We start from the raw sequence: 55,485 nt of genomic DNA, 5'->3' as shown, positions 1-55,485 counted from the left end.
GCTATAAATCACACTCTTCTTGGGTTCCATTAATTTGTGGGAGTGGCTCACAGAACTCAGAAAAACAGTTTACTTACTAAACTACTGGTTTATTACAAAAACATGTAACTCAGGAACAGCAGATGCAAGAGATGCAGAGGGCAAGGTGTGTGGGGCACGGTGCTGAACTTGCACACTGTTCCAGGAGCACCATCCTCCCAACACCTTGGCATGTTCAGTAACTTGGAAGCTGTCCAGATCTCGTAGTTCATGGACTTTTATGTAGGCTTCATTATGTTGACATGATTGACTAAATCAATGGCCACAGATTTAACCTCCAGCTCCTCTCCCCTGTCCTCTCTTCTCTTCTCTTGGAGATAGCAGATGTATGGAGGCTGAAAGTTCCAATATAAAGCTCTCAGTTGGTTCCCCTGGCAACCTGCTCCCAGCCTTAGGGAGTTTCCAAAAGCCATCTTATTAACATAACCTTAGGAATGGTTAAAAGATGCTAACAAAAGACACCCTTTTCACCTTTATGGCTCTGGAGCTATTTCATGAACTGGAAACAAAACTGCATACTCTAATAAAAGATTTCCCTGTAGCTCTTATATAGAAAATTACACGGGTTTTAGGAGCTGTGTGCCAGGAATAAGGACAAAGACCAAATACATATTTCTTATTATAAATCATAATATCACACTGACAAACAGTATTTTCTCTATTGTGTCTCAGTCAACTAACTGGGATGCTATCCTCTTAAACTCAGGCAGACTTACAGCTCTTGACCGTCTTTGCAGGCACTTAGAAAGAAATTTTAATACATGGGTTGAAGAAAAAGTATTTATTTGACACCTTTACAAAAATATTTAGGCACATAATTTTCATATTTATGTCACCTGATTTACATATCTCAATCCTCAGTACCTTTTAAAAACACTAAAATGGTCATTTGGTAAATAGAATCTATATTGAAAAAATACTGTGACAGGCCAACATTTGTAGACAAAAATCAGTTGATTATCACCATGAGAAAGAAATGCTTATGAACAAAATAATCTCTAAAAACATCTTTGTGAGACAAAAAAAATCTAACCAGTAGATTTCTTTTTAAAAAGTATTTTCAAAAAAGGAAGCTTAAAAAAAACCCATCATAGAATATCTCCTCATACCATGATGAAGTGGCATCCTAACAGTAAGAACTAGAAGGTAGGCTTAGAAAACAGCGATGGTGCCAGAGGTTCACAGATACCAACAACTAATAAAAGCCTGGACGCAGAGGCAGCATGAAGCCAATGCATTTAATTCAGAGATGAGAAGAAATAAGTCCAACCTACACAATTCGTTAAGGTAACGAACTGGGGCAGTTTTAACACAACCACCACTCTGAAGTGTAATTATTTTTCTCTGAGATAGATACTAAATTTTTTTTTTAATTTACCAAAATATGAGAGTCATTTCTCTTTTCTTTTTTAAAGAATAGAATCTTTTGTAAAGGTAGAATCACCTGCATCATGCAATAGCCCAACTATACCCACTATATATTTTAAAAAGTTGACGTGAGCAGAAACTCTTCTTTAACCATTCTAGAAGCAATCAAATTATAGGGTCACATTCAAAAAGAAATACATTGCCCAGGCCTCTAGCATTTAAGGAGCACAAATTAAGACTCTTAATCTTTGCCTACAGTCTAACCCTGAAATCATGACAGTAACAACATTTGCTGAGTGCCTGATATGCACGAGGCATTGTGCTGAGGAGTTTGCATCCCTTATCTTATTTATTTTGAAGATTATTATTTTTCCCTCAGGGAGAGAAAAATCACTTACAGCCTTGTTCATAGGGAGGAACCAGTAGTACACAGTTATGTGGAAGCAAGAATACACGCAGCAGGGAGCAGAGCGATGCGGGTAGTCACAGAATTCGAATGGCCTGGCTCTCACCTCAGAGCTGGAGGACTACTATAAGTCCTCTTAGATTAAAGAAGTGCTTCAGTCAACTCCATGGGTGGGAGTTGACTCATCACCAGTGCTGACAACTATGCAGACAGCTTCTACTCATAAATCGCTGACTCCTTTCATCTGCTTCTTTCTCTCAATCAGGGTCTGGCTAAAGAATTATTCATTCCTTGAGAATGAGAACCATGTCCTCTTCACCTGAACTGCCGCAGAGCTTCGCATAATGCCTGGCATAAGATAGTCAATCTCTGCTCACTGAAAGATGCCATAAAAACCAAAACAAAGGGAGGCCTGCCCCAAATCCTGGGTACTACTCCAAAGTAGTCAAAAGTGAAACTCAACTCTCCTCTCCATGAAGATCCTATATCAGCACTATTGCTGTGAACTTTTCATGCATGGCTGATACAATAAGAACTACAAACAACAAATGCAAAACATACTTCTCTTTCTTAACCTACATGCAAGCTGGATCCTACAAATGACTGACTCCTACAGTCAACATTCACATAAAGGAATTAAAAATCACCTGACATGCTGGCAACGTGTAGCCTGACCAATCAGGTTATTCAAATCAATCTGGCACTGCCTTAAAAATAGACTGGTCAAAGAGGGCATCACTGTCATTAACTCAAAAAAAGGAGCCACTAGTCACAAATGTGTTTTCAAGTTCCTCACCACAGCTCATCTGTCTCAAAAGCCAAATTCAGGATTTAATTATATACTGCCTCTTTTTCTCCCAGGAAGTAGTTTAGTTAACAGATCTAAGAACGTTTGCCTTGTAAGATGCTGGAATACCAGGTACATCTCTTCATGTGCCATAACCAAGCCTGCACATAACTGAAAAGAAACTACAAAAATGGTGGGTCAGTCTATTCAATCTCCAACTTCCCCAGGCTTCTTGCTCTTAAGATGATGGTGGCAGGTGAAGGGGAATCCAACAATCAACATGAACAGGGCAGAAAGCCTGAAGCCACTCTACTGCTTCTAATCAGTCAGAAAGCTCAGGATAGGCCACGGGCCCTAAGGTCATGTGCATCTAGTGAAGTTGTAACTAAGCATGATTTTCTCAAATAAGACCTGGAGAAATGACACTTCTTCAAGGAAACTGACTCTCCAAGAGGCAGTTCAACACTTCGTGAGGCAGGGGGACGGGGTGGGGGGTCTTGTGTGCACCTCTAAATGCACACAAACTATTTCTAATGTCAAAGTTCCCTCCTCCCAGTAGCTCAAAGAAGAAGGAACAGAACTACCAAAATTAGCTCCAAAAATGCCTTTCCTTTGTCCCCGGGCAAAAGTGGGCAGGGGCAGCAAAATTCATAGGCAGAAGTGCGTGTCATCCATGGCCAGCCTGGAGTGAGACAGAAGCTCACGCACACAGAGTGCCCATCACTCCCTGATGCACAAAGCCTACTCCTTGCTGACTCTAAATCCCCTCACTCACTCACCTCCTCAAAAAAAAGAGCTCAGGCGAGCTCAGCTGACACCCGACTTCCTCACTTCCTCAGAGGAGAAGCGGGGGTTACCAATGGCAGCACAGTTCAGTGGAAAAAAACAGGAATTCTGACTTATTAGCAAGTCATCTTTCTCCGAGTCTTGCTTTCTTATCGATAAAACAGGGATATGATGACATCTTGCACAAGATAATATCCTATTCTCCCACTTAAATTTTCTCAGCTCACATAATATTAGGGAACAGTGAGTCTCAGGGCCCCTACACGGAGCTACTACGAGAGCTGGCTACGAGGCTAATTCTAGGGGCCCAGCACCACTGGCTAGGCTTTGACAAACCAAAAATAAGAGAAAAATATGAATATGAAAAGGACCTCAATATAACTCTTTTTCAAAAATAGGAAGAAATCAAAACCTTCCAGGTTCCCTGTTGAGACACCAGAATACTAGCCGTTTGGGTCAACGAAGGCCAGTAGATTGCAAACTTAATGAAATGAAAGCCAGCATGTACACCAATGCACAGGTAGCCAGCCTCCTCCACACTGACTGCATAGCTAGCCTGAGAAAGCGTTTATCTCCAAAGTCAGTGGATGGCTCTAAGCCAAGTCACACTGCTGTGTGTGAGTTAACACCCGACCTACCCAAAGAGGCAATTCAGGAGAGACCCATCCACGGCTGCTCTCCCAGGATGTAGCACTGACCTTGAGAGAAGCGGGCCTGCTCATTAATGTGGGATGTGGTGGGAGTGGCCAGAGGAAAGAGGTATGCTCAAGCCACTGAAGGAAGAGGAGGGGAGGTGACGGCCCTAACACTGACAGTGCCAGCCACACAGTCCAAGCCCCGAGCACACAGAAACATCTAACCAACCTTCCCCTCAGATCACACACTCAGAGATGTAAGACCAGTCATACTGATTCAAGCAGGAGTAAAAAGAGTAGCAACCAAACCCAGAGGCGGGAAGCAAGGGGAAAGAGATGAAGGCCATGCTCCCAGCACGCCACTGTCACTTGGGCAAGAACAGCTGAGCTCATGGTTTATGATGGCAGGGTTCATGTGCATTTGATGTACACTGCAGCATTTGGTTTCACATCGCTGTGGAGCTGGTGCTTCTAACCCCGCATACAGATTTGCAGTTTCTGAGAGCTGAGAAAAGCCTCTAAGACTTGTTCACAGTCACGACATCTTCTGAATAAATCCCATGGAGCTAAGTTCTCAGTCTTACCCTTGGTCACTATAGCAGGAGCGAGATCAAGCAACTACCTCCAAGAACATCTCTCCACCCCCAGCACTCAGCACAATGCCTGGCACGTATTACATGCATGATACATTTTAGTTGAATGAATGATTCTGACAGATGAATAAAATGAGGAAAAGGTCTACTTCCTTCACCCCTTCATTTTCCTCATCCTACACAACATACAGGGAATAGGACATTTTCAAGGAACGCACCCTGCTCACCCCATGACTCTCAGGAAAGCCAATGTAGAAACCAATACACTTTGAAGCCACACACATTTCTTTAGTGCCAAAGATGTTCTCTTTGGCCAAAGCAGTGATGATAGCCTCATGAAGGAAAGGCAATCGTTAGGAAAGAAAATTCAAAGAGTAACTTCAGATCCTCAGCTGCATTTCCAGCAGAAGCAAGGCCAAACTGCCTCCAGACTCAGCAACGACATGAACAGTGAGGCTCCTGACGGAACACTTTAGATACGTGGCTCTCAGGGACACCTGGATATCAAACTACGGAATAAAATATTTTCAAAACGTGGATGTTTCACTGTCGGCATAAAAGAAAAATAAATTAAAAAGCCCAGTACATTTTCCAGTCTGATATAAATTAATTCTAATGGCATATTTAAAAGAGTCAATTATAACTGTCTCTCATAAAATTTTAAAAGGCAGCAATCAATCCTCAGATTGTACAAGTGCAAAGGAATGGTATTTTCTCCATGATCAAGACACCTCAGTATCTGTGTAAGAACTCCCAGTGTTCCCATCTGATCGAAAACTTGGGCCAATGCAGTTGATGCAACCCTTGTCATACTGCTCCTTTCCCCTTAACGTCCAGCTTGCTACTGGCCTCTGATTGTTTGCTCAGCTGCTCTTCAGAGAAGGTGATGTAGGAATATACCAGGCTCCCAGCAATGCTGCAAAACAGAAAACCACCATCAGGGAGGAAGGAAGGAATGGCAAATAGAAGGCAACCTGGAGTGAGGGTTGGAGCTACCTTTATAAATCACCACCACATAAAATGAAAACATACAGCATTTTCATTTACCAAACTAGAGACATTCCCTCATCACGGTACTATCCACTATTGTTGATGCTTTGGGAAAACAAATGTTTGCATATACATGTCAGCAGGAGTGCCAATTTTATACAGTCTTTCTTCATGACAATTTGTTGAAATAAAAACCTCAGAATTCTGCTTATCCTCTGACCTAGCAATCTATTTCATGGATGGACTGTATACATCTTCATAGACCTATTGACAAAGCATTTATCACAAAATCTATAACTGCAGAAAATTAGCTAAAGGATAAGTATCTCATAATAGAGTATTATATAAATTCATACAATAGAATATTAGGCATTCATTCAAATGACAGAAAATAAAGAGCTCGCCAAGACCTTTAAAATGAAAAAATAGTTCAGGATTCTCCAACCCCATTTTATTTAAATGAACATGAATATGTATATTAATGCATCAGAATAAAGTCTGGAAGGGACAAAATAAGAATATTAATGATAGTTACATCTAGACTGAGATTACAGGTGATTTCTACTTGTATTTTCTACATTTTCAAAAATAATCATTCGAGACAGAAATACTTTTTAATAAGAAAAAACATCCCAGTAAGTAAGAAAACAGGCTTCCCAGGTGGCACAATGGAAGGAATCCGCCTTCTCAACGCAGATTGTCAAGGAATCTCCTGTCAAGGCAGGAAATGCAAGAGAAGCGGGTTTGATCCCTGGGTCGGGAAGATCCCCTGGAAATGGCAACCCACTGCAGCAGTCTTGCCTGGAAAATCCCATGGACAGAGGAGCCTGGCAGGCTGTAGTCCACGGGGCTGCAAAGAGTCAGACATGACTGAGCACACATGCACACACACAAGAAAGAAAACATGCAGACCCTGGGGAGATTCAGAGCTGGTTTCTCTCCAACCAGAATCAAGTGAACAGTGGAGAATCTACATCGTCTGAGCCCTCGGCCTCTGAGCTGGCTACTGCCACCCCTCACACATGTCTACCACACCTACCGCCAGGAGGGTTCACTCTTCTGGGACAGTGATTATTTTGGGGACCTCAAGCCCACCTGGGTGACACAGCCTCCTGAAAGCTCTTTTGAGGGAATGTATTAAAAGTTACCTATCATTATGTGTGTTTAGGAATAAATGAACTTTCCCAACTAGATTACAAATTCCCTTAAGGTAAAAATTAGTCTATGCCTTTGCATACTAATCAGTTACCTCCTTAAGGAGACAGGAGAATAAAGACAAGCCATTGGTAAGACAGGAGGTAAGCAAAGAGACTGAAAATGTTCAAAACAAAGTGGAACTATTTTACTCACTTATCCCATGTGCTCTCACATGGCTAAATCATGCAGCAGATTTTTATAGTCAGATCAGGGTTAGAGTCTCAGCTCCGCTTCTTACTATGGTGGCTGTGTGACCTTGGGCAAGTTATTTCACCCCTCTGAGTCTCAATTTCGTTTTCATGTGAACTCGGGGATGATTAAATGAAACAATGTTGTAAAGGTGGCCGTCACAGACTAGGCACTCAACAAATATTAACTCCCTATGTTGCCTTCACAGATATCTATCTATGTCCTTCCTATGTCAAGGTGAGTGTCGGTCTGTGCACATACTTTATTTAGTTTTTATTGAAGTACAGTTGATTCACAATATTATGTTAGTTCCTGGTGTATGGCAAAGTTATGCAATTTCACATATATACACATACACACGTTCCTTTTCATATTATTTTTGTTATGATTTACTACAGGACATTAAATATCATTCCCTCATGTGCACATACTTTAAAAATAGAAGTACCTCAGTCACAAAAGTCCGACCAGGATGTTTGTTAACCATTCTATCTGCCTAGGAGGTTTAGGAATTTGGCCAGGAGTAAATTTACAAAAAAATAAAAGGCTCCCAAACTTTGTTGTGATTTCTTTGGAACTCAATGGCATTGCTAAGGATATTATTTGTTTTATTCCTTGATGTGAGTCAGGTAGATGCTCTCTTTTAAGATCAGAATTCTGATAAGATTGACTTCATGTAAAATACAGTTTTTTTTTTTTTTAAGGACTCAACTAGAGAAAAGCTAAAGAAATAGAAGAATATGAAGCTAAAAACTTGCCTTCTACCTATTCTTACCAGTTAATGTTAGTGTTTTTGGAAAGGGGGCATTTCTCTCACATATTTAGAAACAGGGTTTTAGGGGTTTTTTTGCTTTCCTGATATCTCTAATACTCTTCCCCAACTCGGGGCTGAATCCAAACTACTCAAGCATTTCCATCCTTTTCTCCCCTACTTCTACTCCTTTTTCTTTTCTGTCTCTTTAAACAAACAAACAAACAAACAAAAAAAAACCTTAAAATGTAGGTAGAGGACTCCTGTCAGAACTTTCAAAAAGGTAATATATATGTTTCCCACACCTGGAAGAAGTTCCTTCACATGTCATTAGTCTCCTGCAAAATAACTTTAGACCTCATGACCAGGGTCAATCAGAGAAGTTTAGCAGCCAAACTAAAACAGACAACCCTAGCTTAAAAACTGAGCAAAAGAAAACTGAGGTTATGAAAAGTGAACTATAAATAGCTATGGCAGTACCCATAACGGAACACAAATCTGCTGCTATATTCCATTTCAGTGCTCTTCTGTAAGGAATTATAATATCGCAAAGGGCCAGCTAACCTCCCTACATCCTTTTAGAAGTCAAAGTTATTCCAGTGAGAAGTCAGTTATTTATCTCTATGAAAAGCCTGGTAACTGTTACAGCAGCAGCAACCCACTGATAATACCAACTGATAATACAAAACATGTCCTTCTCTCTCTCCAAATGAGAGAACCACTAAGAAGAGCTCATGTCCTTACTTCAGGAGAAGCCTGGAACTATGAGAGTCTGCTAGGATGGAATTATGCAGGAGGAGAAGTCTGGAACCAGGAAGCAAAACCTCCTTTTAAGGAAACAGGTAAAGGTGTCCCAAATGCAGGAACAGGAGACTCAGGAGCCAGGCACAAGTGGCTAGACCAAAGTCCGCAGGACCCAGCTCTGGAGCCAGACTCTGAGCTGCATCACTGCCCACCCCAGAGACTGTCCAGACTCTGGTTTGATGTCAGAAGGTACAGTAAAATGGGGTGTGTTACACAAAAGGAGGCTGACTTAAGAGTTTTGTAACCAGTGTGACGACATATACTGAAGGGATATGAAAATAAAATTAATTTATTCCTCTATTCACTTTTACTGGACTGCAGTTAAGTAAACTTGGAAGGCAATCATGGACTGACTATTTCATCAGCTGGATAATACATGGCAAGTTTCTCAGCTCCACTATGAAATGAAATACTCACAGCACCTATCTCAGAGAACTGTTAGATTAAGTATGGCATACTTAGGGCAATGCCGAGGATAAGACTAAGCATAAAAAAAAAACTAGTCTGATACCTGGTTATTATTATTACTGGTTGGATGCCTGTTACAGACCAGGCACTGATAAGTACTGACACAACTATAAATAAGACAAGTGATTTCTGCCCTCAGATAGCTGAGAATCTAAAGTGGCAATGGCTACATATGGTTCACTTAGGCTACACTATAACTAATTAGTCATATACTGAATGATAATTCATTAAAGGGTGAGAACCTGGACTCTGGAAGTTCAACCTACCAGGGTTGAAATCCTTCAACGACATGAGCTGTGTGACCTTGGCAGAGCTATGAGTGAATGCACCACATCTCTCTAGAAATAGGCCCAATGCATGTCTTCAGAATGCATTAGACTGAAACTTCCTAAGCTTCAGCCTCCTCATTTATAAAATAGCGATAATAAAAGAACTTCAGGGCTTCCCAGGTGACTCAATGGTAAAGAATCCACCTGCCAATGCAGGAGACACAGGTTCAATCTCTGATCTGGGAATTCCATAATAGAATACGACTCAGCAGTAAAAGGGAATTCCCCAATGGCTCTGCAGGTAGAGAATCCGCCTACAATGCAGAAGACACAGGAGAATCAGGTTCTATTCCTGGGTTGGGAAGATTCCCTGGAGAGGAAATGGCAACCCACTCCAGTATTCTTGCCTGGAAAACCCCACAGACAGAGGAGCCTGGCTGGCTACAGTTCAACGCATCACAAAGAGTCAGACATGACTGAGCCACTAAGCATTAAGGGATGGACAGTCAGCAGCAACAGGAAAAAGGTACCAACTACTGATACGTGCATACCACAGAATCTCAAATGCAACATGGAATCTCAATCAAGCAATATGTTAAGTGAAAGAGGTCAGAGGAAGAGCTGCATAACATTTTGTATCATTATACAACATTTGGGACATCATACAGATACAAAACAGATCTTTGTAGGGGAGAGAGGTTCAATGAAAAAGGATACAGGAGATCTGAGAGGTATTACACTTGTTTTATACCTTGAATATGGTGGTGGTAGTTATGTAACTGTATGCCTTTATCAAAACTCCCAGAACTGTACAGGAAATGAAGGGGATTTTACTGTATTTAAATGTTAATTTTTTTAAGTAGAAGAAAAAAAAGAATCACAGATAAAAATAAAACTCCAAAAGTTCTATGAATTCTAGCCTAAGCAGTTATGGAGATACTGCTGTCATTATCTGGAAAGCCTGCATTACTTGGGCCAAAGCCACAGGCCAGCGCCCAACTTCTGGTCAAAGTACAGAAGCACACTCTAATTGTCACCACCCTTCACTATTCATTCCCCACTCGCTCTGCTGCTTTTTTGAGCTTGAGTGAACACGCAGTAATTGGCCACTGGAAAAAGGCACTTAAGGGAGTTGGAGACAGCCAGGCTCTTAACAGAGCCCTACTAGGGGACAGGAAAAAAAAAAAATCAAATTGGAACCTGAGAACCTACCAATACAAACCTCTTGCTTCCTAGAATTGAATCCTATCAAAGGGGACTATTTAAACTTTTTCTGAAACAGAAAAAAAAAAAAAAAAACCCAAGCAGGATGAAGGTAAGCTAGATTCATTGGAGTATAATCAGAAAATTCTTTATTAGTGATTTCTTTCAAAGTGCAATCAGCCAAGGATGGACTCACACCATTTCCAATCAACATGAAATCTACTAAGTAGCCAATCTAAGTTTGGTTTTTCACATTAAAAAAAAAAAAAGTAATGTTCGCAATCCATGAGTCCACTTACTAACTAGTGTAAGATGTAAAAAAACCCCAAACCATAATTTTTATTTTAAAGAGAAAAAGTCAAAGAAAAAAAAAGGCAACATATACTTTCCTTTACAGACACTGAAACGCAAGTTGTAATGGAAAGAAATGGTATTTGAAACACAAGGTCATCTGGACTCTAATCCTAACTGCAAATAATTTGAATGCTGACTGGCAAATAAGTATACTACTTACTCTCCTTAACCCTGTAATGAAACAAGAGATTAAAGAGATATGGCCTGTAAAATTTTTTACAACAAAATGTGAAGGCAATTATAAATTATTAAAAATACTACACAAGGGAAGAGTACCAATGACTTCATTATCAACTAACCTTGCCAGCAAATGGTACTGTTTAACCAGAACTATAATCACTACTTAACACAGAAAGAAACTTTCAAGACTTTAGATTTGACATATGTTGGGCTGACACATGAACCACTCCAACATACTCAGGCACTAAAGTTTTGTTTTTTTTTAAATAGCCTGCATGTGGGAAAAATATATATATTTTTTATAAGATACTATAAGAGATTTAAACTGCAGATATCTGAAAATGAAAACAGCAGCTCTTACTTCATTTTAACCATCAAGGTCTTGCTTGAAGGAGACCAAAAAAAAAAAACCCAAGGCATTTCTGAATCAGGCCCATAATGTATCATAAAGACTCTTTAATCTAGATTTTTAGAAATGAAGGCAGCTTAGGCTACATGCAAACTCAGAACTACTTCACCATGTTGATCCTTCCATAGTTGGCCGTTCCTCACAACTATTAATGAAAGAAACTGATTATCTACTAAGCATAAATATCAAGCAATGAATCAGGTACTTCATTCATTGGATTATTTCATTCCAACAACTCTAAAGATATAGGTTTCTAGTGGAAATATGTAAGAAAACTGAAGCTCAGAAAGAAACAACGCTTTCGAAATCACACAAGTGTTAAGTATCAGAACTGCAACTGTGAACGCGATCTGAGACTCAACTGCTCGTCTTCCTTCCAGAACACGCAATCCTCAGGCATGTTTGCACATCCAAACTCCGACCAACATATCCAAACCCCACAAATAACAAATAATTTTTCCTCTAAAAAGACAAACAATTATAATGACAAATAAATGTCATGGAAGGGAAAATAAGGAATTATTATCTTATTAATAACATTAGTATTAATACTCACACTGATTCATAAGAAAGGTGGAATAGGCATTATCACTTGTTTACATTTAAAGATATAAGAGCTCAAGAGAAGTTATATAATTTATTGTAAATTAAAAAGATACTACCAATAAAGACCTTTATAGTTTTCAAAGTGGTTTTTTTTTTTATCACCAATCCATAGAGAATTCATCAAACAAATATTAAGCAACGACCAGAACTCATTCTAGGAGCTTGGAAAGATGAGTGAACAATACAGGCAGAGATCTATACCCTCATGGAACTTACATTTTAGCAGGGGAGATAGAAAATGCATAGTATATATAAACATAAACAGAAAAATAGAATAAAAGGGCCTCAGAGTATCAGAAGAGGAAGAGCAGGTTGCAATTTTAAATAAGGTGGTCAGGGTAAACTTCCATGAGTAGGTAACATTTGAGCAAAAATATATAGGCCTAAGGGAACCAGCCATGCAAGTACCTGGCAGTACAGTGTTCCAGGTAAAGAAAATATTCTGTCCAAACACCCTAAAGAGACAGCATGCCCTGTATTTGAAAAGAACAGCAAGGAGGTCTGTGTAGATGAAATAGAGTGAGGGAGAAGAGAACCAAGAGCTGAAATTGAAGGGCAAGTGAGAGACTTTGTAGGGCCTTATCAGGACATTGGGACATGGAGAGGGGAATACAAAGAAGAGTGACATGTTCTGCCTTAGCTCTGACAAGGAATACACTGTCTACTCTTGAGAACTGACTAGGGCTGAGGTGTGGGGATGAGCCAAATCAGAGATGCAAGTATAGAAGACTAGGCAATAATCCAGGCAAAAGATGTTGGTGGCTGACATAACGATGGAAGGAATGCAGACGGTGAAAAGTGGTCTTTTTTGGATGTATTCTGAAGGTAGAACCAATCATTTGCTAACACACAGGATGTTGGGTATGGGTTGAAGAGCTGAGGATAACTCCAAGGCATTTGAATTGAGAGGCTAGAAGGATGGAGTGTTACCAGTTGAGATGTTCAGGCTGCGGGTGGAACAGACTTCTGAGGAAATACAAGGAGTTCAGTTTTGGACATATCAGCTGGAGATGTCAAGTGAGCTAATTAGATGTACAAGTCCAAGTTCAGGATGGAGGTCTTTAAAATTTGAGGGTTTTAGAGCATATAGATAATATTTAAAACCATGAAATTCAAAATTCTCAAACTGAAAAAGCTCTTTCAGGCAAGTTACCCTCATCATTGTTAAAGATGAATGAAGTCTAAAGAAATGCAGTTATGTGTCCAAAGTAAGATGCATATAAAGCAATATAAAGAGAGCTGGTATTTAGCCTGGAATTCTCTTAAGAACACTGCACTGATATCTAGCACAATAAATAAAAGATGATTCTTTCAAGGCTAAACAAAAGGAGATCAACTTCCAGAAAAGACTCCCCCAAAACTGCATAAAATATGAAACCACTTTCTCCCTTTCTTAAAAAGCATTATCAAAAAGACATTAACTATATAATGTACTGTAGGAACTCCACAAATGTCTGTTTAATAACAAGTGAACGAATTTGCCATTAAATAGTCCCAGCTAACTGTGACTGTTTGACAATCTAAATCCATCTGTCAAAGTGGTTACAGTTAAATATTTCTACTTACCTGATATTTAAGCCAATGAAGTTTGTCCAAGTGAAAATATAATCTCCACCAAAGACCATTCCAATATAAGTTATTAATATATTCTAAAAAGAAAAATGGCAAAACACTGTTACACAGATTTGAACTTTTTCAATATTCAAAAAAAGTCATCCACACAATGACCCAAACATACATCCTTAAATTACAAAAGCAAATAAACAGAAACTAACAAAAACCCAACGATCCTAAAATGAGTGTAGCATGAGTATGAACATCAACTAACAAACAATAGCATCAGTCTCTTCCTGGTCTCTCTCCAGAAGCTAAATGCTTTTTTCACCAATACTGAAGAATACTAAAAAGATCATCAAACTTTCCCCTTTCTTCTCATATGGGCTGACATTACAAATCTAAATAAAGAATCACTGCTATTACCAGGGGTATTTCTACACATTTAGCCAAGTTCAAAAGGAATGTTTTTTCCTCCCACAGAGATAGCAGCTGACTTTGTGAGGGGAGAGTGAAGGAAAATCTGCTTACAGGCGAGTATCTTTCCCTTTTTTTGAAAGGGAAAAAGGGGATGACGGAGAATTTACCAACTCAAGGACTATTTCTAGAGGACTCTTTGTTGGTATCTTAAAAAAACACAGGGGAAGTCATCTCAAAGCATCACACCTAAAATCACCTCTCCCAACTCCCTTCATCTCTCAGGTGTAAACATCTGCTTATCCCACTCCTTTTTCAGCTTCTGAGATCTTAGTTCCTCAACTAGGCCTCAAACTGGGCCCACAGCAGTGAAAACCTCTGATTCCTTTTTAAATCCTCAGACTGCAAAGATAAAATAAAAATTTCCAGTTTAAGCTCTTATTCAATTCCTAACCTTTTTTCCCACTCCTAAGTCACTGACTCCTTCTGTGCTATTATAACTGCCAAACGGTAAATGTCACAAATATTTTCAGCACCTGGGCTCTCTTAGATTAGGCCTACAAAGCAGAAAGTAAAGTGCTGTCGTGTTTTGAAAAGGCCAAAAATAAACTTCAGAATTATTCTTATAGTGGAGTAGTACCCTTTGAGAGAGCATTCAAAATTATGTCAGCCTCTTCCAGGTCTAAATATAGGCAGAGAAAGTCACTTTAGAGCAATTTTCTTATTATTTGAGAGGGAAAAAAAAAAACACAAACATGTAACCGTAAACAAGGCTGGTAGGCAACTTGGGAAAATGTGTTAACAGGACCCCTCTTGGAATACAGAGATTCAGGGAAAAGAGAGATTAGTTAGCATAAACTGCCCAAGGAATTTCAGAAAAGGAAAGAACAGAGAACCGAATCTTTTGCTCAATATCAGTCAGAAGTTAGAAAAACTATATATTAAAGCATCCTAACCAAGATACTCTATCAGAAGACACACTCATGCCCCCAAAGTAGAACTCACCAGGAGGCACAGAAGAGTCTGTGCTGGTAGCTCAGAACTAAGACTGCAAATCTGAGCCTTTAGTTTACCAGAGACTCATATGGAAACCCTGATGACTTCCATGCCCTACTTTAGAGATTCTGATTCAAAACATCTGAGGTGGGCCTAGGACCCTCCATGTTTAACAAGTTCTCCTAAGTAATTTTCCCACCACACTTAAGAGAAACAAGGAATGCTGACCCAAGGGTTTAGGGGGTTAGGATGTTCAAGCAGAGAAGGCAGCTTAAAGTCTGCTGGGGAACAGTGACTGAGCTACACAAGTTGTAGCTGGGAGGCTAATGAAAGAAGCTCCACTCTGGCCCAACTCCAAACCAGCAAGAATATCAGGGTACTCCCATCTGTCTGAAGGTATAAGACATTCTTCAATAGCATAGCAGCTGTGAGAAGCAATAGCAATATAAACCACAGCTGGCCCTTGTGCAAAGCTGGGGTTGGGGTGCAGTGAAAAATCTGAGAATAACTTATAGATGTGTGTGCATGTCAGTTGCTTAGTTGTGCCCGACTTTGCAACCACATGGACTGTAGCCCACCAGGCTCCTTGTCCATGAGATTCTCCAGCCAAGAACACTGGAGTGGGTTGCCATTTCCTTCTCTAGGGGATCTTCCCGACCCAAGGATCCAACCCGGGTCTCCAGCATTGCAGGCAGATTCTTTACCATCTGGAGGTACCAGGGAAGCCCAACTAATGGATGGCCCTCCTTATCTGAGATTGGGCATCTGTGGATTTAGCAACCACAGATGGTATAGTACTATAATATTTACTACTGAAAAAATTCTGCATGTTAATACATTATTGACTGGGGGATTTCTGCAGACACTAGCGCCTATGGCTGGCAATTTGTTATGTAAGTGAATACAGAAATGTCTCTGGCCAATAGTTTTTGGGTAACGAAACATAGTAATATGTCTCTGGTCAATAATGAGTAAAGTGGACCCTAGCAGTTGAAACCTGCTTTGTTCAAGGGTCAACTGTAATCAGATACTCCAGTTTTTTTTTTCCCCTCCCTCTAGAGTTTAGAAGTAAAACTGTTCCCTTTGGACTAAGTTCATATGATTCTGTGGAGAGGAGGAAATATCAAAAGAAAAGCACTGGACTTAATGCTGATGAGAGCATTACTGTGTCTGTACCCCACACTGATGACAATGAAGAATGTACACTAGGAAATTCTAAGCAATGAGGTTTAGTTATTTGCTAAATAACTTACCCACACCATCCTTCTTCTTGGTTAAAAACAAGGCACCAACTGTCCTGTGTCTCATGTTCCTGCTGTTTTTATTCTGAAGAGGCAAGCCATCTACTTTGCTCTTGAACTTTACAAAACCCAAACAGGGCTGGACAGGTCATTTGGGGCTAGACTGTCTCAGCCAGCTCAGGCCTTCGAATGCTTATCTCTAGCTTTCATAGAAGTCACACAGTTATTACAGCTTAATTTAGAATTCTATTCACACCAAACGCTTCAGTTCTATGTTTGACATCACAGACCTTCTGAGGCTTTAACCCAAGTCCAGTTCTACAATGAGGTCCGGCATCTATGAATACAGCTCCATGGGGGGTGCACAGGGAACCAGCAACCAGGAGGAACCCCACTCTGCAGCCCCTCCCCTCACCACTGACAACCGAGGCGCCAGAAGTCAAGTCCCGAGGGGAGCTGTGCTGTTTCCTCCCAAGGGTCAAGGACCTACCTCTCTCTATCGTGCTCTTTTAGAAAGCAAGCCTACCTCACTAATGCTTCTGGAATTCAGGGATGCTGCAGCCTCTTGGATCTTAAATTAGCACTAGAATCACAAATTCAGAGTAGGGAGGCCTCAGGCTTCAAGCTGCTAACTGCAGCTCAATATTCAAGGCAGTGTGGCACTCCTAGCTGAGGACAAATGAGCCTCCCTCAAATAAAATGGATCGGGAGGAAATAACATCACTGGTAATGTCAGACACAGCTTTTAAAAGTGGGCCATTTAAGGCTTGGCTCACGCTTAGGAAAACTCCCTTGATTAGCTTCTGGCAGGCATCCTTCTACGACACAGCCAGAGCTCAGTGAGGAAGAGAACAATTCTCATCAGGAGTTAAAGGGACAAACCCACCAGTACCGAGCTGGTCACCTGCTCTGTCAGAAACAGGGCTGAATATCAGTCTCCTTCCTCCCCTCTGAGATGACGCATTCTCCTTTCCTCATACTCCTCAGACCTAAGCTGCCTGAAAGTGGAGATCATGTTCTCCCTGAGTTCTTCAGGACTGTTCTAGAAACCATCACCACACTCTGTCAAACTATCAAGGCAACAGGTGAGGAAATAAGAATGAAAGGGTGAAGGCCACAGTCAGACTTATTTTAGAAGAACACTTATCAAATAAAGCAGGCACCCAAAAGAATACAGTACCTTTTCAACTCACCTTAATACAGCCAACTATTGTGGTTGTAAGAGCAGAATTATACTGAGTGCAAAGTACTGTAGCATACATCAAGATAAATCTGGAAAAAAGAAGGAAAAGGTATCTTATAAGTAAAATCCAATTGCTTATTTTATAGTAACCCCTAACCAAGGGACGGAGAAGGCAATGGCACCCCACTCCAGTACTCTTGCCGGGAAAATCCCATGGACGGAGGAGCTTGGCAGGCTGCAGTCCATGGGGTAAAGAGTCGGACACGACTGAGCGACTTCACTTTCACTTTCCACTCTCATGCACTGGAGAAGGAAATGGCAACCCACTCCAGTGTTCTTGCCTGGAGAACCCAGAGACGGCAGAGCCTGGTGGGCTGCTGTCTATGCGGTCGCACAGAGTCAGACACGACTGAAGTGACTTAGCAGCAGCAGCAGCCAAGAGAAATGATCAGTGTTGGCCATGCCAGTACATTCTACTAGACACTGGCTGTGAGCTTTGCCAGCTCACTGCTGCTTCTATTGAAGCTTTGGATTTTTTTTTTTTTTTTTTAATTTCATTAAAGAGAAACACATATCCATTTAATGATCAGGTGCTTTTCCCAGCTATTGCACCAAAACCTTGAAACCACCATTCACAATCATGAGTCATCTTTTTGGATCATAGTCCTAATTCACCTACCTGAGGTACAAGGCTCAGGGCTTACAGACCCTGGCTCAGGTGTATATGTAACGTGAGGGCAATATGATTCTGGACCAGGGTGAAGACAAGAGAGATACTTTAAGGATGGAAGAAAAACAAGTGAGAACTACTTTAAGAGGGGATATAGTTCACTTAACAACAGTGGCAGTAGTTGGCACTTCCAGATTTTACAATGAGGCTCTGGAGCCTGACTCGGTACCAAGGTACCCTGGCAACTTTGTTTTGAAGCATCCAGGCACCATGTAGCAAGCCTGGGCTAGATCCACTCACTAACATCAACTGAAATGACTGGTTGAGGGGAAAAAAAACCATTAGGGAAATTTGGAGGTGAGGAGAAGAGGCACATTTGCAGATACCCTCTTGCCTTCTTCAACATGGTAGGGAGAAGTCAGTTCTAAATTCAAAAGCTGCTACTGCTGCCTACTAATTCTGCAAACTTAGACAATTTATTTGAATTCTGAGCCTATTTTCTCAGGCAGTTAGGAGTAGGGAGCAACAATATCTGTCAAATGGGTAATGTAGAAATAAAATTAAATAATGCATGTTGAAATATAATGGTGCTTATCACGTACTAGCTTATTGAATAAATATTTAGTTTTTTTCCTTCATCCTTCTAAAAGCATGACTTTGAGATCAGTTTGGTAGCCCTGGGGGTACATTCCCAAGGATGGTGAAACCACTAGAGTCTGGAGGTTTATCCTAAGCAGATACATTCAAGAGACAAGAAAGAGGCAGAAAGACACCAGACTAAATTTCTTTAGGAAAACTATCTGCTAACAAGGCAGCAAAGGCTTACCCCATCACACAAGAGAGGGTGAACTGCAGAAGAAAGAGGGTGTCAGCCCAGCCTTCAAAATCCAATGCCTGTAATAAACAAGAAAGCACCGGATTTTAGAGCAGGCCCTCCAAGTCAGCTGTGTCATTCATTAATGAAAACCCTGTGCGGTTTCTCCCACCACACAGTCACATACATACACTTCCATGCATCACTCCAAGGATAAAGAGTGATGTTCAAGAATCTCATATATATGGAAATGAATCAACTAGCAGTTTTGTATGGTTTTCTCCTTTCCAAAATGTAACATGAGCGAGATTTTATACTTCTCCATGTTGGTACAAAGAAACTGCTATTTGCTTGAAGGCACAAGCCATGTCTTGCTAATTTCAGCACTCTTCCCAGATGGCTGGTATTAAATAACGGCATTCTCAAATGGTAAAACATACTTCTTCCTTGTAATGTGTGAAAGCTCAAGTATAGTCTTAGTTACCTAAATTCAGCTGAGGCCTGTCCAGGAAGAATTACTATTTTAAAACAGTTGATTTTATAAAAGCAAAGTTTCTGTTGTTCCCCTTTGTTTCTAAGCCAGAAGTCAAAGGAATGACCAGAAACGACAGTGTGCATTCATCATCTATCTCTCACCTGTGAGGGAGGGTTTTTCTCTCTCAAGTACATAATTTCTCTTGCAATATGAGTTTGTCAAGCAAATCTGAGGAACATTCCACTTTTTAATCTCTCTGCCAACCTGTCCAACTTCAACTCTTGCCACTTCAACACAAATCTCATAGCTCCAGGGCTCCAGCAATACCAGGCTCCTCGTGGTTTATAAAACATAACATGCATTTCACACTCACATGCCTTTGCCTGGAATGCCCTGCCCCTTGACAGTCACCTGACTCCTGCTCACCCATCAAACCAGAAGCCAAGCAGTTCCTCTGTGGAGCTTTCCCGGATCAAGAACTCCTTCCCCTGTGCCTCAGCACTACTTCATCCAGCACTTTTCTCTCTGAACTGCAAGTCTTCCTCCACCGTGTCTACAGGCTGGGAGCTCCCTGGTGGGAGGACCCACTTCACATTAGCTGCATCACAGCATTTGATAGGCAGTAGACATTCAACTTGTTTGTGATTCTTTGTTGAGGTGTAACATATAAAAAAAATTAAATTCGCCAATTTTTAAGTGTGTAATTCAATGAGTCTTGACAAATGTATAGGCATGAAACCACCATTACAATCATGATAAAGAAAGTTCTGCCTAAAACCATAGAACCTAGAGGAAAACGGAGGGGAAAGCACCCTTGCACTGGTCTTGACAACAATTTTCTGGCTATGACACCAAAAGCACAAACAACCAAAGCAAAGCTAAGAGGGACGACATCAAACTAAAAGCATCTGCACAGCAAAAAAAACAATCCACAAAATGAGATGGCAACGGATGGGATGGGAAAAAATATTTGCAAACTACGTATCTGATGAGAGGCTAATTGCCAAAGCACACAAGGAACTGATAAAACGCAACAGCAAGAAAAATCCCAAACAATCCAATTAAAAAAGGGGTAAAGGAGTTGAGTAGATACCCCCCACACACAAAAAAAGGGTATAAATAGATAACAGGTACATGAAAAGGTGCTCAACATCACTAAAAAAGTGCAAATTAAAACCACAATGAGGTAGCACCCCACAACTGTTAGAATAGCTGTCATCAAAAAGACAAGAGATAACAAGTGCTGACAATCGTGTGGAGAAAAGAGAAGCCTTGTATTGTTGGCAAGAATGTACATTTTACAGTTGGAATGATACACACACAATGGAGCATTATTTAGCCATAAGAAAGGAAATCCTGCATGTTGCAACAACATAAATGGACCTTGAAGGCTTTATGCAAAGTGAGATAGATCAGACGGAGAAAGACATACACAGTTTGATCTCACATGTAAAAATCTAAAAAAGCCAAATGTGCAGAAACAGAGCAGAATGGCGGTTGCCAGGCACTGGCGGGGGAAACGGTGAGATGTTGGCTTTGTAACTTAGAAGATGTGCATGTTCTAGGGCTCTAATGTGCAAGCACAGTTTTATGGTTAACAACACTATAAAGTTGACATACTTGAAAGTTACTAAGAGAGTAGATCCTAAGTGTTTTCACCACAAAAAAAGAAATGGCAGTTATGTGAAGTGACGGCAGGGTTAACTCATATTACTGTGGTAATCATTTCCTAATATATAACTATTAAATCAACCACTGTACAAAAAACTTACACAATATTAAATGTCCACTCTATCTCTGTAAAGCTGGGAAAAAAACATTTGCCAGCCTAGAAAGGTCCCTCCTGCCCCTTTATAGTCAATCCCTCCCCCATTTACAGCCTCTGGGAACCTCTGATCTCCTTTCTATTACTGGGGTTTTGCCATTCAATAATTTCATATAAATGGCATTGTATAGTATGCACTCTTTTATAGGTGCCTTCTTTAACTTGACATAATACTTTTGTTTCCTTCAGTAAATGTATCTTTTTATAAGGAAATGTCAAATTGTTTTCCAAAGTAGCTAAAACATTTTGTATTCCCACCAGCACTGTATCAGAGTTCCCACTGCTCTACCTTCATTTGGTTTTAAAAAACAAAATAAATGGAACTGGAAAACTTGATACTGTTAATCTGTTTGTTAGGGCTACTGGAGCAAAGTACCACCAACTAAGCGACTTAAAAAGCAAAAATCATTTCTTACGGTTTTAAATGCTAGGGAGTCCAAGATCAAGGCGTCAGCAGGGTAGGTTCCTTCTGAGGGCCGTGAGGGACAATGCCTCTGCCCTAGATGCTGGTGATCTGCTGGCAATCTGTGGTGCTCCTGAGCTTACTGAGGCATCATTCTGATGTCTGCTTTCATATTTTCATGGCATTCTATGCTACTGTCTGTACCCAAATTTCTTCTTTTTCTAACCACACCAGTGATACTGGATGAGGACATACCCTACTCCACTATCTTCTCATCTTAACGAATTCTATCTGTAATGACCCTACTTCAAAGGCACTGAGGTTCTGGGGGTAGGACCTCAACATGACTCAGAGGAGGAACACCACAGTGCAATTTAAAATACATTTCAAGTTCATTTTTGTGTTATTTCCTGAGGTAGGGGTCAGGTTCATTTTTCTGCATACAGATGTCAAACTGCTATAGCACCATTTGTTGAAGAGGTTATCCTTTCCTCATTGATTTATTCAGGCAACTTCAACAAACAACTGACCACATGGTCTATTTCTACTTCTTGATTCTCTGCTCTGTTTCATTGATCTATTATTGTTTTGTAAAGTTTTCAGGGTGCAGATATAGACATATTTTGCTAAACTTTTCCCTGAGTATTTCATACTTTTGAAGCTTTTGTAAATGGTACTATTTAGTTTCCAAAAGTTCACTGCTGGTAAATCACAGTTCAGTCGATTTTTACATGATGACCTTGTTATCTTACAACTTTGTAAACTAGTTAGCACTAATCACTCTTTTCTAGATTCTTTTTTCTCTACATATATGATTATAGTTTTTATAGAGGTATTTTAAATTCTTCCTTTATAATCTCTTATTCTTACTTTCTTGCACTGATGAGGTCTTCTAGTATAATGCTGAATAGAACATTATATAAGAGTGGACATCCCTGCTGTGTTCTCAGTCCTAGAGAAAAGGGACTGAGTCATTCTGCACTAAGTATGATAGCAACGTATTATTTTGGTAGATGTCCTTTATTGGATTGGGAAAATTCCTTTCTATTCCAAGTTTGCTGAGAATTTTAAACCCATAAATTGGTGTCACTTTCATCATATACATTTTCTCTAACTATTGACATGTTTTTTCCATTTTTGCTGTTGTTTACTAAGCTGTGTCCGATTCTTGTGACCTCATGGACTGTAGCCTGCCAGCCTCCTCTGTCCATGGGATTTCCCAGGCAAAAATACTGGAGTGGGTTGCTATTTCCTTCTCCATCGAACCTGCATCTCCTGCATTGGCAGGCAGATTCTTTACCACAGAGCCACCAGAGAAGCCCTTCTTCTATTTTACTCTTGCCAATATGATGAATTACACTGATTAATTTTCCAGTTTTAAACTACCCCTAATTCCTGAGATAAACACAACTTGGTCATGAGATAGTGTCCTTTTTATATATTGCTGGATTTTTTTAGACTACAGTCTTTTTTTCCTCTCCTTATCACTTTTTTGTCAGCTAGTGGTAGAGGGTATAGTGGCCTCATAAAAAATAATTTGAGAAGTGTTCCTCCTTTTCTACATTCTGGAAGAATTTATGTGGAATTAGCATTGTTTCTTCCTTAAACATTCCAGTGAAGTGATCAAGGCCTGAAGTTTCCTTTTTCAGAAGGTTTTAAATGACAAATCCAATTTCTCTAATAAAGATGGGGCTAAATAGCCATATTAATTAGGACTTTTTATTATTTTAATTAAATCAAGCAAGCTAATTATTTTATAGAGGAAGGCTATTCATGTTACCTATTTCTTCTTGAGTGAGCTTTTACAGTTTTGTCTTTCAAGAATTTGTACACTTCTCAGTTTTTCAGTTTATGGCATATTGCTCATATAATTCTCTTCTCCCTTTAATATACACAGGCTATGTAATAATGCCCTTTGTTCATTTCTGATGTTGGTAATTTGTGTATTCTGACTTTATATCCTGATTAATTGGCCAGGGTTTAGCAATTTTATCGATCCTCTCAAAGAACCAGCTTTTACTTATGTTGATTTCTCTGCTGCTTTTCTATTTTCTATTTCACTGATTTCTGCGTCCTTCTATTTACTTTGGGTTTAATCTGCTCTTATTTTCTAATTTCTTAAGGGAGATGCTTTAGATCACTGAATTTAAATCTTTCTTGTTTTTAATATATTTTAATTTCTAGTTTAATTCTGTCCTGATCAGTAAACATACTTTGTATGGTTTCAATTCTTTTAAACTACCAAGACTGGTTTTACAGCCCAGAAAGTAGTTTGTGTTGGTGCATTGTTCCATGTGCACTTGAAACGAATGAGTATCCTGTTGCTGTTTGACATAAGTGCTCTGCAAACACCAATTAGGTTGCGTTGGTTGATGGTGCTGGTCAAGTCTTCTCTATCCTTAGTGACTTTCAGTTCAGGTATTTTTATCAATTATTTAAAGGAGAATATTAACATCTCCAACAGGTTGGTCTATTTATCCTTTCTGTTCTATCAGTTTTTGCTTCACATATTTTGAAGCTCTCTCATCAAGTATACACACATTTAGGATTGTTATACCCACCTACAGTAACCCTTTTAACATTATGACATTTCCTTCTCTATGGTACAGTTTCCGTTATGTTTATTCTATTTGAGGTTTATTGACTTTCCTGTGTGTGCAGGTTTAGAGATTTCATCAAATTTGGAAAAAATTCACCTATTATTTCTTCAAATTTTTTTCTGCCCCCCACTCACCCCTTTTTCAGGACTCTAGTTACACAAATGTTAGTGCTCTTAATATTATCCCACACGTCACCAATAATCTGTTCATTTGTTTTCTAGTCTTTTTTCTGTCCTTCATTTTGAACACTTTCTATTGCTGTTTCTTTAACTCACTGAACTTTTCTTCCTGCATAGTGCCTGATCTGTTGCTTGATACTTTCTGCTTTATTTTTTAATTCTGATTACATTTTTCATCCCTAGAAGTTCCACTTCAGCCTTTATATATATATATATATATTTTTTTTTTTTTTTTTTTTTCTCATCCTTTCTCTCTCAACAATCCTTCACTGTTTTCAATGTACAATTTGACATCTACTAAAATTCAATCATGCTCCAGACCACACGGTGGGCCTCAGAGTACTGAGCTGAAGATGGTTCAGTTGAATTTGTTGATAATGAAGGGATAAACAGTGGCAATAAAAATGTACTACCTTAACAGCTAAAAATGTACTGCCATGTATTATGGAGCACTTTATAGTTGGCAAAGTGCTTCTATTACACACCCCATCATTTGATTTCTACAACAAGCCTGTGAGGTAGAAAGGCCAAGTCTTATTATTCCCAGAAGACAATGAGTGACTGTCTTTAGGTAACACAGCTAATCCGTGGTAGACTTAATATATTTCAAGCCCAGTGTTCTCTACACTGAACATTAAACTCTATTCAGAAAAATGCCCCAAATACATACTGCACAGTGCCCTTTGGGAACATAATAGCTATATCTGCAGAATACTAAAAATAAACCTCATGGACTTAATTCCATTTATATATAATTCAAAAATAGAAAAATAATACTCCTAAGATTTTTTTTTTTTCTTTCCCTACATACTCAGCCTATTTCTGGAGAAAGCCAGTCAGTGGGTCAGGCAGCCTGCTGCATCCCCCTGCTCTGCCACAGGAATGGGTCCCGGCTGAGACAGAACAAGCAGCAGCCATCTGGGGGTACAGCTGCAGATAAACACAACCCTAACAGCAGCACAGTGCAATGGAGTCCGCTCTCCCTACCATAAAAACGGCATTAAAAAAACAAACAGTAAAATCTGTAACTTATTAAGCTATCATGCTCTAGGCTAAGAAATATTAAGTAACTTTCTCCAAATTACTCAGCTAGTAAACGCCTATGCAGTTCTATAACCTATCATCTTTCCATCTGTACTACTGGGGAAAACCAAAGACAAGGCAATATAGTCTGAATTTTTTTCTCCCAGATGGTTCTACATGGTTACTGAGTCAAAAAGCCAAAGTTCTAATTCCAACTCTGCCATTAATTTCCTGTGAGGCCATTAGGAAGTCATTAACCTTTCTAAGCCTCTACCTATACTACAAATACAGAAAACTGCTCCATCTATCTATCTCTTGTGATAATCAGTTGAGAGAATAAAACACAGACACTTTAAATGTATACATAATTTACATTCAGAGAGAATATTCACTTCAACTTCTACCACTATTATCTCTCAATGATAGATGTGCAAGCAAATTTTTCTTCTCTTGAAGACAGGAAGTAAAGAAGGCACAGTGAGAATGTACTTTGTTATTCAGGAAAAAAAAAACTTTAAAACAAAACGTCTGCCACTAGAAAATACTGATAAAGAGCCATTGTGAAGAAAATGACTTGCTTGGTCATTCTGTGTGATACAGAAGTAAATGTGCTCTCTGCCACAAGGCCGGCAATCTTCAATCCTGGCTGACTGGGGGCTATGATTACAGATTGAACATACAAAGATGCTTTCTAAGGTTTTCGTCCTGTTTTGCGTAATACACACCACAGGCATGGAAAGAATTCTATGGCCTAAGTTTAACTCAGATGACCATTATATTTACTACTGTGGGCAAGAATCCCTTAGAAGAAATGCAAGTAGCCATCATAGTCAATAGGAGTCCGAAATGCAGTACTTGGATGAAATCCCAAAAATGACAGAATGATCTCTGTTTGTTTCCAAGGCAAACCATTCAGTATCACAGTAATCCAAGTCTATGCCCTGACCAGTGATGCTGAAGAAGCTGAAGACCTACAAGACCTTCTAGAACTAACACCCAAAAAAGATGTCCCTTTCATTACAGGGGACTGGAATGCAAAAGTAGGAAGTCAAGAGATACATGGAGTAACAGGCAAATTTGGCCTTGGAGTACAGAATGAAGCAGGGCAAAGGATAATAGAGTTTTGCCAAGAAAATGCACTGGTCTTAGCAAACACCCTCTTTCAATAACACAACAGAAGACTACACATGGACATCACCAGATGGTCAATACAGGTATCAGATTGATTATATTCTTTGCAGCCAAAGATGGAGAAGCTCTATACAGTCAGCAAAAAAAAGACCGGGAGCTGACTGTGGCTCAGATCATGAACTCCTTATTGCCAAATTCAGACTTTAATTGAAGAAACTAGTGAAAACCACTAGACCATTCAGGTATGACCTAAATCAAATCCCTAATGACTATACAGTGGAAGTGACAAATAGATTCAAAGGATTAGGTCTGATTGAAAGAGTGCCTGAAGAACTATGGATGGAGGTTTGTGACACTGTACAGGAGGCAATGATCAAGACCATCCCCAAGAAAAAGAAATTCGAAAAGGCAAAATGGTTGTCTGAGGAGGCCTTACAAACAGCTGTGAAAAGAAGAGAAGCAAAAGGCAAAGGAGAAAAGCAAAGACATTCCCATTCGAATGCAGAGTTCCAAAGAATAGCAAAGAAACATAAGAAAGCCTTCCTCAGTAATCAATACAAAGAAACAGAGGAAAACAACAGAATGGGAAAGACTAGCTATCTCTTCAAGAAAATTAGAGACACCTAGGGAGAATCCCAGGGATGGGGGAGCCTGGTGGGCTGCCGTCTATGGGGTCGCACAGAGTCGGACACGACTAAAGTGACTTAGCAGCAGCAGCAGGGAACATTTCATGCAAAGATGGGCACAATAAAGGACAGAAATGGTATGAACCTAACAGAAGCAGAAGATATTAAGAAGAGGTGGTAAGAATATACCAAAGAACTATACAAAAAAGATCTTCGTGACCCAGATAACCAAGATGGTGTGATTACTCACCTAGAACCAGACATCCTGGAATGCGAAGTCAAGTGGACCTTAGGAAGCATCACTACAAATAAAGCTAGTGGAGGTGATGGAATTCCAGCTGACCTCTTTCAAATCCTAAAAGATGAAGCTGTGACAGTGCTGCACTCAATATGCCAGCAAATTTGGAAAACACAGCAATGGCCACAGGCTGCAAAAGATCAGTTTTCATCCAATCCCAAAGAATGGCAATGCCAAAGAATGCTCAAACTACTGCACAATTGCACTCATCTCACACACTGGCAAAGTAATACTCAAAATTCTCAAAGCCAAGCTTCAACAGTACATGAACCGTGAACTTTTAGATGTTCAAGCTGGATTTAGAAAAAGCAGAGGAACAGAGATCAAATTGCCAACATACGTTGGATCATCGAAAAAGCGACAGTGTTCCAGAAAAACATCTACCTCTGCTTTACTGACTAGGCCAAAGCCTTTGACTGCGCAGACCACAACAACTGTGGAAACTTCTTAAAGAGATGGGAATACCAGACTACCTTACCTGCCTCCTGAGAAATCTGTATGCAGGTCAAGAAGTAACAGAATTGGGCATGGAACAACAGACTGGTTCCAAATAGGGAAAGGAGTACATCAAGGCTGTATACTGTCACCCTGCTTATTTAACTTATATGCAGAGTACATCGTGCGAAATGTTACACTGGTTGAAGCACAAGCTGTAATCAAGATTGCTGGGAGAAATATCAGTAACCTCAGCTGTGCAGATGATACCACACTTACAGCAGAAAACAAAGAAGAACTAAAGAGCCTCTTGATGAAAGTGAAAGAGTAGAATGAAAAAGTTGGCTTAAAGCTCAACATTCAGAAAACTAAGATCATGGTGTCTGGTTCCATCAGTTCATGGCAAACAGATGGGGAAACAATGGAAACAGTGATAAACTTTATTTTGGGGGGCTCCAAAATCACTGCAGATGGTGATTGCAGCCATGAAATTAAAAGACCCTTGGTCCTTGGAAGAAAAGTTATGATCAATCTAGACAGCATATTAAAAAGCAGAGACATTACTTTGCCAACAAAGGTCCGTCCAGTCAAAACTTCTGAATGGTGGTATTGGAGAAGACTCTTGAGAGTCCCTTGGACAATAAGGAGATCCAACCAGTCCATCCTAAAGGAAATAAGTCCTGAATATTCATTGGAAGGACTGATGCTGAAGCTGAAACTCCAATACTTTGGCCACCTGATATGAAGAACTGACTCATTTGAAAAGACCCTGATGCTGGGAAAGATTGAAGGCAGGAGTAGAAGGGGATGACAGAGGATGAGATGCTTGGATGGCATCACCGACTCAATGGACCTGAGTTTGAGTAAGCTCTGGGAGTGGGTGATGGACAGGTAAGCCTGCAGTCCACGGGGTTGCAAAGAGTTGAACATGACTGAGCAACCGAACTGAACCAAATGAAGATAATGGCAACATCCTTCAAAAAGTCCTAAGCATGCACTGATGCATTCAGTGCCTCCAACCCTGCAGCAGGCCACTGCCAACCCACGCCTCCACTGGAGACTCCTGGTTACTCAGAGGCAAGTCTGGGTCAGTCTCCTGTGGGGTCACTGATCCTTTCTCCTGGGTCCTGGTGTGCACACAGTTTTTTTGTGTGCCCTCCAAGAGTCTGTTTTCCCAGTCTTGGGGCGCTGGAGCAGTGGCGGCACAGCACTGGAGCGACTTTGAGGAGATACCCCATGTCCACGGGCAAAGGAGAAGCCCCAACAAGACAGGAGGAGGGGCGAAACTGTCTTTAGAATCAAACTCCATACCTGCCAGAGATGCTCAGAGGACTCAAACAAACCTTGTACACACCAGGACCCAGAGACCCCACAGAGACTGAGACAAGAACTCTGTTTGAGTGTCCCCTGGGAGGTATGGGTCAGCAGTGGATGGCTACAGGGCCAAGGGGCTCTGGGTGCATTAGACCCGGGTATGGCATGCGCCCTCTTGGAGGAGGTGCCATTAACCCCATCATACAGAAAGATCTAGTCATCCGTAAAGAATAACTGATCCAATCCACTCATGTTACGTTTGAGAATACCAAGGCCCAGAAAAAGCAGAAGGGCCCTGTCTCTATGTGAGAAAGAACACTTCAGGGTTTGAGAATCAGTCTATAATGGTTCACAGAGTGACCCAGAAAAGATTAATAACACTGGACAGACTTAAGCAACAGCCTAATAATTCTTCATTATTTAGTAGCAATGCTTAGTAAGAGATACCTTCCGGTAGATAATCTGTGCAGAAACTTTTCCTGTAAAACTCATCTGAGCCATGTAATTTAACCAGTGATAGAATGAAGACATTATACAGTGTACCAGGGCCCACAGTGCTGGCCTTGTGAGAGCGACAGCAAAGGGTCTATTCTCCCATCCCTACGTGAGAACACCTAACTGGGTGTGCTGTCAGAAAGCCAGGCTCCGGTTCCCGACACTCTGAATCACTGGCTTTGTGCTGCACACGTTCCCTTCTGGAGGCAGTGACTGACAAGCTTAAACACAGTCCTTTCCATCTGACACTTCAGAAAGTCACTAGTTAACTGGTGCTTGCTCCATCTTTATCAATGTTAACTAGATATCTTCAGTCAATAGTAAGCTGGCTTTACCACAGTTTTTGTTTTTTTCTAAGGAGTATGTTTTAAAGTTAGCAGATATATGTTTAGAAAAACTAAATGCTGAATATATTGGTTCCTTCGTTTCTGGTAAGCCCAGGACTTTGAGAACTTAAACTTTCTGAAAAATTACAACACACACACACACACACACACACACACACAAGCCCAGGACTTTGAGAACTTAAACTTTCTGAAAAATTACAACACACACACACACACACACACACACAGTTTCTCAGAACACTTTGCCAAGGACTAGTATTACATGCTCAGTGGGATGAGTTGTACAACTGGATCTTGCCTTTCACTTTTATGGAAATTTAGTTATTTTCTTCACTGGCTTTCAATTTTTCCTTAAAAGCTGTGCCAGTCCCATTAACTGCTCTGTGTAACTCCTGCCTCCCTGGGGTGTTGACCTTTCGGAGCCCTCTTACTGGATTCTTGCTCCAACAAAGGGACATCTTCCCTTCTCTCCCTACTAAAGTTAACAGTGGGATTTTCAGAAAAATAATTTGGATATGATTTTGCTTCAATTTGAATCCTGGGTTAGGAGTCTGAAACTCTGAAACAGTGAAAACAAGTTAACTTGCCCCACTTCCCCCAGTGATTTTAAAGTTTAGAATTCATCACTGGATAGCCATTATTTACAGAAAAAAAACTTTTTTTTATGTTCCTTTTATAAAATGCAATTTAAATAAATTCATACAGTTGTACAATCAGAAAAAAAATCAGTAATGAAGTCTCCCTCGCATTTCTGTTCTACACTTTCCTGTTCTCTCTCTCAGAAGCAAACTGGTGATTACTTTATTAGTTTCATGTATATTCTTCCATAGTTTCTTTACTTAATAGTAAATTAAATGAATGTGTACATATATTTTTATTTTTTCCTTTGTATTTTATTCTAAAGCTAGTATACCAGATGCACTATTTTACACTGCACTTCTTCATTTAACAATTTATCTTGACAACCTTCATTCAACAGAGAGCTTCCAAACAAAATAGCTCTAGGTCAGGAAAGCCGTAAGCCCAATAGACGAGAGCAGTTTATCAGCATAGCTTCCCAGGAGTCAGGGAGCAACTGGGATTGTGCCAGTTGTCAGGAAAAGCAGCTCAGTCTCCACACTGGCATGCCTTCTACGCCTCAGACACGCTTTCTCAGCCCTGAAGAGGCCCTACCTACAGAACCCATCAACTTAGTGGATCCAACCTACTCAGTTACCGCATGACAAAGCAGGCCTAGAGAGCAGAGGGCACTTGCCCAGAGCCAGATAGTGCTCATAAACAGACCTGGAGGTTGCTGGTCTTTTGCATTCTGGCCCCAAGTTCTCTCAGCTGTACCACTTATGTCACAAACTTTTAAGGATGTGTTGTTATCGAAACAGTAAATTTCAAATTCCTGTGCCTAGCACTGGTTCCAACTTAGAAGGAAGTGGGATGTGGTGTGGCAGGAAGAGGGAGACACTAGTTGCAGAGTCAGGAAATCTGGGGTCTAGTCCAGAGCCCTCTTGGGTCCCAGTTCCCTCATCTGTGAGATAAGAGGCTGGAACCACACGCTCTCTAAAGTCTCTCTGCTAAAAGCTCCGAAGTCCTTGACTAACACCTTCTAACCACACGGAAGATTTTGGTCCTTGGGGCTGTGCCTGTGCCCAGGTTGTCAATTCCACCTGGAACGTACCTTTTGTTTCTCTGCCTCTACATCTTTCAAGGCCCACTCTGACTTCTCCTGATATTTACCTCTTCAGAAAACGTACCCTGTGAACAAGCTCCTACTTCAGCCCTCAGAATACTTGGCCTAGACTACCCCTTCTAAGGAGCCACACCAACTGGTCTCTGAGTCCAAACATTCAGTGTCTGCTCAAACAAAGCTTATAAAGATGCTTTCCCTAATCATCTTATCCAAAATAGTACTTCTCTAATCACTCTCTTCCTTGTTTTATCTCTCTTTATAGCTCTTACTATATAATTTATGTGTAGTCTATCTTACACCATTGGAATGTAAGCTCCTTTGAAGCAACGGCATGTGTTTTTAACTTAGAACAGCACCTGACATATAAGAAGTACTCAATAAATATATGTTGAATGAAGTAATTATTTGTAAACAATTAACAACAAAGCCAAGCTGCAGAGACTCCACTTCTAATATTAATCTAAGATATCTCTTCCATTCAATAACTTGTTCTGTATGCATAGTCCCGAACAGGGGAAAAAGTCAGTCAGGGAGTCAGCAAATGGCTTTGGGAGATAGATGTGGTCAGGCAAACAGCAAGAGATCTCCTTGGAGTCAGAAAGACTGGTTTTAGGGAATTCCCTGGTGGTCCACTGGTTAGGACTCTGCACTTCCACTTCAGGGGACGCAGGTTTGATCCCTGGTCAGGAAACTAAACTCCCTCAAGTTGCATGGTATGGTCAAACAAACAAACAAAAACAAGGCAGAGTGGTTCTAGTACTAAACTCTGTCATCAGGTAACCTCAAGCGTGTCTTTAACTTCTATAAAGCAGATTAACAACCTACCACACAGGTACACAATGAAAATTAGGGAAAAATGATTAACACAGAAGCATCTTATCAGGTACAAAGCACCATATCCTATAGGTGAAGTATTACTTGAACACCAGAAATAGACTGAAATTGTTAATATGGAACAGTTCTATTTAAAGCTAAAACTGTCACATCAAAAAGTGTCCACTCTTTTTAAAAAAAATACATGCACATACATGAATGTTTGCCCACTTACACATACACATATATTGAAGGGGAAACCCAACCTAAAAGACACACACTGAACATGAACTGGACTTAAGAGAAAACACTTAACTTGAAATCCTGCCACGTATTCTACTCTGTAATGTGAACCCTTTTGCCAGAACTTCAGACAAGCAGTCCATTGACTATGAAACTGAACCTTTCAGTGGAAGGAATCAACTGCAACCTCTGGTAGTATACCATGAGCCTCTGGGACATGTTAAGGCATCTTCGGCTTCCCCCTAGTGCTTCTGTGCTGATCAATAAAAGCAAACCATTCAACCATTTCTGTAGGTTGTACCTCTAATGATGACACTCACAGAACAGGTCAGTGTTCCTTGCTGCAGTTGGTGGATCAGGAAACCAAGCCCTATCTTCTCTAACAAGCCAAGCTTGATATTTCACCCACACCTGCTTCTTCCTACAATACTGACAGTACTGACTGACTGGCACACACTTTGGTGCTGGATCTTACACACCTCTGTAGCATGTCAAATGTCTTCCTTGAGTGGCAGACTGTGTTGTATTTCTCACATATTCCCAAGAGAACTTAGCACAGGGCTTTCACAGCACAAGAAATATGCTCAGAAATACTGCACTGAATCTGAACTGAATTTGAAATTGTAGTTATAAGCATACAAAAATTTAGAAACAAAGGAATTTAGAAACAGAATCAAAATCAGAATTCCTGGAGTTCCTAAGTGCCGAATTTAATTCAAAACCTACCGAAGAGTACTGATTATTCATATCATTTGTATTTTCATTCTATTTGTAGGCAAAGTTGCATAAGATAGTCATTCCCTCTCCAGCAAGGAGGTGGAATTGATCCACTTACATTTTCCAACCCACAATGCCCCCAACAGTTCTCCCACGGAACCTATTACACTGATGACTCTGATGCTGACAGGTCTGCTCCCCAAGACAAACTAAATGATCCTCAGAGGCAAGAATACCACCTAATTCATCTTTCTTTCATATCACCTGAGCCCAGAGACACATAACAGCACTAAATAACTACCCGAGAATGTTAGAAAGAGAGAAAGTTAAGAAAAAGAGCATGAGATTTTAAGCCTGCCAGCCAGTAGGTCCATCTGTACTCCAATAAATACTTTGTAAGAATCATAGTAATTGATAATAAGAATGAGGATGAACAAACATGTGAAACCCAAAAACACTGATGGGGTTGATCACAAAGCAAATGAGTTCAGCCTCCCTAATTAGTTTATCATCCCAACTTGAAAGCATTTAGATAAATTCTGTCATTCTTTAAAAACATTATTCTTTCAAAAAAAAACCTTTCGTGACCTTTGCCTGGCATTTTTATTAAGAAAAACAAAAAGATTACTCAAATTCCACTCCTCTGCCTTAAAAAAGAAGAGTAAAATCTAAATCTCATCCCAATATAGGTGGCAAAGTCATTTTTTCCACTATAAGTAAACACTTATATTGAAGCATGTAAAACTGAAAGTATGTTAGTGAACTTCAAAACATGCATGAATTTTGCTACAACCTGGCAGGCAACGTCTAGTTAAATGATCACCACTCTGGAATGAAGAAATACCTCCTTCAGTCAATGTTTTCAAGTAGCTACAAGCTACTAGTCAAAGTTTCAAATTAATGAAAATTACATATTTTCATTCATGTAGAATACCTAGCCACATTAATTCTTCCAACTTTCTCATGTACAAATTGGCCTGAAGATTTGGAACATTTGTACTTCCATGAGGTATAGAGTTATTTTACATTACATTCTTGCCCCAAAGCTAAAGGGTGGAGGGTGCTTCTGCTCGGGTTAGCTAGAGGTAGGCAGAGCACTGAAGGGTACATGGTCCCTGCAATCAGGCTTGTGTTTAAGTCCTGACTCTACCACCCCACTGACAGTATGATGCTGGGCAAGTTATTCAGTCTCTCTGAACTTCTATTTCCACACTGATAAAACAGGGTTAATTCAGGGACTTCCGTGGTGGTCCAGTGGCTAAGACTCTGAGCTCCCAATGCAAGGGACCTGGGCTTAATTTCTGGTCAGGGAACTAGATCCCACATGCAGCAACTAAAGATCCTGCATGCCATAACTAATACTGAATATCCCACTGAATATGCCACTGAATATATTCAGTATATCTTATATGCTGAATAAGACCCAATGCAGCCAAATAAATAAAATAAAAATAAATTTTAACTTTTTTAAAAAAAAATAGGGTTAATTCAAACTTCCCATAGCTGTTACAGGGTCCACAAAGTGAAAGTCGCTCAGTCGTGTCCAACTGTTTGCAACCCCATGGACTATACAGTGCCTGGAATACTGGAGTATTCCAGTATAACCTTTCCCTTCTCCAGGGTATCAAATCCAGGTCTCCTGCACTCCAGGTGGATTCTTTACCAGCTGAGCCACAAGGGAAGCCCAAGAATACTGGAGTGGGTAGCCTATCCCTCCTCCAGGGAATCTTCCCGACCCAGGAATCGAATCGGGGTCTCCTGCATTGCAGGTGGATTCTTTACCCACTGAGCGATCAGGGAATCCTTGGGGACCATATTACATTATATATACATAAAGTGAGTAGCACATAACAGAAACTCAATAAATGTTAGTTTCTCTTCCCACTTTTTTCACAGCCACAAAAAAAACTTATTCAACACTCTATTCATTAAAATATTTACATATGGTCTATGCCAGTTTTACGAGAAAGAGCTCTTGATTAAAAAAAAAAATAGCTTTATAAGCAGTCACTCTTCTCCTACAGCTGATTTTTTTTAACAGCCTAACTATTTCCAAAAACCTGTGCTTTACTTTGGTTCCGACTGATTTGTGGAATTTGTCACTGTCATTAGAATAAATAATCAACACATTTATTCTGAAGAAACTACTAGCCAGGGGAATCATTAGAAGGAATTCTGATATAGAAATCCTTGGCAGAATTCTAGATTTCCATTAAGTTCTCAAAATTTTGTGAATTCTAACAAAATGTTACCCATTTTTATCCTATGAATATGCATTTGTTTCAGAGAAAAATTCCTGTCTGGATTTAGTTTGTTATGTTATTCTGGACTTAGCTAGACATTTGCAGAAAATGAGTTAACTACTATATTAGTTGCTATTTATGTGGTTAAGTCACCACTAGGCTAAATACCTCCTGAGGGGAAAAAAACAGTCTGGGATTTAAGCCAGCATAACAACTGTCACCAAAACGGAGAGCTTCTGGAGATGCCAAGCATTTTGTTTAAGTTTGATGAATTCTACTACTTCAGGATTTTTCGTTTTTCAAGGATAGTTGCTACTATTCCTACTCTGTAGTTCAGCAGAAATGTAAAAGTTCCCTTCCTCTAACCTTCTGGCATGTAAGAGAAGAACGATAGACGGCATGCACTATTTTTATGTTGACAGCCAGAGCTATTTTAAGCTATTTTACTACTATCCAAAAAGGTTAGCATGACATTAGTAAGCTAAAAAGTAAATTCTTGGTTTTTGGTCACTTAATAAGAACATTACTCTTCAACAATCCAACTGTCTATCTTTTGGTCATACAAATAAAAATAAAATTCCAAAACATAAGGCATGATTGAAGCCATAATTAGAAAGTCTTACCTTTTGGGCATCTCCCGTAAAATATGCAATGGCCAGGGTGGGCAGAATCATGAACAGTGCATTGTAATAGAGGAGACCATATTTTCCCAGCTCCTAGGAGAGTGAAAAATTAGGTGGTTCATTTGGTTCCAGCAGATAGATGGAGACAACCCTGAACAGAGCACCACCCCCATTATACACACACACCACTCCCCCCACAATATACATAGCACATTAAGTCAGAAGTTTTGCAAACACTAAGAAATAACTAAGCTTTCAAAAAAAAAAAAAAAAAAGCAAACTTACAAGATTTTTAGTTTATTTGACATAAGTTCCTTGAGTACTTAAAATCAGAGAAATAAAAATGATATCAAGTGGCTGTCTCAAAACAGCAAGGAGAAAAGAAGTTATTTTGAACAAAAAACACACATCTCTATAGAGAGATGTCCTTAGAGCCCTTCCTTTTCCAGAACAGAATCAAAAGTCCCCAGGTTAGTCCTGGGCTGTTCCAGAAACATAACAGTGCGATTTAAGAGAGAAGGCAGGCCAGATCCACACACACAGACTCACACCTAGAACAACATAGACAGACATAACTTCTCAGTATTTCTGAAGTTATTTCTGAAAATGTACATGGGAAATACAATGAAGATTAAGATTACTAAAAAAAAAAAAGGAGATAAAAAGAAAAAGATCACCATTACCCTACAATTCCCAAACCATGGTATGATTAGCTGTGCCCTCAGCTACCTGAGAGCAAAAAAGGACTGCACACATCTTCAAACACAGGGAACCTATGAAACTCTGGATCTACTTGTGATTCACACAGTTCTGGGACACTCAGCAGGAAGCCATCACCTGAAAAAGCAGTCCTAGAGTTCAGGGGATAAAGGAGTAGTGAGGATAGGGCCATAATATCTGCCTAACTTCTGGGACTGAAAGATCACCAACTGATGTGAAAAGTCAAACTACCTTCTCAAAAGCAGATTTTTTTTTCTTCAGTGATTTTTAAAAAACTTTTTATTTTATATTGGCATATAGTTGATTAACAATGTTGTGTTACTTAGTTTCAGGTGTACACAAAGTCATTCAGTCATACATACACATGTTATATCTATTCTTTTTCAAATTCTTTTCCCACTTAGGTTATTACAGAATATTGAGCAGAGTTCCCTGTGCTTTATCAAAAGCAGCTTTGAAAAACTGGAAACAAAGATGCAACAACAGAAAACTAGTCGATTAGACTATGATACACTCATACAATGAAATATTATGCAGCCACTAAAAATGGTTAGTAACACTGGTAAGGAAGGTGTTCATGAAACAGTACTAAATGAAAAATACAAATTAGAAAAAACATTATCACCACTCTTTTAAGTTTTTCTCATAGTTAAGTGTGTACATGCATATATAAACACACACATTCCTACAAAAGGGTATCTACCGAAACAGTGCTTCTCACTCAATGGTGGAATTAAGAGAGATTTATATTTTCTTCCTCTTGTTTATCTATGTTTTCTACCACTTCTATTATAAACACACGTTATTTGTATGAATTCTTTCAAGTTAAAAATGTTTTACATTCAGGAGCTGCATTCAGGTCTGAAATACAGCACTAAGTCCTTAGGCCATGGGATTCATGCTCAAAGAACCATGATTACAAGTAGTTCTGAAATTATAGGTAATAAAACTCCAGATATACTGAAAGCATCTCAGACAGCAAGAAAAAAGCCATAGTAGGGCAGAGCAGCCTGTAACATCAGGTGACCCCTCCGCAAGAGATGTGTTATCCAGGAAGCAGAGGATGCCTACACACACACCCCACCCAGACAACTGACAAGGGCCAAACTGTTGTTTTTTCTTTTTACTTGCTGATGGAAATCTGTTTTTTTACTTTGTTCTTTACTTTGAATCTCTTTTCTTCTGTCCTCTTAAACAGAGGACATTGACTAAAATTTAATTTAGGGCATCATCATAAACATGCATTATTATACTGTGTTTTTACATGATGTTGCCATTTTTGAGTAGTCCACCTGACTGTCACAGTTTTCCTGTTTCTCCTGTTATCAGCCAACCTTTGATACTGCTGGTAAGCCTCTTCCTCTAGAAAGGATTGTTGCTCCTAATCCATGAACTATGAAAAGCAGATCAATATGCTTAAAAGTTCTAAAACAAATAAGTCATAACTCATTTCTGAATGAGGAACTAAAGGACACCCCTTGGAATAAAATAAAATACAGAAACCATCTTCGCTTTTTTCCTACATTCTAGGACGTAGTCCAGTAGTCATGTATGGATGTGAGAGTTGGACCAAAGGATTGATGCTTTTGAACGGTGGTGTTGGAGAAGACTCTTGAGAGTCCCTTGGACTGCAAGGAGATCCAACCAGTCCATCCTAAAGGAAATCAGTCCTGAATATTCATTGGAAGGACTGATGCTGAAGCTAAAACTCCAATACTCTGGCCACTGGATGCAAAGAACTGACTCATGTGAAAAGACCCCGATGCTGGAAAAGATTGAAGGCGGGAGGAGAAGGGGATGACAGAGGATGAGACGGTTGGATGGCATCACCGACTCGATGGACATGAGTTTGAGTAAACTGTGGGAGCTGGTGATGGACAGGGAGGCCTGGTATGCTGCGGTCCATGGGGTCCACGCAGTCCAAAGAGTCAGGACACGACTGAATGACTGAACTGAACTGAGGCTGTACTCTAGGTTGTGCTATCTAACACAGTAGTCACAGGCCAAATGCAGCTATTTCAATTTAATTACAATTACACTAAACTACTACTGCAGTTCCTCAATTAGGCCATCACGTTTCAAGTGCTCAACAGCTATGTGTGGCTAGGTACTACCATTAACGGATAGGAAGAAATAATAGATTTCCATCATTACAGAATTGTACTGGACAGTACTGTTTTAGACAGCTAAGGCTGGTGGACTAATAAAATGTTATTATTCCTACCTATTTCCAAAGCAGCAAAAATACAGAGCAAAACTAAATCTCAAACTGCTCCCTTTTCTCTAGCTATAGTACAAAGATAAAAAGTTTTAATAGTAGCTTCCATTAAAATGCAACCATCACATAGTCATCAAGGCAAATAAATGGAGAAAAAGACATAAAAGGTGTGTTCAAAGAAAAGTTGTTGGAAATAGAGATCTGTACTGTCCCTAGATCTTCTAGGTTAATTTAGAAATGATTTAAAGTATATGGGAGGATGTGCATAGGTTACATGTAAATACTATTCCGTTTTATATAAGGTACTTGAGCATCCAAGGATTTTTGTAATCTCAGGGGTTCCTGGAACCAGTCCACCAAAGATACTGAGGGGCAACTGTCTGCAGGACAAATATGCAAAGTCCATTCTTGTTCTGCAGCTCCTTCTAAATCACGTCTGAAATCTGCTCAAGGGCTTCCAGATACTTCTCTCTTGTCCAGGTCCCTCACCAAGTCCTCCAGGACATAGCCATGAACATTCATGACACTTTTCTCTAATGAACATTTCTTATATCACTATCCCACTCAAAGTCAATATTCACCCAGTCCCTTCCAGAAAAGCCAACAGTAAAATCTAATTGCTAATTAGAAAATAAAGTTTCTTACATGAGCACCAAGGTCCAGGCATTTTACCCTCAGAGATTCCCTAGTCTTTCTCATCTTTCCTAAGTATCTTCCTTTATTCTCCACTTTTTCCCTGAAGGACTAACATGACCATTCCCAGTATCAGTAAACATCTCTTAAAGAAGCGTTAGATTGCTACCTACTTTTGAATCTAATTTTTGTTTTACGTAGGCACCATTTGCTGCTGTCAGGACATCATTTATCAGAATAAAAACATATCCTTCCAGATCAAATGCCAAGTCAGAGCTGCAAAACAAAAACAACACTTTAATAACAACTAACATTTAAAGAACATGCATTAAATTTTAAATAGATCTGAACTACAATATTTCCAAGAACATATGCTTATCTCTGTAAGTGAATATTACACATTTTATCAGCTACTAGTATTTCCTGGCTCCAGGTTACAGTTTGCAATTTCATCATCAGTAAGGCAGTCTGCAGAAATGAGAAGCACTAATGCTTAAACACAGTCATTAGAAATAATCAGCCTTGTCAGTTAATAGCACACTATTCTTAATTCAAAGTCAGGCAAGACAGAATCAACCAAATTCACCATTACAGTACATCTGAAGCAAGCAGAAGGCATCAGAGCTCAATTTCACAGATAAGGAAACCAAAAGGAGAATGAAGTTGTTAACATGTCATTTTTCAAAGGTTCACACAAAAGACAGGGTTATCTTGCATAGATGGCTGGGCCACTGGGTGGAATTTCTGAAGTGTGGATTGCGGTTAGTTCTGAGATCACGGTACACTAGTGTCTAAGTACACAGTGTAGACTCAAATACTTAAAATAATTTCCCAGTAAGCCTACTACATATAACTAGTGAGACTAGGGAAACTGAAGTTTCTTAGTATTTTGCAGAGCACCAGGCAGAAGAACTTAGTAAACTGAAGAGAATAAATAAAAATCTAAGAAGAATATGCCATCAGCATACTTTAGCACCCTAGCTAAAATACCCTAGCACCCTAGCCTAGGGGCCCCACATTCTGTGATTCTGCAAAGGCGTTTATCTCTTTGGAGTTCAACTACTCCATGGGACAGACTTCTGAGCAGCTCTATGCCACTGCAATGTCGGGCAGAACTACCTAATGACCACTCCCTCTTCCAAGCAGCCTGACAACCCTCTAACTCTTCCTCCAAATTTCTTTCCCAAGTAAAAGGTTCTAATGAGATAAGGCTGGGCCAGATAGCAATCTGTCTCAGAAACTTTTTGCAAGTTAGAGTTATCTCGGAGAAACTCCTGTGTTTGGTTCAATTTTGGATCCCACCAGATTCAGTGGGATCCAAGCTTATTAGCAGGGCACTTTTAAAAAGAATGGTAGGCGATTCACACAGAATTTTTCTCCAAGAAGGCAAGATTACCTAGAGGGAAAAGCAGTCAGCTATATAACAAAATTCTAGTAACTAATTACATTTTTTTAAGAACGAAATTTAACTGGGAGAGTTAGGGTGGAACAGAATTGACTTATATTGCCCCACACACGCACCTGTATTACAGGGATATGATAAAGGTCAATGAGCCAATTCAAGAAGCACACTGGAACTCCCGGATGGAAAATATATGTCAGGTAGAATCTGCAACATTAGCAAACCCATACGTGCATGCTCTGGGCTGAGTAAAATGTTGTAGAAGACTTCTACTCATCATTTCCATTTTCTGGGTCTTTGTATATGTGCTGCCAAAGCGAGTACTACTTTTCTGAGTCTCTGGATATACATTTTCTTCATTTTAAAATTAAAACTTAAGAACAATGGAAAAAAGCTTTAATAATTTAATAGAATATCCAAGTTTTGGCATTTGTGACTCCTTAGGTGAAGCCAAATAAAGCAATTCTGTTATTTATTATCCCATAAGGCAAATAATTCACAATCATTTGCCTTCTCTGCAACACCATTTTCTTTAGCAGCATGCAAAGGAAAAGAATGCTACACGGTTTATAAAAGAACACAGGCTCTGCAGTCAGGCATAGACTCAAATTCCAGGTCTGCCATTTAATAGCTATGTGACCTCAAGCAAGTTATGGAACTTAGATTTTCATTTCCTTAACATAAACAGGAAAATAATACCCATACCATTCAGTGTAGTTGTGAAAAACACATAAATAGTATGTGTAAAATACCAACATATGGAATGGCATATGGTATGCACTCAATAAATAGAAGACAGCATAATAAACTCTAAATTACATGAATTTAACTTTTAAGAATCCCAAGAATCTGATTTTGCTAGCCTTAATCTTCATACAACCAAAAAGATTTAACGTTTTGAAGTCTCTGAATACCTTTCAAAGACATGGTTCTTATTTAGTCTATAAAAAATTCTTTTCATTGGTAATTAATCATTTATTATCAGTAAGTATTGACAAATTCTAATGTACTCTCATAGGTTTTATACGGGCCCACATCTTACCTTGCAGCTACAAAGGCTCCAATAATCATTGCAAATACAGTCATCTTAATACCCCAAGAAAAAGTCTTCCTATAAAATAATTTAAAAATATACATGTGGCTTTAGTTATTTACAAAGACTCATTTTCCAACAAAAATATGTTTTCTTCCAAAAAAAACTATAAACAAATGATTCCAAGGAATTGGATATTTAAAAGAACTCTTCTAATGAAGCAAAAACTTATTTTCTTATATAAATAAGTATGCTTATTTCCTATTCTTATGTTATTATTATTGAGTTTACATTTTTGCAAATCAGATTTCTTTAGGCAGAAAATAGTCACACACATTTGTAGTAAAGCAGCGTAGTCATGAATATGATTTAAAACCCATACTGAACTTCTGACTCAGCTTCACCCAGTGGCTTCAGTTAGGTATAGGAGTTCTTGAAAGCATTTCTCATGTTCAGACAGGCTTCCATAAGGAAGTCCTAAACTATTAATTCCTATGGCAAAGGAAGAAAGCTGCTTAAACTCAAAAGATAAAGTAAAACAACACAAACAATTGGAATATCTTACATATGCTGGACACCTTTTCAGGGAGCTAAAAACTTGTTAAAGACTAAATACATTAGAAATTTAGCTCACTTGAGTAAAACTCCTTCAGCAAACATTGTAAACAGGATGGAGAACCTTCTTAGAACTGTAAACATTGGCAAGCTGAAAAAAAACAAACAAAAAAATACTTAGGTAGAGTAAAATTTGATTCTCCAAAATTAGTATTTTAAAATAATGCTAACCTTTTCCATTAGAAAAAGTCCATGCTAATTAATCTGTCACTAAATTAAATCCTTACTTCTCTATAGAAAGTATTTAAAAGTCTCAAAGGGTTGCTTTTATAAAAGTACTAGAAGCGAAAAGCTAATTATAAAATGGTAGAAAATATACATCTGTTATCAAAGACTAGTAACAGTCACTTTTTAATTTTACCCAGCTTATTATGTTAGACATACTCATGTTGGTCTTTAAAAAAATCTTTCTTTTCTAGACTGATCTCCCTTCCAAGCCCTAACCTTCAAACAACACTGGTGATCATTTTACTCTATAAAACATTCCTTGATTGTCCTTTTGTGGCAGTAATTCTTTCTTCCTCTAAATTCCCTCTTGCACTAATCAAACATACAGCCTCTTGCAATATAATTATTTCTGACTCTATCATCCCACTCCAAAGTGCCTTATACTTGGCTAGCAATCAAAGATGGGGCATGAATAGATGGATAGATGACTGACAATGAAAGAAAAAGAGCAAACTCTATACACAAGTAGCACTCTGCAGCAGGTGTGTATTTCTTTCCAAAATGGGTAATGAGATGTATGGATAAAAGGATGCCCCACACATGATAAACATGACTTCCATAGAACCCTCCCCAGAAATATCATCGTGGTCATTCTGTCAAGTTTCTTGGGTCTGAGGAAATGAAAAAACCTTGGTCTCTGACCCTCAGAGATCTCTCCATTGTGTTTTACAATCACCCATTACACCAGAGGTTTAACTCACGTGGCAGTGGTGAAACCTTGGGTTTCTGTTAAATGGTTTCCCTGTGTGTATATTTTTAACATCACATGTTCCTGATACATAAACTCCTTAAGTGGAGAAGACAAGAATTGGGAAGTTACAGGGTAATAAGAGAGTACTGTCAAGGAGTAGACAGCTATTGCTTCTTTCTAAAAGTGAAAATTGCTGCCTCTACAGTCATATGACCATGGAAAAAAAATTAATATTTTTATCAGGGTTCTATCAGATGTTATTTTAACTACCTCATGTTAATGAAAAGCTACATCTAATCTTACTTGTGAAATTTGCCTAAAATATAATATTTAAAAATTGTACTAAAGAATTGAAATCTCAGAAGCCTAACATATATCCTTCACTATTATATGTCTGGAAAAATAATGAAAATCTCCCATCACAGTATTTTATAACATTTTAAAGCTTCTATCATCAAAGTGAAAGGGAAAAAACCCAAAACAAACAAAAAACTCCTCTTCCTCTTCAAACTTAAAGAGATTAAACTAAAACCTTTGGTGTAATCTTTATTTAGTAACAGAAGCTTTCTGGTCCTTTCTTTTTCCAGAATCAGTAACAATGTGTTAAAACATTTGACATTCAAGTACAATTTTAAGAATACATTATATTAACCTCACTAGTAAAATAAAGTTATCCATACTTCAGTTTCTTTGTGCTGAACAGTCCCGTGATTTGGTTCCCAAAATATAGTAGAGGTAGTGGAAACGTCTAGAAAATTTAAAAAGGGATAACAAAACTCAATAATAAAGACAGCTACAACAAGGTCCTTTTCAAACAGAAACAGTTTTGTTTATATGATCAAATTCTTTCCACATAAAACATAAGATTAGTTCTCACACACAATTTTGGCTCCTATAAAGCACCCAAACAACATTATTCCTGGATAAAGAGCTCTGTGTAGAAAGAGAGAGGGAAGAATGGAGGGAAAAAAAGAAACAGAAATATGAATATGACCAAATCATACAGGACAACATCTTTGCTTTAAAAAAATGATAATGTAGTGCCAATGGGTCTAATGTTAGCAGAAAAAGGAAAGGTATTGCATCTTCAGGTGGAGTCAGGCAAAGACAGACCAAGGAATAAGAAAATAAACCCAAAGAATAATGACTGCAGGATACACCAGCTAGATTAGATAGACAAATGCAGAAAATGAAAAATGGCTGTAATCCCAACAAGTGTTTATTAATTAAAACAGAATACAAGATCTAGGGGCTTCTTTTTTTTTTCTTAACTTTAAAGAGATTGTGGGAGTTTTTAAAAACACTTATTACTACATTCATTCTTTACCTTCCTTATACCCACTTTGGACTGGGCAATTTCAAGGCTGCAATTTTTAAATATGTAACGCACCGATGGAAAATATACATAGTGACTTCATTTCGAAAATAAAAGTATTATTATTATTTTTTTTACCTTTCGAGGTACATTTCTGTCAAAGTCAGGAAACTTGACTACCCTGAGTGCCTTTCCCACCCAGAGTACTGCCACTGTAGCCACCATCTGTAAACAGAGAACACAGATTCACTGTTCCACACATAAAGGCACACTCAGAAGTTCCAACGACACAAACCACGTAATGCTGAAGATTCCAACTAACCTGGCCAAGTCCAACACATAGTGAAGAGGGAAATCTACAAAAATGGTAGAGAGAGGGGGAAAAAAAAACACACAGCGTCAGAAAAACCCGAATTCAACCTTACAAATGCAGCCTTACAATGCATTTTGATACAAAACACACTAACGTCCGCCCCTTATCCAAATGACAATCGTGAGGAAAATCACTGATGGTTGTCAGGCAACACCGCTGATTTTGTAGCTTCGGGCTGCCACTTGTCTCATCTTGTTCGTTTATACAATTTCAGTCAGTTTTCTGCAACGGATTTTTCTTGGAAGTTAAGACATACATCTTTTAAATGGTTTCGCACCTTTCTAAAAAGGTACTTCTGCCTAGGGGTCCCAGTGGCAGCATCACAATTTTAAATGGGCTTGAGGAGGCGTAGGTCCCCAGAGGCTGTCAGCGAATTCGGGGAACCTTGAAGCCCCGGACCCTGGCCCAGGCTGTGGAGAAGGGCGGGCAGCCCTCTCCGGCTCCCAGTCAGGCATGCACAGGAGTCGAAGAGTCGCAAAGCAACTTCGCTCCGTCACTCGGAAGAGCGGGGTTTCCAGGGCGATGCACCGCGGGCAGGGCAGGAGCTTTCCGAACGCACGCCCGGCGGTCCCGAGCTTCGCGCTCGGAGCGGGACCCCCACTCCGGGCCGCAGTGCAAGCCGGCTCCGCTGCCCCGGCCGCGTGTCAGCCGCCTGCCCGCCCTCCCCGGCTCCCGCCCAACTTTGTTCAGCTCCAACTTTGCAGCCAAAGTCCGGGGAGCCGGCGCCCAGCCGCTGCCACCGCCCGCTCCTTTCCTCTCCGCTCCGCGGCCTGGGCCGCCGCCGCCTCGGCCCTACCTGTAGTTGGTGAGCACGCTCTTGTTGACCACCACGATCAGGAAAGAGCTCACGCCGTAAAAGCCGGCGGCCAGCAGCTTCAGGAATACGGTCAGCGTTTCGGCCGACGCCATCCCCAGCTCCTCCTCATGTCTGTGTGTGGAGGATTTCGCGGGGGCTTCTCCTTTAACCCGGGCATGCTGACGTCTATGAACTTCCGCCATGGCTGCGGCGGCGGGGCCTGCGAGGGAAGCGGCGGGCAGCGGGCCCGAGCCGCGCCGGGGTCTGCGGCGGCAGCTCGCGGGGAGCTCGCGGGGCCGGGGCCGGTCCTCTAAACCGGTTGCGCTCGCCGCCTCGGCTCCCCGCGCCGCCGCCTGTCTCCGCCCAGGGGCAGGGACACTGGGGTTCACACGCCCGGGGACTTTGGTCGGGCATTGTGCAACGCGGGGTCAGAGGGTAGGGCCCGCTTCTGGCTAGGCCTGGGCAAGGGCTGGAGAGGGCTCCGGGAAGGGGCACTGGCGACCCTGAGTCCCGGACCGATAGGGAGAGGAACCTTAGGGGAACCACTCGGGGACACCGGGGCTGCCGGCAGCACAGCACAGTCGCGGAAAGAAGCTTCCTAATAGCGCCTGCGCGGAAGCCTGCTCCGGGTCTCTCCGCGGCCGCGTACCTGGGATGCGGAGGCTGGCGGCTGAAAGGCTGAAAGCCGTATTTTCTAGATAACTCCGGCAAGAGGAAAATAAATAAATAAAGACCCGCCTCCAATAGGTAACAGGTGGTCGGCTCAGTAGTTAACAAGGTGCCTGTGTCTAGACTCACTTGAATGCTCTTTTGGTCTCTCTTGCAGAAGGTCCAAGCTCTTAAAAAGTATCAGATATGGACCAAGTGTAAACATTCAACGGCTATTTGAGGCATTCTGCGTTGCCTCGGATTTCTTACGGTTTCTGAACCCAGAAAACACCATACAATACAGTCTTATTTGCAGATCAAGGGAGATTGTTTAAAGAAAAGTATTGCGGTATCCAAAAAGTAGAAAGATAATCAATTGGCTTGCGGATTGGTGAAAGAGCAGGGTATTAATAGCTGAGTTCCAATTCTAGGTTTCCTAGAAATGCCCCCTCACTAGCTGTGAACTCGTGGGTCAGTGAGTTGACCTCCCTAAGCCTGCATCGCCTCATCTCTGGGTATAAAGCTAGTTTTCAGTAAATGGTAGACATTATATATATGAGAAACAAATCATTATTACCAGCTTAAAGAAATGACATACCTAATTTTAATGTCAAGAAAGAAAAGTAACTTTGAATTATTTACCCCAAAATATTGTCTATAACTTTTCTATTTTTTCCACATATAAAAATTATAGTAAAATTTACATAACACAAAACTTACCATCTTTACCTGGTTTTTATATAGTGGTTTTTATATAGTTTTTATATAGTTTTATATAGTGCTTAATATAAAATTTAGTATTTTAACTTTTTTTGAGTACACAATTCAGTTTAACTTTTTTTGAGTACATAATTCAGTGCTGTTAAGTATATTGTTGCACAACTCTTACTGCTACCCTTCTCTAGAACTTTCACATCATCTCTAACAGATTATGAAACTACTAAACAATAACTCTCCATTACTCCCTCCCTCCATCCTCTAGTAACCACTATTCTATTTTCTGTCTTTAAATTTTATGATTCCAGGTACCTCATATCAGTGGAATCATACAGCATTTGTCCTTTTGTATCTTCATTTGATTTAGCACAGTATTTTCAAGGTTCATCCATGTGTAGCATGTGTCAGAATTACCTTCCTGTTTGAGGCTAGATAATATTCATTGTATATACATCTTTTGACCTGTATGTTTTAAATTATCCTGATAACACCTGTGTTCTTTGAATGTTCCTTAGAAAAAACTAGCACAAGGATGAAATTTTTAACATGGTCTACAAGGGCTTAAGTGACATGGCTCCTGCCCTCCCCACATGTTCCTCCCTAGGTTTTGGCTAACTACACCCAGTTCCCTGAAGAATATCGTAGGTTCCTGTTGCCTATTTTCCGTCCTTACTCCCATATTCCCTCCATCTGGAATGCTTTTTCCTCTCCCTCCCCTGCCTCCTGAAGAACTCTTTACATTTCCTTCAATATTTGTGCAAAATATTATCTCCTCTCTGGGTACCTTCTTTCATACTGCCTCTCCTTGCCCTCCACAGAAATGTCATCTCTTGTGCTTCTCCCACCCCAGCTTTGTTCATCCCCTTTTATAGGGGCTCTGGAATTAGGTGTTTGCCTGACAGTTTGTTCCACTTCACAGTGAGCTCCTGGGGGCTGGGTGAGGCAGGGACACCTAGCGCTGTTCGGATGTTTTTGCTAAATGAATGAATCAGTGATATAACTTCAACGATGAGAAAAAAGTCAAATTTCTTCCTTAATGTTGGCAGTAGAAGAAAAATATTTGGGAAGATATATTTTGAGAAACATCCCTTGTGAAAAAATTATTTTGAAAATAATAATGTCCCTCATAACAAAAGCAAACAAGCAAAAGAGACTTGTATCACATGTTCTCTTCCTGTCACCCCAACCCACTTTTCAGAGAAAGTGACTGCTAACTGTTCAAAGGCTGAGTACTTAGAGCCACTCTCTGTGCTTACATACACACATGCACACATATGTATACATTTACATGCATGCACATATATTTACATATGTGTATTGTTATACATCTTTTAACATAAATGGAGAGAATCATGTGAGAAACACTGATGCTCAAGCCAGACACTATCTCTGATGCTGGTTTTGCGACCTTGGGCAAGTTACTTGACAATATGGTGCTTCGATTCCTTTGTCTATAAAATGGGGATAACAATAGCACCCACCTCTTAGGGTGGTGATGAGAAATAAATGAGTTAAGTTAAATGTTTAGAATATAGTACACACTTTACAAGTGTTCCTAATAATAATAATCAAGGAGATCAAACCAGTCAATCCTAAAGGAAATCAACCCTGAATATTCAGTGGAAGGACTGATGCTGAAGCTGAAGCTCCAATACTTTGGCCACCTGATGCAGAGAGACAACTCATTAGAGAAGACCAGATTCTTGGTAAGACTGAAGACAGGAGGAGAAGGGGCCAACAGAGGATGAGATAGTTGGATGGCATCACCAACTCAATGGACATGAGTTTGAGCAAACTCAGGGAGATGGTGAAGGACAGGGAAGCCTGGCACGCTGCAGTCCGTGTGGTCACAAAGGGTCAGACACAACTTAGCAACTGAGCAACAAAATAATAATTATTATTAATACCATTATGCAACCTTTCTCTTTTCACTTAGTATTCCTTGAAGGCCTTTCTGTGGCAGTAAAGAGACTATCTCATTCATTTTTAATGGCTGCCAAGAATTCTGTTGGCTGGATGCATCATAATTCATGAGGTCCATCCCATGGACATTTAAATTATTGCCATTTTTTCAGTTTGTAAACAATGTGTCTTTGATTATCCTTGTCCATTCCACTTTTGCAGGTATCAGTTTCTAGAAATGGAATTGCTTAAAGACTACTTTTTTAAAAAATTAATGAAATGAACAAATTTTTCCCCAAAGAGGTTGTACCAATTTTATATTACCACTAACACTCTAAAATCAGATGGGGATAATGAAAACCACTAAAAAAGTCCAGATAATAGTTCAAGTGCTACTCTGTGGAAGATGAAATGCCAGGTACAAATTTCTGCAGTAACACAAAATGAAATAAAAATAAATTGCTTAAAAACTACCGATCTGAGCAATTACTATTGTTTTTCTCAGCATGTTTACACACTTTATTAACAAGTATTTACTAAGACCTACCATAGGCCGAGAACTGTGTTGGATTTTCTCAACTCCAGTAATGATTTGTGGACACTCAGTAAAATGCTATTAAATCTAATAGAGTCACACATTCTCAGTACATGCCCATAAAGATAAGACCAGGTTCCAGTATTCTAGCAGGATTTTTATTATAGGTATTTAGACTTGTAGGCATTTTAGGCACTCAAATCTGTTTCCTAGCCTGAGTAATATTAATCACAGAATTATATATGGGAAATTTATGCATTATCTGATAAAATTTGATGAAGTTTGAAACATATCTAAATAAACTGTACAAGATTGGAAAACCTAGATTTAAATGTTCTCATTGATATACATGCTTACTCTATAAATGTCAACACTGTAGGCTGATATATTTTATATCTTGCGAGGTGTGATTACCAGCAGAAAAACCTTCTTTGTATTTAAATCATGTCTTTTGCTTTAGCTGTTAACAGTTCTCCATGGGGGAAATTGATCTGTATCCTATTTGTTAACATGACTCATATTTCTGTGTTTCTTTTCCCTACACTTCTCCCTTTCTCTAGTTCACTTGCTCTTCTGATACTGGAATTTAGTATCAAGTAGCCAGTGTTCCATAATCCCCAAAAAGGTCTGGGTATTTCCTTTTCCCCAGTACATAGTCACTCTCATCAATGACTGCAGGCCCTTTGAGGAAGATTTGGAGGAAGTTATACAGTGTATTCAGTGTTGGGAAAGACTGAAGGCAAAAGGAGAAGAGGGCGGCAGAGGATGAGATGGTTAGGTAACATAACCGACTCAGTGGACATGAACTTGAGCAAACTCTGGGAGACGGTGGAGGACAGAGAAACCTGGCGTGCTACAGTCCATGGGGTTGCAAAGAGTCAGACACAATTTAGTGACTAAACAACAACAATACAGTGTACCCCTGTCCCATGATACAGGAAGGAAACTTGACTCTCCCTTCAATGCAAGAGTTCTGGCTGTATAAATTGGCTTATGTCTAAAATCTGAGTGAGAAACTCCATTTCAGAAACTTGTTAGATTTTTTAATTTTATTATTTATTATTGGGTCTTAATTGTGGTGCGCAGGTTTCTCTTGTTGCGGAGCACTGGTTCAAGGCATCCGGGTTTCAGTAGCTGTGACTCTCAGGCCCAGTTGCTCCAAGGCATTCAGAAATCTTCCTGGATCCAGGATCAAACCCATGTCCCCTGCACTGGCAGGTGGATTCCTAACCACTGGACCACCAGAGAAATCCTCAAGTTGGATTTTTTTGTTGTCAATCTGTTTTCTCCTGTTATATAGGTTAAGCACTACTTTAGTAGACTGCCACGCTATTAACATTCTTAGGGATGTTGTAATCAATTAACCACTGCCAAAGATTCCTGGGGATTAAAACATTCTGGTTACCACTATGTTATTTCTTTCCTTTTATGGTAAATATGCCCCTCTCACCTATGGTGGTTAAAAACTGCTACTTGTCTCTGATACTCCAGGATTTCTATCATAAATATCATAAACAGCGAGCCCACCTCAGTAGTGACATTCCCCACCATTATGCCTGGTTTACGGAGAACAGCCATAACAGGACTTCTCGAGGACATTTTTACTCTACACACAAGTATGTTTTTCAACATGCTGACAGTGGGCATGTCCTCTGGATTCTCTCAAGATGTAGTGGAGAGATGGGTATGTAGATCACTCATGATAAAGGCACTCCAATATTCCTATCTCCCTTAAACCTTGGAATTCCTCCCTCTACATTGTAATGGGGGAAGTTCTGGCCTCTCAGTCTCATTAAACAGAGGCCACTTTTGAGCCCAGTTCTCTGTCAGCTAACACATTTTTAGACTATTCCCACCTTTATGAGCTAAAACATTAAATCTAGAACCTCAGGTAAGAGCACTCATGTCAATACATTTAGCTCAAACCAGTACTATAGCTCATCTTCCTTAAAACTCATTCCTTTACATATTCTCCAGGCTTACACTGATAAAAATTAGGAAATTCTTGCAAATTTTTGGTTTATAAACTGCTTCCTCCTGGGTCAGACTTTGTACTTGCACCCCTGGAGCATAATGATATCTGACCATAGTAATAGAGATATTAGATAGTTTTGAAGCAAGGAAAGGTTGTTAATATCCTCAGGCACAGTAGGACAAGCTTCTTCTACTGTTAGAAAGAGTATGACCCGGGAATTCAAAATTCTCAACTTGATATAAATTTGGCCAGATAGATCCTTACTTCAAGATTTAGTGTCCCTTTGCTTCCCTATCATTTTTCCTAACTTCTTAATGAGAGAAGTAGCAAAGCTATAAATTCAAATAATGTAAATTCTGTAAACTTGACAACTAAATATTTACTCACTTTTAGCAATACCAGCCCTGTGGCTATGAGAAATGAGACATTCCTTTAGGGCTGCAATAGAATCTCTCTAGCTCTCTCATGAGACTTTAACAGAGAATATAAGGAGTGTAAGGACCCAAGTCTGATACTTCTTTCTGTGTTTAAGTCTACTCAGAAGAATCTGTTTCACACTGCGGTCTTCATGGTCACAATTACTGCTGTAACAGGCAAGTACAACAGGCACATGCTCCAAGGCACTTATGTCAGCGGGCACATCCTCACAATTAACTACAGTGATTATTTCATCAATCGTGCTACTTCTGCATGATATGGGTTACCAGCATCCATTTCGCATTAGCAAGGAGCTCAGCCACTACATTGAAACCCGAGGACAAAACCAAACCAATCCCCAAATCCCATCTTTTGGAATCATTACGACTAACAATTTCTATATGAATCAGAGTCCAGTTAGGAGACAGAAACCACACTAGTTATTTGATTAAAGACAATCTAATATAAAGAAATATTAACTAGATAAAATGAAATGTTTAAAAAAAAAAACCCATAAGGTGTCATGGAGGTAGCAACTCCAGGAAGGGAAAGAGTAATAAAGGGAAGAGACTGGAATTATTAAAACCAATAAGAGGGAGACCTGTGGGTCCAGTAGTTAAGAATCCTTCTGCCAATGCAGAGGACAGAAGATTCCACATGCCTTGGGGCAATTAGGGTCGGGCACTACAATTGCTGAGCCCACACACTACCAGAGCCTGTTTGCCCCAGAGCCTCTGCTCCGCAACAAGAGAAGCCAGTGCTATGAGTAGCTCGGGTGCCGTAAGTAGACAGTAGCTTGCATTCTCTGCAACTAGAGAAAATCTGCCAGCAGCAATTAAGACCCAGCCACAGCATCCCCTCCCTGAAAAGGAACAGTGTGGAAAAATTGGTGAAATTCCAAGTTGTCTTAGATCAGTGGAGCTTTTTTCACGTGTCTTTTTTGACCAACCTACCTAAAATATCATACCTCCTGTGGCTTTCTGTTCTCTAACCCTACTTTATCTTTCCTTGCAGCTTTGCCACTTCTTGATCATGTTGTATTAGTTTATTTTCTGTCTCCCCCCAGTAAAATATCAGCTCCAAGAGCAGGAGTGGAGGCAAGTTTTATGAAACCTGAAGCGTTTGTGGTCCTCCTTAAGAAAAAAATGCAAGGGTAAGAATGTAAAAATAAGGTATCAAAATGGATATCCATTTAATGTATCAGAATTAACAAATTTTTAAAATCTGACAAGAGGGTGATGAGCCTGTTTGGGCTCAGAAGTAGGAAGAACTATGAGATGGTCCAGGAGAGGGAGGTCGTAGATGGAAACTTGGGTAGAGTCAAAAGAAGAAACTAAAGTGAAGATGGAAGTTTTACATATATATGTAGGTGCAAGCAGGCATTTCTAAGAAAGGTTGGAGTATTTCAGGCTTCTTCTGATGACCCTGGAAAGGGCAGGTAAATAACACAGCTGTGTGTTCATGCTGCCTCATTGTTCCTACTTCCAGTTGATATTCAATAGCAACACACCAGCATTCAGTTCAGTTCAGTTCAGTCGCTCAGCCGTGTCCAACTCGTTGAGACCCCATGAATCGCAGCATGCCAGGCCTCCCTGTCCATCACCAACTCCCGTAGTTTACTCAAACTCATGTCCGTAGAGTCAGTGATGCCATCCAGCCATCTCATCCTCTGTCGTCACCTTCTCCTCCTGCCCCCATATTGCCACTCTTCAATTAGAACATAGGAATATGTCTATAAATGCTGATAAACAGTAACTTCCTCAGATCCTCTGAGACTTGACCTACTGCTAATGGTCACCTTTGCCCCTCCTCTGAAATTCCTCAGATTTCCCTACAAACCAGCAACCAAATCTCAGTTCAATTCGGTTCAGTTGCTCAGTTGTGTCCAACTCTTTGCGACCCCATGAACCACAGCACGCCAGGCCTCCCTGTCCAGCACCAACTCCCAGAGTCTACCGCAACTCATGTTCATTGAGTCGGTGATGCCATCCAACCATCTAATCCTCTCTCGTCCCCTTCTCCTCCTGCCCTCAATCTTTCCCAGCATCAGGGTCTTTTCAAATGAGTCAGTTCTTTGCATCAGGTGGCCAAAGTATTGGAGTTTCAGCTTCAACATCAGTCCTTCCAATGAACACCCAGGACTGATCTCCTTTAGGATGGACTGGTTGGATCTCCTTGCAGTCCAAGGGACTCTCAAGAGTCTTCTCCAACACCACAGTTCAAGAGCATCAATTTTTCGGTGCTCAGCTTTCTTTATAGTCCAACTCTCACATCCATACATGACTACTGGAAAAACCATAGCCTTGACTAGATGGACCTTTGTTGACAAAGTAATGTCTCTGCTTTTGAATATGCTATCTAGGTTGGTCATAACTTTCCTTCCAAGGAGTAAGCGTCTTTTAATTTCATGGCAACCAAGTCTAGGAGTGGCATTTTGCTTCAGCTATAAATTTGATTGGCCAGTGCCTATATTGTGCTCATTAATACATCTTCTGCATATACCCCTGGTTCTACTAAGCAGTTGACATATCTGCATGGGAGAAATCATGAGCTGGGAGGAGGCTTAGTTCTCACCCTCCTGGTACCCATGGATTAGCCTAAGAATAGAGCAATGCAACCTTATAGCTTAGATTGATTTTTCTCCCTAGGCCTGAGCTTTCTCAGGGTAGAGCACTGAACAGGTACTTCACTTCCCAATCAGATTACATGTGGGCATGAGCCAAGTCTGTCCCAGTTACTGTTGCCTTTCCAGCAACTAGCACAATGATGGCACATAGACATTTTTTATTAAAAAACAGTAAAGAGGAAGAAGGTAGAATCTTAAAGGTCTACACCTGGAATGGTCATCTAAAATATTAGGAAAAAATCATTAGAAGTATTCTCT

General features: G+C 40.0%; 1 protein-coding gene across 2 annotated transcripts; it reads right to left on the bottom strand.

The window, feature by feature from the left end:
* Nucleotides 1-805: 805 nt before the first annotated feature.
* Nucleotides 806-46,693, bottom strand: SLC35D1 (solute carrier family 35 member D1). Of its 2 annotated transcripts, XM_061121656.1 has the most exons (12): nucleotides 46,408-46,692; nucleotides 45,561-45,594; nucleotides 45,377-45,463; nucleotides 44,604-44,671; nucleotides 43,024-43,095; nucleotides 42,399-42,467; nucleotides 40,128-40,230; nucleotides 36,384-36,476; nucleotides 18,922-18,989; nucleotides 17,436-17,514; nucleotides 13,601-13,683; nucleotides 806-5,530 (listed from the first exon to the last, which is right to left on the bottom strand). In XM_061121656.1, exons 1-12 carry the CDS (start codon nucleotides 46,608-46,610, stop codon nucleotides 5,422-5,424), a joined length of 1,068 nt encoding a protein of 355 aa, XP_060977639.1. In that variant the 5' UTR covers nucleotides 46,611-46,692; the 3' UTR covers nucleotides 806-5,421. The 2 variants fall into 2 exon arrangements, with proteins under 2 accessions (XP_060977639.1, XP_060977640.1); XM_061121657.1 differs by lacking the exon at nucleotides 42,399-42,467 and having other exon boundaries at nucleotides 46,408-46,693.
* Nucleotides 46,694-55,485: the final 8,792 nt, after the last annotated feature.

Source organism: Dama dama, chromosome 20 (assembly GCF_033118175.1).
Source record: "Dama dama isolate Ldn47 chromosome 20, ASM3311817v1, whole genome shotgun sequence".
Lineage (NCBI taxonomy): Eukaryota > Metazoa > Chordata > Mammalia > Artiodactyla > Cervidae > Dama > Dama dama.
The sequence above is the reverse complement of the archived record's forward strand: the minus strand, read 5'-3'. Positions and strand labels throughout refer to the sequence as shown.

Excerpts from the sequence above, each read along its gene's own strand:
- SLC35D1 (XM_061121656.1), bottom strand. The coding sequence starts at position 46,610 with ATGGCGGAAGTTCATAGACGTCAGCATGCCCGGGTTAAAGGAGAAGCC. Across the intron at positions 43,096-44,603 it reads TTCAGCACAAAGAAACTGAA|CTTGCCAATGTTTACAGTTC; the intron begins GTATGGATAACT and ends GTTTTTTTTCAG. Across the intron at positions 42,468-43,023 it reads GCTGAAGGAGTTTTACTCAA|GAAGACTTTTTCTTGGGGTA; the intron begins GTGAGCTAAATT and ends ATTATTTTATAG.